We start from the raw sequence: 70,827 nt of genomic DNA on the forward strand, positions 1-70,827 counted from the left end.
TAAACAAAAAAAGGAGGAGATGTGGAGTTGCGTTATTTGTATGTTTTATTATCCCTGTATTATGTATTGGTTTATTCCCTTGTACCCCCGTGTGCAACTTGGTTTATCCCCAGTTTTCCCGCCTTGTCCTCCCTTCCCGCCTTCCCAGTATCTATCCATCACCCTGAAAGAGGCATTTTACCCCCGCCCCCGAGTGCCTTGTCTATCACTCAGTGCCCCTTCCCATCCATCCAGAAGCTTCTACTCAGGGCACCGGGTGATTGGGCGAGGACCTGGGACTCCCCCCATATCCTTTCCCCATTGGACCCCACCATATCCCCCCATCCCGGAGCCACCCCCTATCCCTATCCCCATTGGTCGTTGGATACCCCTCCCTTACAGTTTATAAGCCAGTGCAAGCACCTTGTGCTTGTTCCTGTTGGCTGGCACCGTTCTAGGATATTTGGCCCCGTTGGGCTACAATAAACTCGGACTTAGCCCCCAGCAGGATCCGCTCTTCATTTACCACCGCGAGGCTTGCTAGCGCTGCCTGGAACCCACAAAGGCACTCTCCAAACCCCAGCTGGGAGCGGCGGAGGGTGCCTCCATCGCCCACCCTCGCCCCACAAGAGCTAGCCGGGGCTGAGAGAAAAGGGATTTGGGGCGGGAGCGCGGTACCTCTGCAGCCAAAGAATCTTAGGAATTGGTCTGCCAGAGCTCGGGCTCCCCAGTGTGTTTGTTGATGTAATGTTTTTAAAATTTTCCTGGTGTATTCCTTTGATAACAATTCCCGCCCATCTGATAACTTCCACTTACGTTCTTCTAGCCGTCCCCCCATCTCTTGATAAGCCTTTATCTCTTTTTCAGAGGGGTGGTGGGGGAATTCTTGAGCTTTTCCTTTCCCAAGTTCTGGGGTACTTAGTTTTAACAAAGCAGCACTCTTTGCCTCTTTGTCGGCTAAATTGTTTCCTCAAGTCCTGAATTGCATCCCAGTTTGGTGTCCCTTTACATGGACCACAGCAATAGCTTCTGGTCCCCTAATGGCTTTTAGGATTTTTCTAATTATTTCTTCATGAATTAGCCTTTTTCCCCGTGTGTTTATCAGACCCCCTATTTTTCCAAAGGTGTGTACTACCCCAAATGCATATTTGGAGTCAGTGAAAATTGTTCCCTTTTTCCCTTCAAGTCCCAGTAGAGCCCTGTATACAACATACAGCCCACAGGTCTGAGCCGACCACCCTGCACTCAGGGGCCTGGATTCTACTACCCTTCCCGTCTTCCCGTCTATGACTGCATATCCTGACTTTCTTTTACCTTCCACAATTTTTGCAGAACCATCCACAAACCATTTTTCCCCTTCTTCGAGTTCTTCTTCTTCTAAATCTGGTCGTATTTTGGTCTGTAATTCTACAATTTCAGCACAGTTATGGAGAGGGTCCCCTGGGACTGCCCCAAAGAGGAATTGGGCAGGATTTTGTGCCGGGGTAGTCTTTAGCTCCAGGTCCTGGAAATGGGTTAGAATGGCTTCATATTTCAGTAGCCTGGTGTCTGTCAGCCACTTGTCAGCTTTTTGCTGCAAGATGCTTCTTACATTATGGGGGAGTAGATGGTTAATGAAGCCCCGAATGTTACCTTTTTGGCTTCTTCTACTAATATTGCCACTGCCACAATTGCATGTAAGCAGGTGGGCCACCCCCTGCTGACAGGGTCCAGAAGCTTGGATAGATAACCGACTGGTTTCTTGGCCCCTGCCCAGTCCTGGGTCAGAACCCCATGGGCAGTGTGGTTACTAACATCCACAAAGAGCTGAAAGGGCCTTTTTATGTTAGGGAGTCTTGGAGCTGCTATGAGGGTTTCTTTTAATCCTTGGTAACCCTCTTCATCCTTTTTTAGTCCACTTAAGTCTGTCTGTGGTAAGTTTGTCATATAAAAACCTTACCTTTTCACTGTATCCTTCGATCCATTGTCTGCAAAAGCCCAAAAGTCCCAGCAATTGCCCGATCTCTCTTTTTGTCTTAGGAGAGGGTAATGCAATTTTCCTGCCACCCGGTCTGGATCTAGTTTCTTTTTCCGTTTTGTTAACTAGTGCCCTAAATATTTTACTTCAGGTTCAGTGAATTGTAATTTAGACTTTGAAACTTTCAACCCTTGTTCTCCCAGGAAGTTTAATAAAGCTATGGTTCCAGCCCTGACTTCTTCCTCCTTAGAGCTAGCTACCAATAAGTCATCTACATATTGTAACAGTTTGGTCCCATTCTCATTTTAGGCGTAAAATGCACAGCACAACTTTATACTGATTAGCAACAAAACAAATTCACTACTGATTTCTAAAAATTGTGGTTGAGAAGCGAAACGCGCTTAGATTTCAACCCTGCAGAGCAGCAGCAGCTTGTGCTGCTTTTAAAACTGCCGCCTGCAGGAACGGGAACTTCTCACGCTACGTGGCCGAGCCGGGCTCCCCCGCTGCCCATGCGTGTCAGGGAAGCCCGAGCCGGGCTCCCCCCGCCACCCGCGCTCCCCGCCGCCTCTGGGAGCCGCCGCCGCCTCCCGCCTCTATCGGGGTAGGTCGGAGACCCCTCCCCTCCCGCTGCAGGGAAACCAAAGCCGCTCCGCACTGCTGTGAAGGGCAGGGGGAGGAAGAGCCCCCCCCCCCCCCCCCGCTCCCTCTGAGCCGGCATCGCCGCGTATGCCGCTGCCGCGCGGGTTCTAAAAACAGCAGAGCCACACTGCCTGCGGCTGCACGGGGCTGCGCAGCCTTTTTAAAACATTAACTTAAGGGGCAATTTACTGCTCCCCTGTTCCATATTTAAAAGTTTTCCTTACCGTATTCTAAGTCAGTGTCTGTAAGCCGTTCCAAGAAGTCAGCAACCCGCGTGCTAAAATGTGTATTTCAGTCCTGTCCCGGACTGAGTCTTACCAAGTGTTTAAACCGGTCTATTCCCGACCGAACCTTGCCAACCTAGTTACCTCACGGCGAACCGGTCCGTGGGTTTTCAGTTGGAAGAACAGTGAGCTCTCTTTTACCTTTTTGTCGGGCTCCCCGAGCCCGGAGCCAGTGAGGTTTACCAGTTTCTCGAATCTACGAGAACGTACCTTCCCTCCCCCGACCCGTCCGTGGGTGGATCCCTGTAACTCCCCGAGTTTCAGGTCGTATGCGTGTTGTGAGTATACCGGAATCCTTTCGCTTCCCCCGTGACCGACCACCTCCCTCTCGGGCTAGTGGAACAGCGGTTCATTGGGGTCCGAATTCGCGCCGTGACTATGTCACGTCTCACACACACACCCACTCACGCACCACTCAACCACGCGATACTCACGGCTCCTTTTCCCGCGTGGGTTCTTCGTGCACGTTGATTTTACGAGTGAAAGTTTGCTGCTGCAGCCTCGGAGATTTAGCTCCGAGTTCCGAGAGCTCTGGACCCGTTTATACCCTTTCCTTAATGCGGCTTTTCGGCTGTTTTCGAAATCTGGTTGGTTCCATGGAGTTTCTCAGTCCTGTCCGGCCGCTGAAATCAGCGGGGCGCCGCCCGGATCAAGGATAGGGGAACCCCCTGGATACCCCCAAACCAGACTGCGTCGGGGTCACCAAGATTGTTATAAATGAGAATTTATTCAGCCAGATTAAAAATAAAAATCATTTTATTTGCGGTCAAATTCTATCTAGTCAGCCACACGGAAAGGACAGAGCCGAGCCCGGGGTCGACCCTGGGTGTGCAACAAGGAATCAGCCTCAGCAGAGGTTTTCTCCTATGCCCACACACCTCTATCCTGGGACAAGCGGTTTTTATAGGGAAAATTCTGCCTGAGGCCAAGATTTGAGCAGTTAGTCTTTTCTTCTATTCAGAGTCTATAGGTTAATAAGATTTTCTTTTTTTGGTGATGAGGAGAAATAATTCAATGTCCGGAGTAGTTGAATTCTTGATGAGAGTTTACGGGAAGGCTGCATTCACATGGATCTGTCTGAGGATTTCCATTATATCCATCTTGGACGATCAGCACTGATGATCGTGATGATTAACACCTGGAGCCCAGACATGACCCATCTCCTGGCCAAGCCACATCCTTTTACTTGTAAATCAGTTTCTAATATACATCCAGTCTCGCCTGTAAAGCAGGGGGGGGAACTAATACGATGGGCATGATTTAACAAATATCCAATATTACATATTTCATACGAGGAATGGCGTGAATTATATTTATTACACATAACAAGCCAACAGACAAAGTGGACGATTAGCTTATTTGGGAGTCTAGCATTAATTAAATTATTGTTAAGGTGTTTTAATATACTCTTTTGGTGGACAGATATCTGTGTGCCCATAATTCTGATGTTTTAAAAGCTATTTGTCTAACATCTACCTCCAGACACAAACTAGCGCAGCAGGAAACTGTATCCGCTCCCTGCTCCCACAGAGCGGTGGGGGGGGGTAAAGCCGTGGTGCCAGGAAGATCGTCTCCCGCCGCTTTTTCTTGGGGAGTTGCCGCCACCTTCCTGGCTTCGGGGCCGTGTTCACCCCTGAAATATGGGCTCTGTCAGCTCAGCTGCTCTTGCCACCATGGAACTCTGACCAGCAGAGAAAAAAAACCACACAAGCCTGCTTGTAACACAAACTGTGACCACTGGGTCCTAGCTTGCCCCACAGCCGCAGTTTCCACGGTCACAATGGTACACGGAGGGGTCTTACCGGTCCTTTTGGACCACGGTTGTTGTGCGTAGCAGTGTCAAGAGTCCGTACACTGGGTCGACTTTTCTTAGGCTCTGAGCTAAGCTACTGACCAATCCCCCGTCACTTATAGCCACGCAAAAAGCAGCTAATAAGCAGCTTTTATTATTTCATAAAAAACCAAGTTGGGTGCTGACTGAAATACCTATCCCCGCAGCCCTCCGGCATTACTAGACTCGACCAGATCTGAGAGGGCTTTGGGGGTGTCGTGGCTTGACACTGGCACAATGCCAACGCCCCCATGAAAATGCAACCTCGCAATTAAATGCTGTGAAATGTGATCGAGAACAGATCAAAGTAGGCCTAAGCTTAATAACAAAGGGGGAAAAAACTTTATTAAGCTGCTACTACTACTACTATAAAAGAAAAAAAAAAACAAAAAAAGGCACACACAAAATTCAAAATGAAAACCTTTCAAAACATTCCTTCTCCCACCACCCAACTACAACAAACCACAGCGAGACACATTTGGACCCTTAATCAAGTCTTCACCCTTCCACATAATCAATACTGAGTCCATCAGGGGAGAGAGGAGTCTCCCTTGCACGATAGACCGCCGAGGAAATACAGCTGTCACCTCTTGTGTTTCCATGCTAGTGTGATACTCTCCTCTCCATGTCACAGTGCTCTCACCACTGAGCATGGACAGAGACTGCTTATAGGGCTCCTTTAAGAATGCTTTGCCAAGGACCAACAGGAACAACAGTCCAGTGTCTCATTTTGGGACTACAGTCCCCCCCATTTTCCCCTGGGGCCAAGGGTTCAAGAAAAGAGATCTTCTCTTCTTCTCTGATAACAGAGGGCATCATCACACCCTCCTCAGCTTTTCTCTGTTCATTCCTGAACTGGTATTTGCTGAAGCAGATCTCTTGGCTCACCATTGCATCCCCCTAAAATGCAGTCTCTCTTGGACGAAGGATTGGTTCAGTCTATGGCTAACAAGAAGAGTCCAGCCAAAAGCCACTCCATCATCTCGCCCCAACCTTCTTTCCCTAACATCTCAGGTCCCAGGCTGTCTCTCTTTCTTTCAAATTGAGGAGGAGTAATATTTCACAAAGCCTTCATTTCCCAGGAAAGAGTTAAAAGTCCCAGACTCCCCAGATGGCTGGAATCTCAGCCCAGGACTCCATCTCCCATCTCCCATGCTGGGCATCTTCTCCCCCTTCTTCTTCTCCTCTGCCGGCAAACTTCCAGGTGTCTACAGGCTCTCTATCTCTATCCTTCTAGGTTGGCGGGGGGGGGGGGGGGGGGAGGAGGGGAACAAAGACATCTCAGATGTTCTCTACCCTTCCATCTGCAGGAGCTGGCCCAGCTCGGTTCCAGACCCTTCACCCCCTGGCCTACCTCTGTAGGCCACATTGGTCCCCTCCCCCACCCAGCTCCTGGCTGGGCGGGGGAGGGGAGGTCTGCATTCTCTGATGACGGGATCCAAAGAGAGCGAGTTCCCCTGGGAATTCTGCTTTTAACTCCTCTGTGTTCTCAGAGGCATGTCCACCTTCAATTGGTCACCCCAAGTAGTGTCAGCATCCAAACCTGACCCCTGACTGGATTGACCTCTTCCTTCCAAGAAAATTCTTTTTCGGTGTCAAACCACGACAGGGGGAAATATTTCAAGGGCATTGTCAAAAGATTCCAAAAGAGGCTGTAACCCCCAATGTAGTCCAAGACTCTTATTCCAGGGGAGAAAGAGGGAAAGAGGTGAACAAGGAAGATCAGAGCCTTATCTAGACTCCTGCTCAGGAAAAGATACTTGGCTCTCAGCCAGTTAGGTCAAGAGAGGAAGGAAGGGTTAAACTACCATGGTCACAGCTACAGGTGTCTCTGGGGAGGGAAAAACCATTTCCCAGAGCAATCCAACACGATGTTAAAACAAAAAAAGAGGGAGTGCAGGCATGGGATATACCTCCCTGTTCTGGTTCAAAAGTACAACCAGTGAGAGTCTCCAAGTCAGAAATACAATTTATTGGGAAAAGGGGAAAAGGACAAAAATACATGCAATAATACAAAGGGAAAGGCTACTGACAAAGTCAGAATACAACCTGGCCAGTGTGCTGGTAGCAGTCTGAATTGGAGTAGCTGCAGTCCTCTTGGGATGACAGATGTAGTTGCTGTGTCTTCTCAGAGAACCTGTGAAAAGGCTCTCCTATGTCTAGAAATCTCCACTTTTATCCAGATGGGAATGCCTAGCTCCTCCCCTTGGGCAGAGCATCTCACAATGGGTTATTATGAGTCACAAGGTATGTCCTTAATCACCTCCTCCTCCTGGACAGTGTTATCTCTGAGTCATGTGGCTAGGCATTGATGGGGCCATTAACAGCAGATAAGGAAAACTGCCCCAAGGCAACTCCTACTCAGATGGTAATTCGAAAACGTTTGTTTTTTTTTTTTTTTAATCTTGGACATTATCCACCCCTTTTCCTATTTCCATCTTCCTCATGATGAAACCTTACACATAGTTCTCACTTAAGACCAAGTTTCCCTGTGGTACACAACGGGTTTCCCCATCCTTCTGCATTACCCACCAAGTATAACCGGGTCCTTGAGCAAAAACAATCCCACGGATGAGTTAGTCTGCCTGGGGTGGGATTAATCCAAACAGTCTTTCCTAAAATACCTTTCATATGTACCACAGGGACTTTATCTCCATCCACTGTCTGCAAGGGTTCAGATTGGGTAGGACCAGCTCGATTGATGGACCCTTGGGTGTTGACTATCCAGGTAGCTTTTGCCAAGTTCAGTTCCCAATTCCTGAAAGTTCCCCCACCGCGTGCCTTTAGTGTGGTCTTAAGCAGTCCATTGCATCGTTCAGCTTTCCCGGCAGCTGGAGCATGATAGGGGATATGATATATCCACTCAATCCCATGTTCTCTGGCCCAGGTGTTGATGAGGCCATTCTTGAAATGTGTTCCATTGTCTGACTCAATTCTCTCAGGGGTGCCGTGTCTCCACAAGACCTGTTTTTCTAGGCCTAAGATGGTGTTCCGGGCAGTGGCATGAGGCACAGGGTAGGTTTCCAACCATCCTGTGGTTGCTTCCACCATGGTCAGTACATAGTGCTTGCCTTGTCGGGTTTGGGGAAGCGTGATGTAGTTAATTTGCCAAGCTTCCCCATACCTGTATTTCAACCATCGCCCACCGTACCACAGAGGCTTCATCCGTTTGGCCTGTTTGATTGCAGCGCAGGTCTCGCAGTCGTGCATGACCTGTGAGATGTTGTCCATAGTAAGGTCCACTCCTCGGTCTCGTGCCCATCGGTATGTTGCGTCTCTCCCCTGATGACCAGAAGCGTCATGGGCCCAACGAGCTAGGAATAGTTCTCCCTTATGCTGCCAATCTAGGTCTACTTGTGATATTTTCACTTTGGCAGCTCGGTCTACCTGTTCGTTGTTGTGATGCTCCTCAGTAGCCCGACTCTTGGGTATGTGTGCATCCACGTGTCAAATCTTCACGGTCAGCTTCTCTACTCGGGAGGCAATGTCTTGCCAGATCTCGGCGGCCCAGGTGGGTTTCCCTCTGCGCTGCCAGTTAGCCTTTTTCCAGCGACTTAGCCATCCCCAGAGAGCATTAGCTACCATCCATGAGTCGGTGTTGAGATAGAGCCTCGACCACTTCTCTCGCTCAGCAATATCCAAAGCCAGCTGGACGGCTTTAAGCTCTGCAAGCTGACTTGATCCACCTTGTCCCTCAGTAGCTTGTGCCACTTGTCATGTGGGGCTCCACACTGCAGCTTTCCATTTCCGGCTAGGGCCTATGATTTGGCAGGAACCATCCGTAAAAAGGGCATATTTTCTTTCAGTTTCTGGTCGCTCATTATATGGTGGGGCCTCCTCAGCACGTGCCACTTGCTCCTCTTCTTCAGAAGACAATTCAAAAGTCTCCCCTTCAGGCCAGTTTGTTATAATTTCCAGAATCCCAGGGCGATTCGGATTTCCAATACGGGTGCGCTGAGTAATGAGGGCAATCCATTTACTCCATGTGGCATCAGTGACATGATGTGTAGAAGGAACTTTTCCTTTGAATATCTACCCCAGCACTGGTAGTCGGGGTGCCAGAAGCAGCTGTGTTTCAGTGCCAATTACTTCTGAGGCAGCTTGAACTCCTTCATAGGCAGCCAAGATTTCCTTCTCTGTGGGAGTGTAGTTTGCTTCAGAGCCTTTGTAGCTCCCCCTACAAAATCCCAGTGGTCGACTCCGAGTCTCCCCAGGCACCTTCTGCCAAAGGCTCCAGGACAAACCATGGTTCCTGGCTGCAGAGTAGAGTACGTTCTTGACCTCTGGTCCTGTCCTAACTGGGCCAAGGGCTACAGCATGAGCGATCTCCTGCTTGATCTGAATGAAGGCTTGTTGTTGCTCAGGGCCCCAGTGGAAATCATTCTTTTTTCGTGTGACCAGGTAGAGAGGGCTCACAATCTGGCTGTACTCGGGAATGTGCATCCTCCAAAAGCCTATGGCACCTAGGAAAGCTTGTGTCTCCTTCTTGTTGGTAGGTGGAGACATAGCTGTGATCTTGTTGATTATTTCTGTTGGGATCTGACGACGTCCATCTTGCCACTTGACTCCTAGAAATTGAATTTCTTGAGCTGGTCCCTTAACCTTGCTTTGTTTAATGGCAAAACCAGCTTTCAGTTAAATCTGGATAATTTTTTCTCCTTTTTCGAAGACTTCCCCTGCTGTGCTCCCTCACACAATGATGTCATCGATATACTGTAGATGTTCGGGAGCCTCGTTTTTTCCAGTGCAGCCTGGATCAGTCCATGGCAGATGGTGGGACTGTGTTTCCACCCCTGGGGCAGTCGGTTCCAGGTGTACTGCACTCTCTTCCAGGTGAAGGCAAACTGAGGTCTGCATTCCGTTGCCAAAGGAATGGAGAAGAAGGCATTTGCAGTATCAATGGTCGCATACCGCTTTGCTGCCTTGGACTCCAGCTCGTACTGAAGCTCCAACATGTCTGGCACGGCAGCGCTCAGTGGTGGTGTAACCTCATTCAGGCCGCAGTAGTCCACCGTCAGTCTCCATTCCCCACTGGACTTGCGCACTGGCCATATAGGGCTGTTGAAAGGTGAATGGGCCTTGCTTACCACTACTTGGCTCTCCAATTTACGAATCATCTCATGGATGGGGACCACAGAGTCTCTGCTGGTACGATATTGCCGACGGTGCACGGTTGTCATGGCAATTGGTACCTGCTGTTCTTCAACTCTCAGCAGTCCCACAGCAGAAGGGTCATCTGAGAGACCAGGCAAGGTATTCAGTTTCTGGATGTCTTCTGTCTCTACAGCAGCTATCCCAAAAGCCCAGCAATGTCCTTTTGGGTCTTTGAAATATCCATTTCTGAGATAGTCTATGCCAAGGATGCATGGGGCCTCTGGGCCAGTCACGATGGGGTGTTTCTGACACCCGTTCCCAGTTAAACTCACTTCAGCCTCTAATACAGTAAGATGCTGGGATCCCCTGTTACCCCAGAAATAGAAATGGATTCTTCTCCTACATATCTTGATGGCATCAGGGTACATTGGGCACCGGTGTCAACCAAAGCTGTATATTTCTCTGGTTCAGATGTGCCAGGCCATCAAATCCACACGGTCCAATAGATCTGATTGTCCCTGTCCTCTACCTGGCTAGAGGCAGGGCCCCTCTATTCCTGGTCATGGTACACGTTGCTCTCTTCTGGTAAATAGGTTATTGAGGTTCCTTCAAGAGGATCAGTTATATCATTATTCTTATATTGTCTGGAACTCTGTATTTGACAGACTGGAGCAGCATTGACTCTTTTTGTGTTAGGTGTTCTTTTTAGTTCACGTACTAGGGCTGCTAAGGAAGAGGTGGGTTTTCCATCCCACTTCCTCATGTCTTCTCCATGCTCCTGAAGAAAAAACCAGAGGTTTCCTCGTGGAGTGTATCCTCTCTCCTTGGCTTGGGAACGCCGGCTCCTAATGGCAGAGACTCTTGATGGTTTTGGTGAAATATGGTAGCCTTTTTCCTTAAGTTCCTTTTTTAGTTTCTGATGGCTCTCTTCAATCAAGTCCCGGACTTGCTCAGCCAACCTTGTTTCCACGGACGAGACATGGGTACGAAATGCGGCGGTGACAGTATCCTCATAAATTCTTAATTTATTGGCTAAGACGCCCACCCTGTCCTCGCCTTCTCTCCACTGCAGTGTTGCCAGGTAACGAGAGTACATCTCTGGTCCAAGCCGTGCAAATCTCAACCACATTTGTGATGTGCACTGGACACAGTCTGGACTCTTAGGAAATCTCTCGTCTTCTGCGAAAATTATCTCCAACACAGCCAATTCCCTCAGGCATCAGATACCTTGTTCCATGGTATTCCATTTTCCTTGGAGCACCTGGAGGTCTTCTTTACAAAGGTATCTGTCCCTCACACTTGCGAGCAGTCGCCGCCAGAGGCTGAGAGTTTCTTGGGTTCTCCCGATCCCCTGGTCAATGGCCACATCCTGGGATAGTGATCCCAGTTGCCTGGCCTCACTTCCATCCAGAATGGTGTCATTGGCTGCAGCGTCCCAGATGCGGAGAAGCCAGGTCAGGATGGACTCATTTGTCTGGCGGGTGAATTCTCTCCGCAGGTCACGTAGCTCACCCAGGGATAGAGAGCAAGTGATGAACTCTGGTTCTGTTTCTTCCGCTGGGTGCGAGGGTCCTGCAGTGTCCTCATCAGTCACTATGCGGACTGATTTGCTCCTCAATTTCTTCTTCTGAACGGGGGCAACTACTATGGGTTCAGGCTGCTCTGGTTTGGTGATGGTTTGTGTGGAGATGCTGATGGCGCTTTCGGTTCCTTACTCCTCTTTGCAGGTCTGTGTAGACATAGACACTTTTGCTTTGCTTTTTGTTTTTTCCTCCATGACAGTCTGCGTAGACACGGACACTGTTGTTTTCCTTTTGGTTCCTTCTTTCTCTATGGCAGCCTGCATTGACATGGATGCTGTTGTGGTATTCTGTACAGGCACGGACACTGCTGCTTTGCTTCTTGTTTCCTCTTCCTCAAGAAGACGCTGCATCACACTATGTATGTTTTGCTGCACCACACTATGTAGTGTTTTGTTTCTAAGCATGTTGCAGATTGTGCAGAGAAGACAAAGAAGAACTAACAACAACATTATGCTGTCCTTGGCATCCAGAGGGAACTTAACATTTTCAAAAACTGCTGTGTCAAGCCTGAAAGGTTTGGAAAAAAATCAATCTTTACCCCTCCACCCAGGGGCTGGGTGAGGTTGCCAAGGCCCCAGACGTAGCAGCCTAGATTAGGACAAGCAAACAGAATTGAGTACATATTCCAAATCATGTTTGTTATAAACGAGCACAATAGGCTGTCAAATCCAATTAAAAGGATTTATTAATAGCGGAAAGCGAAAGCAAACCAGCGCGCGCTGGGCGGCAGTCGTTTCAACTACCGCGCCTACTTTCCTGTTTCCCCCCCACTTATTGGGTTGTCTCTTCCGGATGTGTGACGTTCTGGTGACGCTCTGGTGTCTCTTCTGCGCAGGCGCACCCTGTTGTTAGGTGGTCGTTCTCTGCCTCTTGGTGGCGCCAGTGGTCTTCTTTAAGGTTGTCTCTGCGACCTGGAAATTCCCTCAAAAACAAGAAATGTTATCTCTAGGCACGTTTACATGTTTTGCTAAGTCTGTAACGGAACTGTCCTTGAAACATATCTATTCGCTTAGGTGTTTGGGTGCCTAGCAGCAGCTTTCTCAAAACAGTTTTAACTCCCTAAAAAGTTTGTAACGAAGTCGTCCTTGAGAGATAGTCACTGGAATGCCTGGCAAAATGAGAACATGTTCAGACAAGTAAAAACTCTAATTAAAACTCTATTCTGTGAATATGAGAGACTCTATATTATGAACAAAAAGGCCTTATTTTCCTAACAATATCCCCCCTTTTTATTTTAACCTCCTTTTTGTTCATTAAAGCGCTCTAATTCCCTTTTGCTCAATTCTAAATACTCTTCAGTCTCTACTTCGCTAAGTGGCTCATACTTTGGCCTTACTATCATTAAATGTGCAGCTTCTAACCTATTTTTCACTAGTGTAATAAGTTTGCTAAGAATGCATGGCCCAAAAGTAAGTATTAGAATTAGTAAAATTACTGGTCCTGCAAGGGTGGATAATAGAGTGGTTAGCCAGGGAGAATATGTGAACCAGGATTCATACCAACTCTGCTGGGATTCTCTTTCTCTTTTTCGTTGTTCTATTTGTTTGCGTAACTCAGCCATCGTGTCTTTTACAATACCTGTGTGATCTACATAAGCGCAACATTCTTCTTGCAAAGCAACACATAGTCCCCCTTGCTGTAAGAATAACAAATCTAATCCCCTTCGGTTTTGGAGGACTACCTCAGAAAGGGATTTTATTGATTTAACTAGTTCACTTATGGCTTTATCTATTCTACTCAGATCTTCATCTACAGATGTGCGCAGAGCTTTCATACCTTGGGTTTGACTTACTAGGGAGGCGACCCCTGTTCCTACTCCTGCTCCTCCTATGCTGAGCAAGATTGCTACTGTTAGTGCTGTAAGTGGTTCCCTTTTAACCAGGTAGTGTTCAGGGGTCTTCTGATGTTCTAACACGTATTCTTTTGGGTGGTATACGATTCTGGGGATTATTAGAACTTGAATGCAGAAGTCTGAATTATTAAAGGCTCTTACCGATAGGCAGGGTGTAACTCCAAGTTGTTGACATACCCATTTAGTATTGACTGCTGGCATAAGCCAATCAAAAGGCTTGTCTGTTCTGCTAATGCTCATTGTTGTGTTGCAGAGGTGTCGCATATCTGCTGGAACTTCTCCTACACATCTTCCTTGCCCACTAACCTGGGACAAGGTAATGCCTGGAACATTATCTCCTTCTTTTTTCCAGAGACACTCTTTTGGATTTGTACCATTTATTTCCCTTGCCTCAGATGTAATCCCAATAGCTTCATAAAAGGGTGGATTTATCATATAGCAAAGCCAACATCCTTTAGTTAGGTTAGGATGAGTATGATTCAAAACTCCAAAGGTAGCTTGCATGATTTTCCATAAAGTTGTATACCTCTGCACTAATAACTGAGGTTCTTGATTACTTTTGTTTATAACATTATCTCTGGTTTTATTATTCTTTTTTAAGTCATTGCTTATTACTGGATTTGGGCCTATAGGGCTAGGGTCATGTGGCGCTACTTCCTTTTTTATTTGAATCAGATTTCCCGGATCATGTCCTTCTATCCAATGCCTAACCCCCCATGTTTTGCCTATTAACCACCCAGAATCGCTTGGTTGAGTGACATTTAGGTAAAGAAAGGTGCAGTTCCCAAGTAAGTTTTTCCCAGTCCAAGGCCACTCTCGTGGTCGTTTACATCCTGCTGGTCCATGTCCTACTTTTAAATATTTGTCTAATCCCCCACCCGGAGCCCACGCTGATGCTATTGTTTCACAGCCCCAATAGGCACAGTAATAATGTTGGGGGTAATTACAGTATTGCTTCCCTGGGTTTGAAGCGGGGCACATATAGAAGCTTGTTAAGTTTAACAGTCGCCCGCATTTTAAATTCCGAGTTAGATCACAGATCCCAACTTTGAAGCTTGGTGCTCCAGGTCCCGTTATTGTTTGTAAAATATGACGGGTATCGTGATCCTCCCATCTGCTTAAGGTCCATTTAAAGGGTTCATGTATATTAACTGTAGCACTCTGAAGGGGAAACCATACAAACATAAAAACCCATAGGATTGAGTGATACGCACTGCAGGGGAGGATGTTACTTATCATGCTCAGTTTTACATTCCCATTTTCCCCCATTCCGTTGTCACCATTCTCATACTCATGATGATTTACGTTCTCTTTCAAGGTTTGGGAGGGCCCCTCATCCCCACTATCTACCTCTCTGTCTCGCCTGTCAACTTGGTTGCTACAAGTTACAGGGCAAGCCATCTTCCCGACAGCAGAGATATTCTTCAGGGGTGGGATCGTTCCCTCTTTCCCACTTTGATCTCCGGGAGATCCAATTTTTCGTATTCAACTGTGGGGTGTCGCACCTGAGTCTTTTGACTAATTTGCGACACTTGACCTGGACTATATCCGTGAGGAACAGACCCAGGGGTTCATTGGAATGGTAACAGTGGAATTCAGGGTTTATTCCCTTTATGAAAACCTCCCACCACTCAGGGGATCCTTTAGTCAATTCCCGAGTGGCAACCTTGTAATTTAGTACTTCAGATGTCAATTTGCGCTGCTCCAGCCAGCAGCGTTGACATACACTTCTTGGAGCTCTCCCCTTTCTGCAGTGAGCCCACCACAATCCTTTACAGATTTTGCAGGAAAAACAGGCAAAAGGGTAACAATGACAATCTAACCAGCTACACCTTACTCTAATACTTTGATGTTCAGCGTGGCCCTCCCCTTCCCAAGGTCTCTGTTCTTTTTCAAGTCGGATGAACCGATAGAAGGGCTGCTGGGCTGAATCCTCTAGACGTTTACAGTATCCTGGGGGCTTTGTTTCTCCAACTAGTTGTACTTGCAGTCCCCAGTTATCTCCAACCCAAATGTCTCTAGAGCTGATAGAGTTCATGAAAATTATTTGTAAGTCCTTTTTACTGTTAGCTTTAAATCCCCCGGCTTCCCGTCAATTTTCCAGCTCGTTTCTTTGGAAGCTGTATGAAATCGAGTTGGATCCACCGGCCCCTTTATTCTGCTAGCATGAGTCCATCCCTTCTCTGCTGTGCGGACTGCGGAGTCAGTGGTGATTAAAACCAGATATGGTCCGTCCCACTTTGGGGTGATTGAATCTTCCTTCCAGCTCCGGATGAGGACCCAGTCGCCGGGTTGTACCTGGTGTAACACAAGATCTAGGGGTGGTCTTTGGGCCCACATCCCTTTTTCCCATAACTGTTTTTTATATTTCATTAAAATGGTTAAGTATTTATTAATACTTTGATCAGTAATGTTAGGATTGGTTTGAACTTTTTCTAGGGAATAGGGCATCCCATACAACATTTCAAATGGGGACAGTCCTATATCAGCTCGTGGCTGAGTTCGAACATTTAATAATGCCAACGGCAAACATTTTATCCAGGATAATTTAGTTTCTAGTACTAATTTGGTGAGTTGTTTCTTAATTTCCCCATTCATTCTTTCTACCCTTCCCGAACTCTGTGGATGCCAGGGAGTATGTTGTTCCCATTTTATGCCCAGAGCTTCTGCTAGCATCTGTGTTATTTTTGAAGTGAAATGGGGGCCTTTATCAGAGTCTATCGTCTCTGGGACCCCATATCTAGGTATTATTTCTTCCAGCAAGGCTTTTGTTACTGTCCGAGCTGTTTCTCTGGCAGTGGGGATTACTTCTACATAATGTGTTAAATGATCCACTATAACCAAGAGATATTTTAGTCTCCCTATCTTGGGGAGCTCAGTAAAGTCTACTTGCAGATTTGAAAAGGGCCTCTTTGCCACTGGCCTCCCACCCAGGGGTAGTTTTCTTAGGTTTCTCCTGTTTACCCGTAGACAGGTTGGACAACTTCTAGTAATCCCTTTTGCTAAGTCATGTAGGCCCACCGTCATATAATGGGTGGCAAAGTGATCCACCAGTCCTTGAGCGCCCCAGTGTGTTCTCTGGTGTAATTTACTGAGCATCCGCTGGGCTACGGCTCTAGGTAGAACTTCCCTCCCATCCTTTAACAGCCATTTCCCTGATTCCTCTTTTATTCCTAATTTTGTAAGCTTCTCCTGTTCTTCTATTGTGAATATAAGCTTATCCTGGGTAGTCGACTCAGGGTCCTTTGGGGTATCCACAAGGTCCTTCCTAATTCCCTCACTTAAAGTTAATGTTTTAATAATTGCAGCTTTCTTTGCCTCATAGTCTGCCGCATTGTTACCCTTACTCCGGTAATCCATTCCCCGTTGATGCCCTTTTAAATGGACCACTGCTATCCTAGTAGGGCCTCTCAAAGCCCTCAGGAGGGCTATTATTAGTTTCTGATGGATTAAGTCCTTTCCCTGTGAATTCACGAGGCCTCTCTCTTCCCATAACTTCCCAAAAGTGTGCACCACCCCGTATCCATATTTAGAATCTGTATAGATGGTCCCCTCTTTTCCTTCTAATACTTCCAAGGCTCTTAGAATAGCGTATATCTCGCAGGCTTGGGCTGACCATGTTTTGTCTAGGGGTCCAGATTCGATTACCTTTAAATCAGACCCCCCCCACTATGGCATATCCTGATCTCCTTTGACCCTCAACTACTCTGGATGATCCATCAACAAACAATTTTTCCCCAATCTCTAATTCCTCTTCCTCCAGGTCAGGTCTAATTTTGGTTTGTTCTTCTATAGTAATTCCACAGTCATGTATCAGTGATTCAGTTTCGGGCTCTCCGAAGAGGAAGGAGGCTGGATTTTGCAATGAGGTGGTTTCTAAAGTGAAATTAGGGGTTTCTAATAGAATCCCCTCATATTTTAGGAGCCTGGCATCAGATATCCATTTGTCTGCTTTTTGCTGCATCACACTCCGTATGTTATGTGGAGTTAACACCTTCAGAGTGGCATTAAAGGTGATCTTCCTTGCTTCTTCTACTAACTCCGCACAGCCTGCAATTATTTGTAAACAGCCCGGCCATCCCCTGCTTACAGGGTCTAAAATTTTAGACAGATATGCAATAGGTTTCTTTTTCCCCGCCCAGTCCTGGGTAAGTACTCCATAAGTTACTCCATCTGTGATATTAACAAATAAAAAGAAGGGCCTCTTTAAATCTGGGAGGCTTAGGACTGGAGCATGGACCAGAGTTTCTTTTAATTCTTGGAATTTAGATTTTTCCTCCTCTGTCCACTTGAGGTGCCCATCTTGGGTAAGTTTTTGATACAGAAACCTTGCCTTCCCGCTATAGTTCTCAATCCACTGCCTACAATATCCTGTAAGTCCTAATACCTGACGAATTTGTCGCTTATTTTGCGGTAGAGGCAGAGATAGGATTGCTTGTACTCTATCTGGATCAATTCTCTTTTCTCCCTTTTTCAAATAATGTCCCAGGTACCTAACTTCCTCTTCCACAAATTGTAGTTTTGCTTTAGAGACTTTTAATCCTTTCAGTCCCAGGAAATTCAATAGTTTGATACTTTCCTTCCGGACTTTATCTTCTTCTTTACCTGCTATTAACAAATCATCCACATACTGAACTAGCTTTACCTCTGGGTCTGTTTTATAGTCTTGCAAAATTTGTTCCAGGGCTTGCCCGAATAAATTGGGTGATTCCGTAAAGCCCTGAGGAAGTACCGCCCACCTGAGTTGCTGTCGCCTCCCCGTGTCAGGGTCCTCCCATTCAAAGGCAAAATAATCTCGACTGGATTCGTCCAGAGGGCAGGCCCAAAAGGCATCCTTCAGGTCTATTACACTATACCATTCGTTCTCAGGTCCCAGTTTGCTCAAAAGAGTATAGGGGTTTGCCACTACTGGGAATCGGGCCACGGTTTGCTTATTAATTTCCCTAAGGTCGTGCACCAGCCGATAGGATCCGTCTGCCTTTTTTACCGGGAGTATAGGGGTGTTAAAAGGCGACATACAAGGCTCTAGCAGTCCTTGGTTTAACAGCCTTTCAACCTCAGGTTTTAACCCTCTCCTCCCTTCTAGTGAAATTGGATACTGTTTTATTCTTACCGGGATTTCGAGATTTCTGATTTTTACTGTAAATGGGGTTATATTTAATTTGCCCACAGTCCCTGGATTATACCACACTTTGGGGTTTATTTTCTCTTCATCTTCTAAACGGAGGGAACAGAGTCTGATCTTTAATTCCTTCTCTACCACCTCAATTTGAACTCCCAATTCAACAATCAAGTCTCTCCCTAACAAATTGTAATCTGCTTCAGGAACTAATAGGAAGTCACCCATCCCCACTTTAGTTCCCGATTCTACCACCACCCCTTTAATAATTTGTACTTCAAAAGGTTCCCCCTTAGCCCCTATTACCGTGGCTGTCTGTTTTGACAAATTACAGCCCTGAGGCAGAAATTGAATAGTAGATCTTTCTGCCCCTGTATCGACCAAGAAATCTATTTCCTGGCCCTGGGGACCCACCTTCAATTTTATCAAGGGCTCTTTTTGATGTTTCCTGGTCCCCATAAAATAGAGCCCCTGACTCCCCTATTCGATTTTGAACTCCTCCTCGTCCCTTAGCCTCCTCCTGCACTCCCTCTTGAAATGTCCCTTCTTACCGCAATAATAACATACCCTTTCTCCTACCTTTCCCTTGTCACCCCCCCCCATTCCGAGTGACTCTCTTTTGTTCTTCCTCCACCCGCCTGCTTTCCCTCACTGCAGCAACCATCATTTTCACCTGTCTCTTCTGACTTTCATCCTCTCTGCGGACATAAACCTTCTGCGCCTCTCGCAATAATTCTGCTAAATCCCTATCCTGCCAATCATCCATTTTCTGTATCTTCCTCCTAATATCATCCCAGGATTTAGAAACAAACTGGACTTTAAGAATTGCCTGTCCCATTGGGTTATTCGGGTCTAACCCCGAGTACAGCTGAAAACTTTTCCTTAACCTCTCTAACCATTCAGTGGGGGTTTCATCCTTCTTTTGTCTGTCGTTAAATGCTTTATTTATATTCTGGCCCCTAGGAACGGACTCTCTTATGCCATCAATTAATATGGTCCGAAAGTCCTGCATGTTAGCTCTATGGGCCGCATCCTGGTTATTCCAATTAGGATTCTGGAGAGGCCATTTGGTGTCGGCTGGCTGCTGGGCATGTGCGGGTAGGGCATCCCAGGCCCGCATTCCAGCAATTCTTATCATGTTCTTTTCCTCGGCCGTGAATAAAATGTTAAGTATAGATTGTAATTCCTCCCAAGTGTATATATTAGGACCTAAAAATTGATCCACCCGCTCTGCCACGCCCAGGGGGTCTTCTAGCAAATTTCCCATCTCCTTCTTAAAGTCTCTAACATCCCCCGAACTTAAGGGCACCGAAATAAATCCAATCCCCGGCTGTGGTCCCCCCATCGGCATTTCCCTTAAAGGAAATAGTTTGCCTTGCGTCTTACTTCGGGTAAGAGGACCACGCGAGCCTGAGGGTTGATCAGAGTCTGAGTCTGATTCTTCCCCATCCGATTGTGGAGGAGGAGGGGGTGCATTTGGCGCAGGGGGAATGTAGGGCGGGGGTGCAATAATTACTTCTTCCGCTCGCCCCTTCTTTTTCTTTCCCCCTGAAACCTCCGAGAGTTTAAACACGAGCACCTCCGGCTTTTCTATCCAGACTCGGGCATAGGCACTCTCCTCAGGGTTAGGAGGTTGTTTAGCGTGTATCCAACCATTCAACAGTTGCTTTACCCAGTCCTCTGAGGACCCAAAGATGGGCCAAAACACACCTTTAGAAATCTCTTGTCCTCCCCATACTTCTATGCAATAGTGTATCATCTTTGCCTTATCCTTTCCAGGTGCCCCTGGAAAGTGCTCCCAATTTGTCAGCATAAACCCTAAGGGACTCTCCTTAGGAATTGGGGGAAGTTTTACCCCCACTGGGGAGGGGGATTTATCCTTGCTTTTCCCCTGCCCCATGTCCTCCGGAGTACCTTCAATCACTCACGACAGCACAATCGCTTCCCCTGGTTCGTGGCCCAGGCCCTCGCGGGCTCTGGAAAACGCACTACTAAGGGTCCACACTCGCTTGGAGAATCTGGCTGCCAGTCCTCCTCTCATACACACACACACTCGCCGTACTCCGGGATCCCGAACCCCGCCCGAACGGATCCCCTTTATACTTACGCGTCCTGCGTCTTCGTCCGGACTTTTGTGCACAAAAATTACGGGGTACCCTGGGCCCGCTTCCCTTTCTTTGCTTTCGCTCTCTAGGCTTTTAGGTTCGTCGGTCGGGATGAGGGTAAAAACCCCGGTCTGAGTCCGCTCAAAGGAGCGGAATCGTGGCGCCCCTCTCAGAGAGAGGTTCCCCAGATCCCGATCCGAGTCACGGCACCAAATTGTTATAAACGAGCACAATAGGCTGTCAAATCCAATTAAAAGGATTTATTAATAGCGGAAAGCGAAAGCAAACCAGCGCGCGCTGGGCGGCAGTCGTTTCAACTACCGCGCCTAGTTTCCCGTTTCCCCCCCACTTATTGGGTTGTCTCTTCCGGATGTGTGACGTTCTGGTGACGCTCTGGTGTCTCTTCTGCGCAGGCGCACCCTGTTGTTAGGTGGTCGTTCTCTGCCTCTTGGTGGCGCCAGTGGTCTTCTTTAAGGTTGTCTCTGCGACCTGGAAATTCCCTCAAAAACAAGAAATGTTATCTCTAGGCACGTTTACATGTTTTGCTAAGTCTGTAACGGAACTGTCCTTGAAACATATCTATTCGCTTAGGTGTTTGGGTGCCTAGCAGCAGCTTTCTCAAAACAGTTTTAACTCCCTAAAAAGTTTGTAACGAAGTCGTCCTTGAGAGATAGTCACTGGAATGCCTGGCAAAATGAGAACATGTTCAGACAAGTAAAAACTCTAATTAAAACTCTATTCTGTGAATATGAGAGACTCTATATTATGAACAAAAAGGCCTTATTTTCCTAACAATGTTCATTGCCTCAGAGGTCATAATGCAATAGACATAGTAGACCAATAAAGCAATTCTTATACCATACCCTGGTCTACACATGAGCATTACAATTGCCAAATAATTCCCCACATTCGGGGAAATATAGAGAGCTAGGTTTAAGACCCAAAAAAGCATGTTAAACATCATAGTGAATAGGTACCCTCTACAATACAAGATTGTAATTCTGACTTCTCTCAGTACTTTCTTGCCCCACATTGGGCGCCAAAAATATGTTCTGGTTTGAAAGTAAAACCAGTGAGAGACTCCAAGTCAGAAATACACTTTATTGGGAAAAGGGGAAAAGGACAAAAATACATGCAATAATACAAAGGGAAAGGCTACTGACAAAGTCAGAATACAACCTGGCCAGCGTGCTGGTAGCAGTCTGAATTGGAGTAGCTGCAGTCCTCTTGGGATGGCAGATGTAGTTGCTGTGTCTTCTCGCAAAACCTGTGAAAAGGCTCTCCTCTGTCTAGAAATCTCCACTTTTATCCAGGTGGGAATGCCTAGCTCCTCCCCTTGGGCAGAGCATCTCACAATGGGTTATTATGAGTCACAAGGTGTGTCCTTAATCACCTCCTCCTCCTGGACAGTGTTATCTCTGAGTCATGTGGCCAGGCATTGATGGGGCCATTAACAGCAGATAAGGAAAACTGCCCCAAGGCAACTCCTACTCAGATGGGAATTGGAAAACGCTTTTTTTATTTTTTTTTTTTTAAATTTGGACACTCCCCAAAAAGACTGCAGAAAGCCCTTTATGTTGTCAGTTTTTAAAATTGTATTCAGAACAACCAAAATCCTATCCAACAACCTTTTGTTGAATCACAGGCTCACTTAGAAAAAAGCTAAGGTACTTGTTATGAATCTTGAAAGTGAAAAATGGGAAGGTCCCTTCCCACTGATAACCTGGGGGTGAGGATATGCTTGTGTTTCCACAGATTCCAGACCACGATGGGTACCTGCAAGAGTGGTCCAACCAGCTTTGGATACTCCAGCTTCATAGTCATATTGTGAGGAAGATAAAATCTTCTGAAGTCATATTTCTGACTGATATTAATAAAGTTTTTAGGCAATTTTGTATGTATTTTAAGGAAATCCTCTCAGTCAAGGCTTGAGGCTCTGTCCAAATCCTAGCCCTGTCTGACTGGGGATTATACCATCAGACCCAGGTGTTTCTGCCTTAAAAGTGTAATCATGTCAATTTGACTTGCTAATCTGATTTTATAAAAGCTGGACCCCGTTTTCAAGGTAAACTTGGAAGTCCTCCCTGGGAAAGGCTGTCCAAGTCTTCACTGTGAAATGGGACTCTCCAGCAATTACAGACTCTGGGTGATGGTGAAGTTTTTAGACAATTTTCAGTTGTTTCTCAAGGTTCTATCTGTTTAATTGCTCTCTATTCATGGGAAGATGTGTGCCATTACCAGTTATTTGGTGTTTTCATTTATCCCCTTATTCATAGAAAAGATACTGATTTTGTGAGGAATGGAGCTTTTTTGGTTCAGACAGTGGGCCAAATGTTCTAATGTTAGAAGTGTTTTGTTTTATGATTCTTGTTTGTATAAAACAAAAAAGAGGGAGTTGTGGGAAGAGATGGGATGGAATTAAGCTGAGGGATGTGGGATGTGTCTGCAGAAGCACATGGCAACACAGAGAGGTTTGTCTCTGCCTGACCTTGGGGGAAGGAGGTGTCACACAGCAGACCCCTACAGAGAGGACCCTGCAGGAAGCTGACTGACAGGTGAACAGCACATGATCACCCCATAGAAGGAAAATTAGAATGTGTGTTGCTGATGTGGTAGGATGGGATGGGTCTCATAGTGAGAATTAGCATGTAAGGAAATACTGTGCACTGAAAAAGTGTATAAAACCAGCTAATTTGAATAAATTATTCAGATTCCCTGCTGGTCTGAATCTGTGTCTTAGTCTCTCATACCTGCCCTGCCTGGCTGCAAGCCAATAGCATCCCTGCCAGCTGTGGCCATAACTACACCAAAGGGGAAAGTGCTTGACAGCCAACAGAAGGCTGTTATTTGGTTTCTGTTTTTTTCTTTTTTTCTGGTTGTTGTTGTTGTTGTTTGTTTGCCTTGTTATACATATACAGTCTACTCAAGAACTGTTATTCCTTTCCCCATGTATTTGCCTGAAAGCCCCTTAATTTTAAAATTATAATAATTTGGAGGCAAGGGGGTCATATTTTCTATTCCAAGGGAGGTTCTTGCCTACCTTGGCAGACATCTGTCTTTCAAACCAAGAAAAGCTGGAACTGAATTTTCTTTTTGGTTCCAGACTTGCCATGAAAACATAACCCTGGCCAGTCTAGGAGCTCACTTCTCACTCTGGACAGAAGGGATGATGGTTGATTGTCACTTAGGATGATATTGGGCTTGGCAATTCCAGTAGGACTGATAAAGCCACTTGTTTATTTACAACTAAAGCCACAAAAGGACTTAATATGAGACAACAATCCTGTATCTGTATACTCCCTGTTGCCTGCTGGGCTCTTCCAGGGCAGATTAAGGGATGCAGCCCCCTTCCAGCCCCAGGAGCACATCCAGAGAAGAGATGTAAAGCAGACACATTGTGGGCTGCTTGGCAGAAAACATGCAGCAGGCACGGTGGGAACATCTTTGCCATAGAATGGTCTCTGACCTTGTAGTTAAGGAGAAGCTTTGAAACCTCTCAAGGGAAGAAAATTGAAAATGGGTCTTCCATGTCTTGGTAGTGTTCTGTGGCCACCATGCTGTTGGGTTAAAATCGGCACTGTCCCTTTTTACCATCAGGAGATGGTAGAAACCTTTACTGCTCTTGATGCTTTTTTCTCTGGTTCTAGAAATACGAGCCAGACACAGTTAGGGTGATAAAAGGGGGTTACCTTTATATAAGGATCCTTAGGTGCACAATTTGTCAGGTGGAAAATGCTGAAGATGCATACCCCACATAATACATGTACAATTTTTATAGATTTTGCAAATTAGCATCCGAAGAGTCCCCAATTAGAAGCACACTCAGTGAAATCATGCCCCCCAGCTCTAGCACCTTCTAAATCTTTCCCCTTTGTGAGAAACTACAGACTGGGGTATTGTTTATTAAGATATATGTAAAGGTTAGGAAACGGAGTGTGAGAAACTACAGACTAGGGTATTGTTTAGGAAACGGAGGATATGCAAATAGCCTGCGGGCACAGCATTTGCAAGATAAGAGAACCACAATCACTTACACCTGGGGACTGACAATACAAGATAAAGATAACCACACTTACTTACAGACTGCTTACGTAAACAGAAGGAAACTGCAAGATGATCCAGGAATTAGCTTGCAAATAACACCTTCAGATGGGGACAAAACTCTGTTTATAAAAAAGTATGTCTTTGTGGGAACTCAAAATGTCTCTCAGACATTTTTAGAGGTTCCAGGCCTTGGTCAGAAGCATTTTAGACCCTGGCAGACAGCTGAAAAACAGCTGTGATTTTGAGTTTGAGCCATGGAATGAATTGCCAATTTTGGAGGTGGAACAAGCAGTCACAAAAGGTTAGATAGTATAGTAAAAGTAATTACAAAGTAGAGGGGAAATTTTTTTAGTATTGTACAGGGGGGTTTTAACACTTGTACAGGGGGGTTTTTACTTTGTACATGGGGGTCAGAAGTTCTAAGATGGAGGAAAGTGGGCTGATCCTGTTCTTCCTCCTTCTTTTTCCTTACCTCCATGTTCTTGGTGATGTTGGCACTCACAGATTGGTTTAGAGTAGAAAAGCACTTTGTAATATAGGTAGTAGGTATTGGGGGAAAACTATAAACATGTAATACGTAATATATCATATAAAAGATAGCAGCAGCCCTGGGCGGGGGGAGAGACGAAGAAGACAGCAGATAGAGAGGATGTCAGGGTGTGTGTGTGCCTCTACCCAGGCCGCTGATCAAATAGCCACAGTCCAAGAACATAATCTGTTAGATAACTAGCAATAAACTGCCTTGAGACCGAACAACAAAAGACTGCGGAGTTTTTCTTTGGAAGCACGGGTTGGAGGAGGAATTTCACCACCATATGAGACCCCAGAGCAAGGCTGGGGTTCTCACATGTCTTGAAAAGCTGGTCTCAACCTTGGTTTCTAAGGAGAAATAAGACAGCAGATCCTGGAATTAGTTTTCTCTTTCTGCCTAGGAAAATACTGAAGCTAAGTTACAATAATAGGCTACAGAGCAACAAATATATGTGTAAAGAATACAGAGAATATATAAAAGAAAAAAAAAGGCAAAATTCAAGATGGCAACACCCTTGTGATGAGCCCTTCACAGAAGGATGCTGCAGGCAGAAGCTTCAAGAACACAAAGTAGAGGAACAGTTCAGGTCTGAACAGTGTTGGATCTTTGCATTCAATGTCTGCTAAAAGACTGAGGTCTTCCTGGGCATGCACAGTACAGTCGGATTAGGAGGTGGCTGCCTCCTATGCAGTTTTCAGGAACATGATTTTGGATTTACATGCCTATATTTTCTGCTTAGGATACAAAAGTTCTTTTCTAGTCAGCTCATACAAGCTAAATATCCAAGGTAGCTGGTGCACTAGGGGAATAATCTGGGTAAATCTCAAGAAGGGCAAATGCTCAAGAAGGGTGAATGCTCAGATGCCTCAGACCTGATCTCAGCACCAGATATGTGCTAGGCTGCCTCTGAGAGCAGTTGTTAACCTCCCAACAAAGCTGAAAACATGCATCTCATTTCCTGACACCATCAGCAGAAGCTCCTACCTTTACACTTCCACCACTGCAAGCCCTCAGCAGCTGAGTGTAAACAGTTCCATGTGTCCTGGGAGCAAAATTAGGTAACAAAAAATGTGCCATTTGCTTTGGACTTGATTGATGAAAACAATGACCAGGTAATAATTCCCACCATCTCTCAACTACTTATGTTTCACACCTCTCTTCCAGCTTTCTCTGAATGGTATTTTGTTTCTGTGATCTGCTGCTAACAAGAAGCTGCATGTGAAGGTGCTTCCCATGAAAAGGTCTGTTTCCTCCACTGGCAGTACATGTAATTTGTAGAAAGCTTTCCCTTGAAAGCACATTTTAAGTCAGATAAATAGAGAGCTGCAGCCACAATTAGAGCTCTACAGTTTCCAGCCTTATTTGTCATAGTTCAAATATTTTCTTCTTTCCATCTGGGTGAAATCCTAGCTTCAGAGCTATGGGAGATTTTAGCCCTAAACAAGAGATTCAAAAATAGCCTCCTGCTCACAGCATTTATACAGACAGTAAGGCATATTTCTAAACAAAGAGTTAAACCCAGACTCTCATGCCAGGGAGGTGCCTGGACTACTGGCTGCTTGGGAAGTAATTTCCTTTTTTCTTTCCACTCTGTCAAACTTTTCTTTATGAGCCTTTTGCTGGAGCTGGGTTCCACTTTCAGGAAACGTTCTGGTTTTATTGAATCACTGCTTTGTCAGATTTCCCAAGCAGTTCTAATTGCAAATGCTGCCTAAAATGGAAAAAAAAAAAAAGCCACCAAAACTTTTTACTTTAACAAGTCATTTAAATTTGTTTTATACTGGTGCAATAAATACCAGTTTTGATTTATAAACATGAATCTCTTCGGTCTTGTCTCCTGGATATCTGCTAAACGATGTGCTTCTCTATTCTCATCTTAAGCTGTCATCTAGTTGCAGCCCTTGGCCTTGTTCCTGAGTCTGGTTTCAGCTGATTTCTGGTCTGCAAACAACAGTGACCTTGAACTGAGAGTAAACAGACCGTGTGAACCGCGTGCAGACACGAGGATGCTGGCTGATGCGCACGTATGTTTTTCTTCCACACCTCGGGCTCGTACATGGGCATATGCCGTCCTGACCGGTCCCTCACCCCTCCCGTTGCCGCGCCTTTACCGACGGTCCTTCCGACTCCCTTCGCTCTGCGCGGCGCGGCACAGCGCGGTACCTCCGCGGCGCTCCCTGGACGAAATTTCGCCAGGACTCTCGCGAGAGCGGGCAGTTCTAGATGCTACTGACGCCTCCTACATTTCCACTTCTCTGCCGCTGTCAGGAGGTGAGGACTTACAGCCGTCAGTGAACCGTCTCCATCCACCCCCATCCTGATCAGGGCACCCTGGGGAGGCGACGACGAGGGGGCGAGGGCTTGAGGTCTCGGTATTTGCAGGGCTGGCACAGGGGAGGACGGGTAGGGGTTGGAGATGGCGAGCTTGGGCATAGCTGACTGGTGTGAAGTGGAAGCAGGTCCTAGGGAGAGACTATGGCAGTGGTGATGACTTTTTGAGGACACCTTTGGATTCAATTGTGAAATGACAGTGTAATTTCTGAGCAGCTCCTGTAGTTAGTTATCGGCAGTAAGGTGAACAATTCAGGTTCTGCTTATTACTGTTACAAGCTTTAATATGGGAGTTTTAATTGCTTTTTCTGCAGCTGAGATCAAAAAATGGTGCGCTACTCTCTGGATCCAGACAATCCCACAAAATGTGAGTTGTTTTCATGAATGTTCAAGTAGAACTTGACCAAAGTCATTGATATTTTAATTCCAAAAGTTCATCTTTTTTTTTCCTCCTGCAGCATGCAAATCACGGGGATCTAACCTGCGAATGCATTTCAAGGTAGGCAGTGTGTGCATAGTAAGAAATGCAATTTTGTTTGGTTTTGTTATATTTTGTTGGGCATTTTTTGGAGGAAGTGTCTCTTATTCTGTGTCATTACATGGTTACTTAAGGGTGGTAGTGTAGGTTATGGCCTATGTTTGCTTTAGCTGCTTGTAATGGTTTTCATCCACAGGATCAATAATAAGATAACATGTCCTAAAGAGTTTTCTCTCTAATACAGATAATAAAATACACTAGGAAAACAGTTACAGTGACTTTACTAGGAGGAATGGGGCTAGAGTGAGATGTGACATTTGTTTCATTTGTCTGCCTTTCTGGTTGTTTGGAAGGAACATTGGATTTACCTGCTTATGCTGCTGCTCAAGAAGTATGGCAGGGGAGGCATGCGGTGTTTTGTTGCAGAGGATAGATAGATATGATTGTTATCTTAGCTAGCCGAATGTCACTTTTACCCTTGGATGAATCCTGGAGTGAAATGGACTGTTCCATCCCACCCCACAAAAGATTGTGGTTCATCCCGCACCTCTGTACCTGCCCCTAAAACAGAGTCTGTAACCCCATTGGCCCATGCCTTGTCCCGGCCCACCTGGGAGCCCCTGATAAGGGGGCTCCGAGCGGCCATGCGGCCTCTTGGACTCCCTCCCTCCCTGGGGCTTCCCCTCTCCTAAACCCTCCATTTCTCTCTCCCCTCCCCCGTCCTCCTAAGCCCAGCCACGTGCTATGCCTGAGGGCACGAGGCTCAGGCATTCCTGAATTCTCCAATAAACCTCTCTCCCCAAGAGCAAGCTTCAGAGATCTCTGCCTCACTACACCCCAACCGTGCAGAGGAGAATACTCATCCCACAACTGGCGCCCAACGTGTGGCACGAACCCACGACCCTGGGATTAAGAGTCCCATGCTCTACCGACTGAGCTAGCCGGGCATATATCCAAGCCTCATGGTCCCAGAGAGTGGACAGCTGTCCCATCTCTGGACAAGAGAGAATTCATAGTAGCGGCAGGGGATAGTAGCTTCCCTTTCTCCTATTGTTACCAGCTGTTAGGGGGTACCATAGAAAAGACATCTGAGGGCCTAGAAAGCAGCTTATTAAAACAGAAGAGGGGAATATATAAGGCCACACCCCAAAATAGGTTCAGCAAAGCCCCATACGCATACAATTTTTCAAATTGCTGTATAGGACAGCCTGACATCCCCATTTACAGACACTTTCTGAACAACAAAAAAGTAAAAATAAAAGTCTTAATCAAGACCTCAGTCACAGGACAAATAGAAAGCCCATGCAACCTTGTAACATGGGAGAGAGGGTTTGCTTGTGTCTCTACAGGCGAAGGACTCAGATGGATCCTGGCAAAGAATGTAAAGCCTTACCATACACCGAAATCTAGCAGTGCCCTCACCAATGGCAGTGACTTTGCAGGTGCAAACCAAGAAGCAAGTGCTCAGATTTGAACTGTGCTAAGACGAGATTAAAACTACCTGCCAGAAACAACTCCAGACTATGGACATTTGTTTTCACATGCATGTTACTTTTATACCCTTGTTGTTACATTTGTTCTCTTATTTCAAATTTTTGTATTGAAGTTTCACCTATAGGTTAACCAAAGACAAATGCCTGGGTTACTCTGGCCAAGACTGCAAGCTCTGATACCATATCTCTAACTGATACAAAGCTCTAATAGACTTTTTCAACCTAGTCAATTATAGAACCTTCCCCAAAAGGTTTTAATAACACTACCTCAGTTAAATTCTTCCATTAGACTAAAGCAGTCAAAAGGTTAAAATGCTCAATCAGTAAAGAAATAAACACCACCTCGATTACAATTAGCAATCTAGCTAAACAGTTTATCTGAAGGTTTGAGCTCTGCATCTTGGCTGAAGGAACTCTGTAAAGTAAGCTTGATTGTTTTAAGAATAATAAGTGTAGTTTCATTAGCAATATGTTATGTACCCCAAGTTGTGCAAAAATAGTAATTAAGTCAGTATTTACCTTTTAAAAAGTTTAACGAAAAGGGGCAATTGTTGCAGAGGATAGATAGATATGATTGTTATCTTAGCTAGCCGAATGTCACTTTTACCCTTGGATGAATCCTGGAGTGAAATGGACTGTTCCATCCCACCCCACAAAAGATTGTGGTTCATCCCGCACCTCTGTACCTGCCCCTAAAACAGAGTCTGTAACCCCATTGGCCCATGCCTTGTCCCGGCCCACCTGGGAGCCCCTGATAAGGGGGCTCCGAGGGGCCATGCGGCCTCTTGGACTTCCTCCCTCCTCCCCTCTTGGACTCCCTCCCTCCCTGGGGCTTCCCCTCTCCTAAACCCTCCATTTCTCTCTCCCCTCCCCCGTCCTCCTAAGCCCAGCCACGTGCTATGCCTGAGGGCACGAGGCTCAGGCATTCCTGAATTCTCCAATAAACCTCTCCCCCCAAGAGCAAGCTTCAGAGATCTCTGCCTCACTACACCCCAACCGTGCAGAGGAGAATACTCATCCCACAGTGTTTGGCATGAGGGCATAGGTACTTCTGGAAAAGGTTTAGTTGTGGCAGTAAATCCAGGACATGTTTGAGTTAACCATGAAACCAAAGCTGAGCAGATGCTTTTCTTCTCCACAGTGGTACATAATTCATGTGAAAAGAGATTTCAGTTATCTTGATTTGCATTTTTACTATGATCAGGTAGGATTATAGTTACTCTCTGACCTGCATTTAATGTCTTAAGCACTAATAGTTTAGCTTTAATTTTTCTTTCTTTTCTCCCCTTTATAATTCACTTACAGAGATAGAAACAATCTTGTGTTCTCATCACTTCCTCTGAGGTGCCATATTTGACATTTTAGTAGGAATTTATCCTTCAGGCTCCTGCTTCTTTGGTTTAGTGACCAAGGAGGAGCTATGAAAAGTATAGCTACTCAAATATTTTTGTTGGTTGGAAAGATCTAGGTGTTAGGTAAAAAACAATAAAGATGTGTTAGAGCTGCAAATTCAGTAATGGCAGTCACACCAAGGGTTAGAAAAGTAGGTAGCAAAAAAAAAAGTGTTCTTAATTATTTTTCATTTTTAATTTAGGTGTGGGGCTTTTTTATGTGTGTGAGTGCTTCCTTTAAATTGAGTTTGTAGCAAAAAGAATAGAATCCAGGACAGAGGAGTGATTTTGCTCACATTGTAACTTGTACAGATGTGTTAACAACTTCACTGTGCTCTGTATTGCTAGAACGCTCGAGAGACTGCCCAGGCCATCAAGGGCATGCACATCTGCAAGGCCACCAAGTACTTAAAGGACATCACCTTGAAGAAGCAATGTGTTCCCTTCCGGCGCTACAACGGGGGAGTCGGTAGATGCACCCAGGTGAGGTTCAAGATGAAAATGTGGGAAGGATGCTGTGTCTGGTTAAGAGGAAAAGATGATTTTGAGATGGTATGGAGAATAGTCTGTCATTGTTGATTATAACTTTGTATTAAAATATAGAATCATAGGATGTTTTGGGTTGGAAGAGACCTTAAAGATCATCTAATTCCAGCCCCCCTGCCATGGTCAGGGACACCTTCCACTAGACCAGGTTGTGCAAGAGGGAGAAAAGAGTTACTTTTAATTCCAGTACAGCATTGCATCTACTTGCAGTGTCAAGTAATTAATCACATTTAATTGTTTTGTTATGCAATCTTAATAGAAGGGGATGTAATGGCAAGTTAATGGTGCCTGAAGGGTAAATTGTATTGTACTGGGACAAAAATGGAATTATTGTTGTCTTCTTCCAGGCCAAGCAGTGGGGCTGGACACAGGGACGCTGGCCCAAGAAGAGTGCAGAGTTCTTGCTGCACATGCTCAAAAATGCAGAGAGCAATGCTGAGCTCAAGGTAGGCTGTGTCAGTATTACTGAATGCAAAGTGTTCATGTCATGCTGTGTGTCAGCACTCCTGAACTGGGTGTCTCTGACATGGAAGGCCAGGTAATGTGGTATTCACATATCCTTTGAACAGAGAGAGACAGACTTTCCCAGGAAAATCCTAGGGAAGGCTGTGAGAAAGCTCAGAGAAAGAAGAAAAACAATTCTTCATTTGCTGCATCTGTTGTTTGGCACATGTGACATGTGTTATGGAGATTGTTTACCAAAGAGGGATTTCTTAATTGGACTCTGGTGATGGTGTTTTGATTTCATTTGACCAATTGGAGCCACGCTGTGTCAGGACTGTCTGTAAGGGCCACAGGTTTTTCTTTAGTATAGTAGTAGTATAGTTTTAGTATAGTGTAATATAGTATAGCTTAATAAAGCTTTTGTTTAGCCTTCTCCAAACATGGAATCAATGCACGTTATTCCCCACGGTGGGGGTCTGCTACAATAAGGTAATGCCTGCTTTGTCAATAAAACTGAATTGTATCAACGTGTTGGTGTACTCTTTGAATTAGGTTGTGTGTGTTTTTCAAGTTAAAATGGGAGTAATAATTTTTCACAGGGAGATAGTTTGCATGTGGTTATCAACTGTTTAAGTGGTGTTTAGGTCTCCTAAAAACTACAAAACAAAGCAAAATGTGAACTTTTGGTCAGTTTGTATCTTTGTAATATACTTAGTGCTTCATTTAGTAATTTTGATGGCAGTGGTGACTGTCTTAGGACACCTTTGGAGTAACCGTGAAATAATAATTGTCTCTTTCTGAGCCATTGGTGTAATTTTAAATTGATTGTGATGTGTAGAGGGGAGGTCTCTGTTTTTCTGTCTTTGGAGCTAGCTCAGTTCTGTGACACTGCAAAATTTGGCTGTTTTATTTTCCAGCAGTGGTATGTGTCTGGGGGGGAGGTGATTATTCACAATTTTGTTGTGGAGACTATTTATTTGAAGATAAAAAACAAGTCACAAGTTTTATTCCTCTCCCTGCTAGGGTCTTGATGTGGATTCTCTGGTCATTGAGCACATCCAGGTCAATAAGGCTCCCAAAATGCGCCGACGCACCTACAGAACACATGGTAGGATCAACCCCTACATGAGCTCCCCCTGCCACATCGAGATGATCCTCACTGAGAAGGAGCAGATCATTCCCAAGCCAGAGGAGGAAGTTTCTCAAAATAAAAAGGTAGAGCATCATACCCTTAAGTCCTCTTTAATGTCAGCAGCAGGAGAGCTGAGTGTTCATAATTGGAATTTTTCAGGCAGAAGGGTTGCTGTGATGACTATCTTAGGACACCTTTGGAATACCTATGAAAAACCTAATAAGTTCTTTCTGAGCAACCTCAATATTTATTGTGAACACCACATTGATAACTTCAGAAAATGGTTTTCAAGGGTTTATATCATACAGGGAGTTTGTTCTTCCCTTCCTCACTCCATGTGTGTGAAACTGGGATGTGCTGCAATAAAATTTAAATTGTGAGCCTGTAAACAATGTAGTACTTGTAGGGACACTTAAGTACGCACAAGTACAATCAGTGGATCATTTTGTAAACATGTAAACAAATTTCTAACAGTTCTTAGTACCTTCAAAAGATAACTGTAAATTTATTTGTAACATGTTTTGAGAAGGTGTTTTCTCATTTTGCCATTTTCTCATTTCTGTGTTTTTCAGATATCCCAGAAGAAGCTGAAGAAGCAAAAGCTAATGGCTCAGGATTAAATCTGCTCTGCCAGATGTACATAAATAAAATGAGAAAGTTTAGATTTATCCTGTGTGTTTCTCTGCTTTATCTTCAGTGGGGTGTTGCTGTGGGACAGCCACAGGCAGTGACCACGGTAGTCGGGATGCTTGTTGTTGCAACGCTGGGGATGCTGTTGACTTACCGCTATTATTCATATATAAAAGCGAGATAATTTGGAACACGTGCAGGCATTCATTTTCCTTGCCCCACTGTCCTGGCCCGTTCGGGGCGCCTGATGGTGGCTGGCATCCACCGCCAGGCGCTAATGCAGCTCCTGGGGGCGGGGCGTCAGCCACATGACGCGAACGCCGCCTTCTGTTGGCCGCGAGTGAGTCGGAAGCGTGGGGATTACTTCCGGTGTGGTAGAGGAAGTTGCGGCTGTCGGTAGAAGCGCTGGATTGGTGCCGACGGAGGTGAGTGTGGAGCGGCCTCCGATGGGACTGGGGCTGGCTCCCCCAGGGTCCTTTCGTGATCTGCCGCTTCTTTAGCCCGGCTGGGGGCTGCCCTTCTATGGGGCCGGAGCGGCTCCGTTAACCGGGAGAAGACGGAGTGAACCTCGAAATGTGATAGCCCATGTTAAGGTGTGGAGCCCTTAGGTTTCAACGCGTGTTTGAGTGGAACTTCACCGATTCGGAAAAATATTTCTGCTCCCTCCTTTATTTCAGCGGGAGGGGGAAACGCCGCCGTGGTTGTTTTTTTTTTTTTGGTTTTTTTTTTTTGTTTTTTTTGGTTTTTTTTGTTTGTTTGTTTTTTGTTTGGTTTTTTTTTTCCTTGCTAACCAAGGAACAGAGCATCACCGAATCACAGAAGAAAGTTGTGAACGGTATTTCACTCTATTAGGACAGGTGTTATACTTCTAATGGCTTGCTTTTGCATCTGGCAGAGGTACGACTTATTTTTTGGTGTGAAATTTTCACACAAACTGGCTGCAGAGACATGTACAGTTGGCTCAGAAGGCCAGCCTGGGGTGTTCCTCCAGCCACATTCTTTAGATGGTAGACGAATTCACAAGATATTGCTGTAAATTTTGTATCTAGGAAGTTCTGGCAGAGAAATTATCTGAATTATCTTTTTGAATGGTTTTAAAGGATTAACTCGTTTGTGTTCTTTTGACTGAAGATTTCTCTCTGACTTCATAAAGTAGATCCTGTAAAACTATATTTGAAGCAGCCAAAGCTACACTTGGAAGTAGTCAACTGAAAATTGATATTTTGTTCTTCCACGGGGCTAAAAAGTTTTAGGATAGCTCAAGAACAAAAGTGAAACTGATCCCAGATGAAGTGTGCACATCTGTCTCTTCATTCTCCATCTTGGAAAGCTTTTGTTTTTCTTCTTAATGTAAGAATTCAGATAGCAGCCTAGAAAGGAGGAATGTAAAGGGCAAAGTTGCTGCTGTGCAGCAGAGTGTATATATTGCTCAGCAGTGATATATATAATATAATACAATACAATATATATTGCTCATCAGCACTGAGAGGGACAGCTCTAATCCTACTTAATTGCTTCCTCTCCCAGTTGAACTTTTCTGCCCCTGTGCTTTGGTTTCCCCCTTTTTTTCTTCGCAGACTTCAGGCTCCTGTTTTTGAAGAGTTCCTCCTGGTTTGGGGAGAGAGGGAAGGATTTATTTTCTAATAGTTTGGCCAGTTGTATGGGACTGGTGTGGGATCAAGTGATTCCTCTTGCACCGGAGGAAGTAACCCATATTTTGCTTCTCTCAAATCTTGACTGGGATTCTCTTCCCCTCCCACTGACTTGCCCTTCAGTGGTAGCCAGCCATTGGGTAAATTGGAGTCCTGCTGTTTAATTTCACCTTACATAAAAAGGGAATATGAAAAGCAAACCTTTTGGACCCACTGTTATAGTAAGAACTGGGCTAATATCTGCAGCTTGCTGCTTAAACTGTTTTTGTGTGGTTTAAGCAAAAACCTTTATTTTCTGAATTTGTTTTTCAGAGTTGCTGCTGTAGGACTGATGAATTAATAGCAGGCTCCTTTTTTGTAAAAATATTTTCCTTGTTGAGAACTTTATAAAATTGAAACACACAGCATTTTTGAAACATTAACAGCTGGTCTATAATTTAAGAATATTTTATGTTTGAATAGAAACTAAAATCTTTCTTCATTATTTAAAGACACTTTTTTTAGCTCATGGCATACAAAGAGTCATCCTAAGGAAGTTTTTTTTTGGTTTTTTTCCTCACCAGCTTTTCACATAGCAAGAGGAAGCTATGGTGTGCATTCCTTGCGTTGTCATTCCGGTCCTCCTCTGGGTCTACAAGAAATTCCTGGAACCATATATCTATCCCATTATTGCACCTTTAATTAAGCATGTGTGGCCCAAGAAAGCTGTACAAGAAACAATAGCCACAAAACAAGGTCGAGGAGGCAGCAGTGGAAATCCACAGGCACCTTCAGCCATGAAAAGAGATCAGGAGGATGAATCTGGAATTTATAAAGTAAGATTAATGCATTTAGCTAACCAGGGAAAGTTCAGATAAAGTACCCAGCCATAGATAAGTGGGAACACAGCAAAAGAGTAAATTGTTGCATGTTTTTAGACATTTTTGTGGCTATTTTCTTATGAAAGGGAGTTGATGGTACTGAGCCAGCTAGAAATAGTTGCTTCAAGACAGCTTCTGGTAGGTCTTGGAAAGATAGGAATTGGACCTGTTTTCTGAAACAGCTTAGTTAATTTTTTTTAATGACTTGCTATTCTTTCAGAGAATAAAAAAGAGAAGAAAAAAGTCAAATGGGATGCATGAAGCAGAATTAAAAAAAAACCAAAATACACTCTTTAGCCACCTCTGCCTCTTGTAATGGGGGAAAATGTTTAGTGCATCTAAATTGTGCATTTATTATTTATCTCTTCTATCAAAATGCAAAGATTTATGTATCTTGACTCTGCCCTCATTCCCCCCCCCCCCCCCCCCCGAAGTAATAACTATTTGTAAATCTAAAGAGACACTACCACTTTGGTTTTTGCTACAGATTTCATAGATCACTGGCCCTGCTTCTAAAAGTCATTTTCATCACCAGCTATTACTGTTCTGGATGTGAAGTCCTTTTTTAACATCCCATTTGTTGTGCTGTCTTTTATTTGCAGTTCGCAAGCAATGGTGTTGCAATTGGAATTGCCACAAAGAGGTACACAAAAGTTTGTGACAAGAAAATGGATTAAAGGAATTCAGTCCTAAGGATTTTATTCCCTTGTGTCCAATACAAACTGGTGGTATTTCTCCTCTCACGTTGAGACTTTTTTTCTTTGTGTGTTTTAGCTGAATAAAACCCCTTATGACTTACAGGAGAGAGTTTCTTTTGCCACAAAAATGGTGGCTAGCACATTTATTTTAAAATGTTTTAAAATTCAAGTTCTTCTATTTTCCTCACTGGAACTGCTTTTCATCTATCATCTATTTGGTGTGATTGGAGTTTATGTTTAATAACTTATGAATAAATCTAGCTTTGAAAGGTAAATGTATCTTAGCATATCTTTATTTAATTAACTGCCAGTGTAATCCTTCAGGCTTTCACCTTAAAAGCTATGGCTGTTCTTGACCTTGCTTAAGAACTATGTATTGCATTGTGGTGACAGACGTGTCATGTTTAAATTATGAAGAGTTTAGATTCTTCATGTCAAATCTGGGGATGAGCTAAAGGAGTTATGCTATATGTAAAATTAACTTACTAAAAGCAGAAAGTCTTGATATGATACTTCCATTAATCATTTTCCTGGAAATACTGTGCCTTTCTTTCCTGAAGCAGAGCAGCAGAGGCATAATGCAAGAGAATTGTTGCTTTATATTGTGTTGCAGTGGTTTAGAATGCTGCAGTCTGAAACGCAGATGAAAAATCAAAACCCCACAATTCCAATAAAGATTTGTAGAGATGGTATGTTTATTTTTACAGCGCTGGACACATGTGGGGACTCATTGCCCTTCAATGGACATGTGCACCCTTGAGAACTCTGGATCCTTTTTTATTACCTTTACTAATTTCCATATGCATAGAACTTCACAATAGGTTCATGCATATTCATTCTGCTGATTTCACATTACACTTACAGCTAGTTACACTTGTACTCAGTTTTTTGTCAGAAAGTACAGAAAGAACTCCTGGGTCACACTGCCCTGTCTGTTTCAAGGTCCGAGGAGTCTTTCTTTTTAGTGTGGAAATTTGCATTCTTTTCTCCTTATCTGGGGCAACTTTGCTACTGCTGCAGTTACCAGACTAAACAGCATATTTTACTTATGTTAGCAAGCTCAAAGCTGCACATTTCACCTAAATCCGAATGGATTTCTACCCGGTTAAATTTTCACTCTGTCTCACAGTCCTGTCTTTCAAAAAAAAACCCCACCCTCCAACTAAAATCTCTTTAACATGCTTGAGGAATTTGAATTATAATAAACCAGGATTTTATTTAAAAATAAGTTGCTTCATACAATTGTTCTTAGGCTTCTGAGCTATAAATATATGAAGTGGTAACAAAGTTTTTGAAAACCTGGAGACAGGCCCCAGGCAGAAGGAGACCATAAAACTCCTGACTTCATAATAAAGACCAACTTTGCCTCCTCCTGATCTGCATTCCAATTGTGAAGCGTTTTAGATGTCCCTGTGCTTAGTAAGGAATAAAAATTAATTCCTGCTTTGTCCTCTATACCAAAACAGAGTACTCTTTAAAAGATTCAAAACCAAAACCATTTCAGCAGTTTTGGATTGTTATTTAAGATTTATTTTCCCTAAAATCCTAAAAAGGCTATGGTATTTTCTCATTGTTTTTGATCTCTATATAATTGGATATTTTTCTCACATTGTTGCAACAAACTATTATCAATGAGAACTTCACCTGGTAAAAGGTGGGTGTAATCTTTGCTGGAGTGGATTGGGTTTTCTAAACCAATAAACCCCCATCTCACCCTAAACAATAAGTTCCTCTGCTACCAATACTCTCACAGTTCATGTTCTAAATCTGAAAGCTGGGAACTTTCTAAGGGTTTGGAATCACCTTGCAATGAGAAAGGAGTAAACTGCCTGAGAAAGTCACTCCCATGTATTTCAAATGGCTGTAGAAATGGAGATTGATGGCAAGTGTGCAGCTGACCAGAATTATGTGTTCTGACATTGAGTATCCTCACAATGTGTGTATCCTCACAATCTGAAAAGATTGTCCTTTCTGCTGTGCTTCCTGTCCCTGAGCAGGTATCATCAGCCACTGCTTTAAAATGTTTGGCATCTCATAAACAGGCCAAAATTTTAGAGTATATCCACCCCTAACAGATGTGAGCACAACAAAAGTAGAGCAAGAGCTGTACCAGGACTCCTTCAATTTGTAAATGTATGCAGTCAATTTAGAAAGTATACATAATTAATTATTAATTATATTATTAGTAATTAATATAATTACTATTATAATTAATTGTGAGAACCCCAGCCTTGTTTTGGGGCCACATGTGGTGGTGAAATTCCTCCTCCAACCCGTGCTTCCAAAGAAAAACTTCGCAGGCTTAGCTGTTCGGTCTCAAGGCAGTTTATTGCTAGTTATCTAACAGATTATGTTCTTGGACTGCAGCTATTTGATCAGTGGCCTGGGTAGAGGCACACACACACCCTGACATCCTCTCTGTCTGCTGTCTTTTTTGTCTCTCCCTCCGCCCAGGGCTGCTGCTATATTTTATATGATATATTACGTATAACATGTTTACAATTATTCCCCAATACCTACTACCTACGTTGCCAAGTGTTTTTCTACTCTAAACCAATCTGTGAGTGCCAACATCACCAAGAACATGGAGGTAAGGAAGAAGAAGGAAGAAGGACAGGATCAGCCCACTTTCCTCCATCTTAGAACTTCTGACCCCCATGTACAAAGTGAAAACCCCCCTGTACATGTGCTAAAACCCCCCTGTACAGTACTAAAAAAATTTCCCCTCTACTTTGTAACTACTTTTACTATACTATCTAACCTTTTGTGATTGCTTGTTCCACCTCCAAAGTTGGTAATTCATTCCATGGCTCAAACTCAAAATCACAGTTGTTTTTCAGCTGTCTGCCAGGGTCTAGAATGCTTCTGACCAAGGCCTGGAACCTCTAAAAATGTCTGAGAGACATTTTGAGTTTCCACATCTCCCCTCCCTGTTTGAACCAGAAACACTTGTTTTGCTATGTTGTTTAAGGCTCTTCGAATGCACATGAAAATGCATGGCAGAACAAGTAGAACTACAAACCCTATAAGAATATATAACACTATTTTTAAAAGTTTTTCCACAATGGTGAAAGATTAAAAAAGCCAATGAAATCATTTCACCAGAATCTTTTAAGTTTCTTTTTTCTCAATTTGCTGATACTACTTTGCATCTGTTTCATATTTTCATGAATAGATTTTGAATGATCAAGCAAGTTCATGCAGCATGTCCCCTCAAATTTTTCACATCTGTGCCCATGTGACAGCAGCAAATAACCAACTGCTGCCCTGTTCTGAAGCACCGCTTGTCTTGCACTGCTGATATCTGTTAACATGTCACTCAGTGCAGACGAAATGGCGCGATTATGTTCACTCAATCCAGCATGCTATGTGGTCCAATTGTGTCAAGGTCACCCCCAACGCTGTTTTTTGGGGTGAGAAAATTGCAACTGCAATTCTCTGAGCCTTGTCCCAAATACAGACATCATTATCACAATTTGGCTATATTGTTCAAAGGACCTTTTCTCTTTCCTGTGTGTCTGCTCCTTTAAATTTCTCAAATCAGGTGTTATCAATGACAGCTCCTCAATGATGCATGGACTGCTTTTGACTTTTGCAGGGATAGCAGGCCAAATTCTGTCCCCGCAAATGAAAAAACACTCCCTTCAGTAAAGTGGCTGGGTGTTGAAGGGATAGTTTGCTCATCACTTTGGTGTGATTGCACCAGGCATTTCTATGAAAGAACTGATTTGGGATGATATCTACTATCTGATTATCTATCTTTGCCACTCTCAGTGGATTGAATTCGGTACCAAATCCCATTTTTGTCGATCCAAAAATTTCCAACTCTGGAGGTTCAAAGTGAGCCACAGGAAGGAACTGTGTCCAGACACGCCATCCCTCCATAGGATCCGAAAAGGACTTCAGAACCTTTTTGGAAGGGTGTCCCCTGGAATTGGACATTCCTTCACTGGCACACCTACCAAGCATGTCAAAAATTGTTTCCCCAGTTCTGAATGGGTCAGGTAAATGCTGTCCAGACCCGCTGCCTTTGTCAAAGTCCCCCACACCTTTTCCTTTGGTTGTCTCATGGGAACGCCTGTCCCATTGCCCAAGGCAACAAGCAAAGGAATGAAGCACATGAACACTATCTGTTTGAACCCCATGTCCATGTCCCCAACCTCTGTGAGAAACCCCGCAATGCAGCAACATCCAAACAACACTTGATTCCCCAGAAAAACCCCAAGTCTCTGAGTTGCCAATCGTTGTCTGACGAGACGTCTGCAGCGTTGCTGTCTATCTTTGTCTGCGTGCTTGCTTCTCTGCTTCTCTGGTCCATGTTCACTGGCATCTGCACCCGATGAGGTTTCACGTGCCTTGCCGACACCCACTTCGATCCTCGTTCTATAGAAACACAAACAAAACCCTTGCCCCAAGTTATTAATGTAAATGAACTTTCAATTTGTCCTGACTCTGGGTTTTTGACCAAAACTAAAGAATTTTCCCTTAGCACTGCTCGTGCACTGTTTGTAAAATGTCTGACAATTCACATACAAAATTTTGTTCAACTGCATGTGAGATGTTGCTCCTGCCTCCTCCTTGTCTCTTTATCCAAATGGATTTCAAGGTATGATATATTCTGTGGTTTCTTCTGTATGTCATGATCCAAAAATTGCTTTTGAAAATGTGTGAACTGAAACATAAATGTGAAAACATATCAACTGAAACACAAATGCTTTCAAGCTTCTCAAAAAATGCATATTTTGTGACATCAGTTTGCCACAGCTGAAGACTTTTTCAAAACTCAAATTGGTCACTCCTGTAAATACAGGACGCTGTACAAACTGACACTCTGACAAGCATTGATGATTTCCTTTGCCTGACCTTTAGAAAGCGAAAGGATTCCATCAATGTTTGTATACTTTTGTGAAAAAATGCATGGCTCAATTTTTCTTGCTAAAAAATGTCTGGCAGTGTTTGTGAGATGGACACTGTGAATCTGACTACATGAACATTTATTTTTACTAAAAACCTCAGAAATGAAGAATGCATTCTGATGTGCATAACAAAATATTTATGTTCTCTGTCTATCAGGATTATTTTCATACATAATAGATACGAATATAAAACTTCATTGTCCATATGTTTTAAAAGTGATTCCTCTAATTGTTTGGCCACATTTGCAATATACACTGAATCTGTGATCAGATTGATGGCTTCTGAAATAACTGAAAAACCCTGACTATTACTACTAATTTTACAATTTGTGGTGAGTCTTTTACCATTTTTTGCATCTGATTCCCATTTCTCTATTTTTGGAATTTTCCATGTGGTTTGTGAGTTTTCCTTGAACTACCAGTAAACACTGTCATCTTTCTATTAATTCTTATCTTGTTTTTGATTTTTCTCTAAAACTTCTTTTTGCATTTAACGTATTGTGAGCTAAAAAATGAACTGTGCAAACTTCTGGGTATTCTAACAACGTGATTGAAAAATCTTGTGACTTTGGATTGTCCACTCAAAATATTTTTTCTTTCTTTAAATGTAAATGAATGATTAGGAAATCTCTGCCTGACATTGTCAGCAATCTGGTGTTTGCCTTAACAATGATCTGAGCCATTATCTCTATAAGAACACTTTTTGAGGGCCTGTAAGATAAAAACAAAGATCTATTTTAAACTTCATGAAAACATTACCACGATCCTTGCTCAAAGTTATTAACTTGACTGATTTTTTCAATTTGATCTGTCCAGTGTCTGGCACTCTCCTCATATTTTCCTCGACAATCAGTGAAATCAAATCTACAAAAGAACAATCTCAAAAGATTAAAATATACAAAATTTTCATTACTTATTCCAGCCTTATTTCAGGCACTTCTTCACTTTTTTTTCTTTTTTCTCTTTACAACTTTTTTCTTTTTTCTCTCTTTCTCTTCTTCTCTTTTGAAACAAGAAGGTTAAAATATAAAATATAATATAGAACAAGACAAAATATCTTAATAATAAAATGCAGAAAACTTATCAAAATCAATAACAATTCAAAAGAGTTCAAAAGAAAGATTCTAAATAACATATATAAAATTGAACAAAGCATAATTATCAGAAATATTGTGCCAGTGGTTCAGAGTCTGCAAACAGCTGAAACACTTGTTTCCAGTGAAAATTGGCATCCCTTCCCGGGCAGGGCTGACAAGTCTCACCCCAAAGCTGTGTCAGCTGTCAAATTTGTAGGATCGAATTGATGGATCAAAATGATCTATATAACATTCATTTTTGTGCAAAAACCTCTGAATTTTGCTGGCAAACTCATCCGTCCAAGTTAAAATTAGGGCCTGGCCAAAACCCAAACTTTAAATTGGAGTGATAATCTTTAACATACTATCTTAAACAAAGCTTATACTAACATTACATATATGATACCTAAAACATAACAACTTATTATAACATTTTCATATAAAATAAACACTCAAAGTTCAAACTGATAAATTGATCAAATGACACGAGGATTCGTTCTTCTTGAAACTCCTTTGAAGGAAACAGATGTTTTTATCAATTGAAAGAAACCATAAAATTAACAAAAGACTGTAGAATGCTTCAGGCATTTGTCTCTGAGACTTTCTGAAAAACATTCAAGAGTGTTAAAAAATAGAAATGCAATGATTCCACTCACAAGAAATATAAAAACAAACCAGAGAGTTCACCTAGAAAAATGCACAACATAGTTAAAATCCAAAATGAAACTTCAGAATGACATGTAACCTGGATGAGATTACATAAACAACAATAAAACATATGAAAATTCGCTATGAAAGAACAAAGCACAGAGCTTCACCTGATAACATGATAAAATTTCTTAACAATAACATTTATAAAACACTTAAAGAGTTAAATGCAAAAGAAAGAATTTGGAAACAAACACTCTTTGTATCATTACACAAAGAAATAACAAAATAAAAAAGTGATCATTAAACAATGAAATCGATCTCAGAAAAACTCAGAATAAATTTCTCCAAGACTCTTATACACTGATAAACTTACAATAAAACAGAAAAGACTAAAATAAAACCAAAAATCCGATAGACTGTTTTCCCTTTAACTTAATATTCATTATCATCTCATAAACTCTTTCAATCAAAACCTTCTTATCCTTAAAGAAAAACAACTAAACTTTGTTAATTGAACAAACTTAACCTTTGAAAAACTTAAAATAATTTTTTGAATTAAACACTACTTAAACTTAATATATAAAATATTGGTAAAAAAATCCCTAAATTATATTAACTTTATGAAACCTATATATATATCAAATTAACAATATATAAATTCATTATTAATTAAACACTTATAAACTTAACTTTTTCAGGGCCCAAACTAAGATAAAGTTATATACTTTAATTAAACAATACTTAACTTAAACTTAAATTAAACTATATATAAAATTCAATTCTATTATTAATAAAATGCTAAAATACAACTTAACTTAAACCTTAACATAATAAATTACTAAAGTTTCATGCTATTCAATTTTCTATCTCAATTCTCATTATGATATCTCTTTTTCACATTATGTTCTATAAACAATATTCTTCATCACACCGGATGGGTGCATGTGCTGATCAATTCTGTCACCTAACTAAAAAATCTGGGGTTAGCATTTAGAAACATTGGAGAAGTTCGAAAGAGACCCTTGATTTCAAGTGGCGACTTAGCTGTATCTTATTTTTTGGGTGAATGTTGGAATTCCATCTCATCATTGCTGTGGGACATTTGGTGTAATAGATGTGATTGCAAAAAGTTATTTACTTTGACCGCTGTGGTTTCTGGGCTGTGCCGTGTATTTGTTGTTAATGTTTGGATGTGCACTGCAGTGGAAAAAGCCTCGGCATCTGTCACACCGCAGCTCTGCTGTGGAGAGGCAGTGACCAAAGAAATCCCTGCCTTGGCTCTGCCCAGTCCCCGCTTGCACGAGCCTGAGTTGTTTGGACGGGAGCAGTTTTGGCACAGTCACACCCCGCTTCTGCCTGCATTGGGGTGACTGTGTCTCTCTCCTGCTCTCAGCCCTCGCTCACCCCCAGTGTCAGCTGCGCTGGACCCATTCCTGCCATCTGTCCCTCTCTGACACTTCTGCGTTCGCTTTAACTTCTGCAAACGCAGTGTGCATTCTGGATTCACCCGTCTCTGTCTGTGTCGCCATGGGAACGAGAGAAGGAACACCAGCCCCGACTGCACCCCGCCGCACCGGCCCCGGCCACGGCCGAGAGCTCGGGAATATCCCCTCTCACGCCCGACTGAACCTGGCACCATTCCGGTCCCGCCCGGGTCATCCCGCCCGGCCCTGGTGGCTGTCCCCATCTCAGCGTGGTTCGGCGCTCTGCTGACGTCATCAGCGGGCGACTGCCGCTCCCCGCCGCCGCCGCGCCCCGCGCCGCGTCCCGCGCTCGGGATTCCCCCCCCCCGCGCGGTCACCGCGCAGCCTGTGGGCACTTGGCTGGCTGGCGGCCGCCGCCGCTGACGGTCTCAGTGCCTGTGCTGCGCTCGAGATGCGAAAGACCCCGCTCTACCGTTCGGCGCACTCCGCTCTCCAATATGTACTTCCGACAATTGATTTACATTCGCAAACCCCGTACTAATTCCTGATAAACTTTCAATCTAACATTTCTTCTAACAACCGATTCATGTGTAACTAATTTTTGATGCAATAACTATTCTGTTCTGGCCGTCTGAAACTCACAGGGGTGGCTGTGGGTTTGTGCTGGCTGTTGCCATGGGAACTGCAACAGACCCATGCCTGAATCATCCTGGCCACGCCCCGTCCCTGCCTGCGTCACCCCGGGGGTGAGGACGCTCCTGCTCTGGTCCCGGCCGTGCTTTCGCCTAACTCCGGCTCGCAGCGCCTGGTTCAGAGCCACCGCCGTCCCCCCCGGGCTGACGCAATCACACTCTCTGTTCCCATTTCGGTCCCGATGTTTCCCATCTCGCTTTGCCCCTTTCCTGACTGTCCCAGCACCCACAGCCCGCGCGCACCGGCCCCGCCCCACCTGCGCCCGTCCCATGCATTCCAGATGCGAGAATTCCCTGCACCCGTGGCTCTTGGGCTTTGCTCGACCTTCACGCGCGTGCCCGCCGCCTGAGCTGCAGCAAGGGACGCCTCTCGCTGTCCCTCTGCTATTTCCTCAGCGGGACTGGCTGCCGCGGTCCGGGAGCTGCTCCCCGCCTCTTGGGTGGCCGCTCTTGCGGCTTCACGGATTCTCGACACCGAACGCGCCACGGGACGCTCGGGACGCCTGGCCGCTGCACCTGCGCCCCTGCCGCCCTGTGTCTGCGCTGTTCCCGCTGCCCCCTCTCGCCTGCACCGCGGGCTGTTTTGAACTCCCAGCCCGAGCAGCCACGAGAGATTTCTCCTCTCCCCTCCTCTTCCCTCTCTGCTCTGCACTCCCTTTGCACCCTCCCCCACCGGAGACGCTGCCGCCGCCGCTGCCCCTCTCGCCGCGGGTTCGGATTCGAGCAGCGCTTGGTCCCTTCCCCCACCGGGGGCTGCGGCTGTGCTTGGCTTATCTCTCTGTCTGGGGGATTTGCATTGGAGGAGCTCAGGGATTGAGGTTCGAGGGAAACTGAGTAACAGTGGGAACCTGGAGACACAGGGCATGATGACAGACCATCCCCTGATTGTCCATGGAAGGCAGTCCTGCTTTCCCTGGATCTGTGGTGAGGAAAACTGCCCCAAGCTGCTGGCTGGGCGATCTTCCCCCTTTGTGCTCCCATAGAAACCCCAGCTGTCCGGCTGGACGTGCTGTGCTGTAGAGCTGGCTATAATATTGTCCTTGTTAAAAGCAAAAGTTTTGCAGCAGTCTTATCTTTTTGTCCTTTTGTGGCTCAGTAATAAAGTTACTTATTGATCCTTTGCCAAAAATTCAATCCCAAGAAAAATATAAATCTGTGTGCGAGTGACTACACCGCACCTATGATAACAAAGCTTTCATTTCATTTGGGCTGTCTCTACCTGATGGGTAGAAGTTTCGCCCTATAGGGCTAAAAAATATCTTTGGTGTGTCCTTGGGAAAATTCCTTCCCTCCCCATATTCTTAATTTCAACCATTCTCACCAAAGGCTGAGTCAGCATGAAGTCAGTCCCGAGATGGCACTGTCCATCGTCCAGCAGGCCACAGGCGAGGAATCCCAGACGCGCTTCTGGTTTCTCTCCTCCTGGCTGTCCTCCAGACGAAATGCCTTGGTGAAGGTCAAGTTCTTATCTTGAGCTTTCCGCTCCCTCTCTTCTTGAAAATGCGGAGAGTGTGTACTGCTCTTCTTTTTTTTTTCTTCTTTTTTTTTTCTTCTTTCTTTTTCTGCCGATGAAGGTTGGAGGTTGTTTGATGTTTCTTTTTCTTCTTTTTGTTGATGCCCGACCAGGGACGCCAGATGTGAGAACCCCAGCCTTGTTTTGGGGCCACATGTGGTGGTGAAATTCCTCCTCCAACCCGTGCTTCCAAAGAAAAACTTCGCAGGCTTAGCTGTTCGGTCTCAAGGCAGTTTATTGCTAGTTATCTAACAGATTATGTTCTTGGACTGTGGCTATTTGATCAGCGGCCTGGGTAGAGGCACACACACACCCTGACATCCTCTCTATCTGCTGTCTTCTTCGTCTCTCTCTCCGCCCAGTGCTGCTGCTATCTTTTATAAGATATATTACGTATAACATGTTTACAATTATTCCCCAATACCTACTACCTACGTTGCCAAGTGTTTTTCTACTCTAAACCAATCTGTGAGTGCCAACATCACCAAGAACATGGAGGTAAGGAAGAAGAAGGAAGAAGGACAGGATCAGCCCACTTTCCTCCATCTTAGAACTTCTGACCCCCATGTACAAAGTGAAAACCCCCCTGTACATGTGCTAAAACCCCCCTGTACAATACTAAAAAAATTTCCCCTCTACTTTGTAACTACTTTTACTATACTATCTAACCTTTTGTGATTGCTTGTTCCACCTCCAAAGTTGGTAATTCATTCCATGGCTCAAACTCAAAATCACAGTTGTTTTTCAGCTGTCTGCCAGGGTCTAGAATGCTTCTGACCAAGGCCTGGAACCTCTAAAAATGTCTGAGAGACATTTTGAGTTTCCACAATTAATAATTGTTGGTTTGTTATTAATTATATCAATTATTTTGAGTTATTTAGGGTATTATTATACAAGAAAGTACAACAGACTAACATGGAAAATAAAGTGTGTAGTAAATTAGACTGTAGGCTGAACTAGGCTTCTAGCGGTGTGCCAGCCAGGACCGTATTTAAACACCAGGCCTACTGAAAAGACTGCAAAAAACAAAACAGGCAGATAATGTGCGTAAAATTATACCAATTTGTGCCTTCTGGAATGGGGTTTCAGTACATTTATTAGCTGCAGTTAAATTCTAACTTGAGTATTCTGCATCATGCAACTTTCTTGAATAAGATACTTCACTGGAGGTTCCGGCAGATTGGTGTTGCAACTCTTCTGTTCCTGTTCTTTTCCAAAAATAGGTCAATAATCCTATTGTGTTGTGAATAGTAAAACAATCAGGTGAAAGCAAAGGAACTGCCTGAGCCTGATCATCTGCTGGCATGCAAAGAAGTGTACAAAGCCTTGCTTAAGAAAAATAAGTAGACAGAAATTAAGGAAATGTGGAAAATGCATATTAAATGATTGGCTTGTTGTAAATATTAAATTGAATACTATATGTGTTATGTTGGAAAGTTATTTTGTAGTACTGTATTAATCTTTTTTAAGTAGTATGGTAGATATAGTTTTTAGGTTATAACATAATATTAAAATAGAAATTATGTGATGTAAGCTATTTTTTTAACTAGCTCAAGAAAGGGATGAGATAATCAAGAAATTCTTCACACAGAGATAACAGCAACAAGACACATAAAGAGTTACTGCCTCCTTATCGGAAAAGACGAACATTCCTACACCTCCTTTCCATCTTTAAGGAGCCACCAGGACTAAGGGGAAGAAGTTGATGATAACCAAACACCCTTTATTTGAAAAGAATTTATGCATCATGTATGAGATATATGAATATGCAACAGGCTATTGCTTTTAAGGGGTAATCCTTTGTTAGTGACCTATGCTTTCAAGAAGGAAATCATCCAGACGTCCATAATTCTTTGCTTTTTATTGTCCTAACTCTGATTGTCCAAATTCTTATTGCTCTAATTTTTATTAGTCTTTTTACAACTATTTTATTACTATTAAACTTTTTAAATTTTAAAACAAGTGATTGGCGTTTTTCACAGAAATAATTACATGAGAGAATAATTGTCCTAGTGTGACAATATTCCACTTCTCTCCAAGGAAATTTTTCCTGAACCGGTTGGGGGGAGGGGCCATGTGGGTTTGCTTTCTGGGGGGGCCCCCTTTTGGAGGTTTTCTCCCAAATTTGCCCTAAACCAGGACAAATAATATATATCAAATAAATTGAATTTAACTGAGAAAATTCCCATATTTTTGTTGCTCACTAAAACCAAGGTTTACAAAAGGACTTAGGTACATAATGATGTAGCAGCTTCATTTATAGCAAAGACTTTTAGAAGATTGCAGAGTAGGCATCTTTAGGGCTCAAAGTACTTCTGCAAATCTAGTCCTAAGATCTTCAGCACTAAAGCTTTCTGGTTTTGTTTAAATAATATTGAGGAAGGATAAAAAAAAAATCAATACTTGAAAATTGTTGAAAAATAATTCAAATCAACTAATTTTGAATATATTTTTTATGGGCAGGTCTAAATGTCATGGTACCTTCCATATGTTGGTTTGCAAAGGTAACTGGATGCCAAGGACTTAATTTAAATACATGTTTTTAAAACTGCAAGTATATGCAAAATAATCTTAAAAGTTGAGAAAGTTTTATGTTGCTGATTATTGTCATGGGCCTGATTCTACAAGCAAAAAATTGAACATGATTAGCCCCTAAGGATGTCTAAACTAATAATGAATTCTGCACAAAATTATCTTTATTTGGATGTGTTCATAAAACACATTTAAATTCTCCCCACAAAGCTGATCTAATGACAGTAGTACAATTTGTTGTTATTACTGAAATATAGCAATCACACCCAAACCTTCTGGGAGCTGTTGGACATGCTGCTTAGATTCAGTCCTGGAGTCATTCCTTCTTGATCTTGGTACAATGCAGAATTTTATTGCTGAAAGAACAATTGTTTCAGAGGCTGCAGGTAAAGGAAATTAAGAAAAAACTAATTTACACTTAGATTAACTAAATTTGCATTCAATGAGAAGTAATTCTGTTTCATTAAACTACCTAAGACATGAAAGTAGGGATTCTCTTCCTTGTGCAGTTTTCTAATTCTTCCAGCCACTCCTGACAGAAAATCAGCTAGTTTCATTTGGAGCCCAAATTAAATGCCTCTATGCTTCCAGGTGGGGTTGTTTGAAACTATATAACTGTCCTAATTAATTTTTCTAATTAATTGTTTAATTAACTTTTAAGTTAATTGTTTTAATCATAATCAGTGTATTAGTCTTAAGCAGTGTAATTTTCCACTTTAGCCAGCATGTAGCTAAGCTTTTCTCACAGAGGGCTATTGTTAGAGTGCAGTTATTAGATTATTGAAACTTTAGGTTTTGCTAAACTAACCCTGATAAGCTTCAATGAACAAAAACTGGGGGAGTTAAAGTCTGAACACCTGGAATCCAGAATATATAGCTCTCCAAGGATATGTTGAAGCAACCAGAAGATAAAGAAGAGATTAACAAAGACGATTCATTATCTGCTGGAAACTCCCTGTCTGGGAAAAAGATAATAAAAAGAGTGAAAAATGTTGACTAATTAGCATGAGAAGTGAGAAATCAATAACCAATAGAAGACAGAATTCTAATTAATGAAGAGAATTATGTAATTTAAAACCACTGAACATTAATTTCTTTGTTTGCTAAAAATGTATAAATAAGTGAAAAGTTTTGAAAGTCATGTGCAAGTAGGTGGAGCCATTCCTATGCACCCTGGCCAGAATAAAGTAATGCCTACTCCCTAATACTAAAAAAAATATTAGAGGGTTTCATTTATCCCAATGTTTTCGGTGACAATTTTTGGTGACCCAGATGGAACAACTGCTTCTGACGTGCCATGGATTCATGGGATCGAGAGGGGCTTCAGCATGCACCAAAGGTTTTTCAGGGAGATCCTCTGATCTCCTGATCTAGTGAGTTCAGGGCAAGGGCCCATGGCTTTTGTTATAGCATTACTGAATGCATAAAAAGTATACCTAACCATAAGCTGCAGCTGAAAATCACTGCAGAAATTGAGTTCTATAATATAATTGGGTTATAAAAATGGTGATACAACCATAAAAAAGGAGTGCAATATTTGGGTTATAAAAAGGAATCACTAGTAATGATATAATTGGTTATTTTCTATTAAATATAATTGTAAAACTGTGAGCGTCAAAGGGTGTGGGTTTTATTCCTACTGCCTAGTTGGAAAACTATATAAGCAAGAATCAGAAGGTGCACACATGGATTCAAGTCCTACTTGCCTTCACATTAGTCAGACACAGTGCTGCATGCACATGAGCCACCTTGTAGAGATGTTGGCCAGATGTTTTGCACCTATTAAAAATCTATGATAAGCATGTTACAGTATTATTGAGCCTGCCTGACTTGGGGATGCTTGTGGTGTATATATATTAAAAAAAAAAAAAAGAAAAATTAATTTGGTGTAAGAGTGTTAAATGCAAGTGTTTGTTTATTGTGTAAGTTTTAAAGTATTTGATGTGTATTAAATGATTCTTTATTGTGAATGTTAGAACATAAATTGTCAAAGCATCTCCTAAGATAGGCTTGTGTGTTTAGAGTGTTCTCTAGTGTTGGCACAGTGAGACTTACTGTTTTAGTGTTAATTATCGCGAGTGTATTTAATCTTCAGTTATCTTTTAGTAATTGCAAGGTCTGGATTTGCATTAATTGTGGATCTGACACTAAATTGGTTGTCAGGGAATTAGAGATTTGGTATCATAATGGGATTAGGCTTGTCTTCACAAACCTGGGAAGGGGGAATACCAAGATGTTCACCTTAAAGTTGTATTTTACAACACTGGAAGAAGTTTAAAGGAAGCCCTTAAACTTGGAAACAGTTAATAAAATGCTGTAATCGTTGGTGGCCAGAGTATCCATTAGATGATCAAGAGAAGTGGCCTGTTAATGGTAGTGTGGATTATTATACGGTTTTACAGTTAATGTAATTTTGCCAAAGAAAAGAGAAGTGGAATGAAGTGCCTTATGTAGATCTGTTCTTTGAATTGAGAAACAGTCAAGATTTGAGAAGGATGTGTAGTTTGATACCAAGGGAACTGAATGAATCTATGGTGTTAGTTTTGGAGAAGTACAATAGGCAGAAATCTCCTGAACATGGTTGTCATGCAATACTGGGAAGTGATGTATGAAGCATGGTTGTGCAGGGGAAGAAATTGAACTGTTGGTAGGCCCTGGAAGGAGGTAGAGAGGAGCTGAGGCTGCAGCTGAGGAGGTTCCTCCAGCTGCAGGTGAAGGAAGCACAAGTGGTCAAGCTGACAGAGGAGTGGAAGAAAGGATTTAGGGTTTGGAAAACGATGAAGGGTTTAGTCGGGCGGCAGGGATAACACATGAGGAAAGAGAAGGAATGAGGAAAAGGGGGTGATCCAAGCCCCTCTCCAGCAGGCAATGGGGACAGAAGGACTGATTACAGTTAAGGTACCTTTCTCAATGACAGATTTAAGATCTTGGAAAGAATGGGCAGGAACATTTGGGGAAGATCCTGAGAAGGTGGCTAAAATCTTTGAAACCATCGTCAAGACTCAGGATTTGGACGGGAATGACATACAGGTAGTTTTAGGTACACTGCTAACTCCGGGTGAAAGAATTCTAGTAATAGCAAAAGCAAGGGAAGAGGCTGAGAGAATGCATGCTCAGAATGTTCAGCAGGGAATGGTGGATTGGCATTTCCCTTTTGCAGATCCCTGGTGGGATCCTAAAAATATGAGTCAAAGGGAATTATTGATTCAATATCAAAGATTAGTTATATTTGGGATGAAACATGCTATTCCAAAAGCTATAAATATGTCAGTCTGAGTCTGGTTCGCAGTGGCCACGGGATGGAAATCCCCGACTAGCTGTCCCACTTGTGGCCAGAGGGCAAACACACAAGTGGCCGCCCCTGAGTCTCTGCCGAGACTGTTGTGGGTGGCAGTGATTGCTGCATCGTGGGTAATACAGCAGAGGCACAGGGCATGAGGAAACCGAGGCAGAGGAAAAAAGGAAGGACACTTGTCTGAATCTCCAAGGATTTAATTCCCGAAGTGGGGCAGAGCAAGTGACAACTCTGAACATGAAAGGACTACTTTTAAAGAGTAGAGGGAACACGGGGAGGACACAACCTTTGACCAATAGTGTAAAAAAATGCATATTATATGGCTCTACGCAAATAGTTACTATACGTATTATTTTATATTAATTAGTTGTGCTGTATTAACATTTTAATAGTATGTTAAATGTAGTTTTGTGGTTAAAGTGAAGCTTTAGTAGTTACAATAGAAACTATGTATGTGGGATTTTTTAAAGGAATGAGATACTTGCTTTGAGATAACAGCCACAGAGCACGTAAATCTTCTAAAGAAGAAGAATTTATGGTTTTCTTATCAGAAGAAGCTAATTTCTTCAGGCCTTACTCAGATTAGAAGACACTGTGGGGATTAAAAGAAGCAGTTGAAATATAACAGAGAGAGTTTCTTGTTTTAAATAGAATGTATGCATAACCATGAAGTATATATGAATATACAACAGCATATTGTTTTAAGGGTGATTCCTTTGTTCACAAGGCATGCTTGTCGTAGCCTAAGTGCCCGAGACCATCCAAATGTCTGTAATTCTTTGTTTTTTATTGTCTTGTAATTGTACTAACTCTAAATTTTATTACTCTAATTGTATTACTATTTTTATAATAATTTTATTATTATTAAACTTATAAAATTTTAAAACCCAAGTGTAGGGAGCGCTGTGCTCCAGGACGGCTTTGATGAATGGAGACGAGAGATCTCTTGTCATGGTTTGACACTGGCACAATGCCAGCGCCCCCCATGAAAATATAACCTATCAATTGAATACCGTGAAATGCGATCGAGAACAGAGTAAAGCAGGCCAAACTTAATAACAAGGGGAAAACTTTATTACACTACTACTACTACTATAAAAGAAAAAAAAAAAACCACACAAAATTCAAAATGAAAGCCTTTCAAAACATTCTTCCTCCCACCACCCAACTCCAATAAAACACAGCGAGAAACATTTGGACCCTTAATCAAGTCTTCATCCTTCCACATAATCAATACTGAGTCCATCAGGGGAGAGAGGAGTCTCCCTTGCACCATAGGCCCCCAGGAAACACAGCTGCCACCTCTTGTGTTTCCATGTCACACATGGCACCGCCCAGACACACCGGGACAGTGTGACACTCTCCTCTCCATGTCACAGTGCTCTCACCACCGTGCATGGACAGAGACTGCTTATAGCGCCCCTTTAAGGATGCTTTGCTAAGGACCAACAGGAACAACAGTCCAGTGTCTCATTTTGGGACTACAGTCCCCCCCATTTTCCCCTGGGGCCAAGGGTCCAAGAACAGAGATCGCCTTCTCTTCTTCTCTGAAGATGGAGGGCATCCTCACACCCTCCTCCACTTTCGTCTGTTCATTCCTGAACTGGTAGTTGCTGGAGGAGTTTCCTGGCTCACCATTGCATCCCCCTAAAATGGAGTCTCTCTTGGAGGAAAAATTGGTTCACTCTATGGCTAACAAGAAGAGTCCAGCCAAAAGCCACTCCATCATCTCCCCCCAACCTTCTTTCCCTAACAACTGAGGTCCCAGGCTGTCTCTCGTTCCTTCAAATTGAGGAGGAGCAATATTTCACAAAGCCTTCATTTCACAGGAAAGGGTTACAATTCCTGGACTCCCCAGACGGCTGAAATCTCTTGGCCCAGGACTCTGTCTCCCCTCTCCCACGCTGGGCATCTTCCCCCCCTCCTCCTTCTCCTCTGCCGGCAAAATTCCAGGTGTCTGCAGGCTCTCTATCTCTTTTCCCTCTAGGTTGGGGGGGGGGGGATAAACAAAGACATCTCAGACGTTCTCCACCCTTCTGTCCGCAGGAGCTGGCCCAGCTTGGTTCCCGGTCCTTCACCCCCTGGCCTACCTTCCCAGGCCACATGGCTTTTTCCGTTCCCCACCCAGATCATGGTTGGGCAGGGGAGGCTTGCACTCTCCGCTGACCGGAACCAAAGAGAGCGAGTTCTCCTTGGAATTCTGCTTTTAACCCCTGTGTTCTCAGAGGCGTGTCCAACTTTAATTGGTCACGCCAAGCGTCAGTATCCAAACCTGACCCCTGACTGGACTGACCTCTTCCTTCCAGGAAAATTCTTTTCCCGTGTCAAACCACGACATCTATGAAGGCTGCTCTTAGAATATAAGGTTTATTAGGGAAGGTGAAATGTCTTGCTTGGAGCTGCCAGACGCAGCACGTGGCGAGGCCTGAGGGGATGAGGGAGGGGAGAGACAAGGGGTAGAGAGGATTCTCTAGGAGAGGGTGGAAGTTCCAAGAGAGTGGGGATTCCTAGAGAGGGGAGTTCCAAGAGAGGAGAAGATCCAAGAGGGTGTCTGGCCCCTCGGAGACCCCTTATCAGGGGGCTTCAAGGTGGGCTGGAACAAGACTTGAGCCAATGGAGTCACAGACACCTGATGCTTCAGGGTAGGGTTACAGGTGTGGGATGAACCATACATTTTTGGGGGTTGAGATGGAACAGTCCATTTGACTTTTGGACCTATCTGTAGGTTAGGGTATTGTCCAGCCAGTAGGGGGGATTGTTTTCATCCAGGCTGTAATATTGTGAATCTTTTTCCAGGCAATTATATTTATCCATCCTTTCCAACACCCAAGTGATTAGCGTTTTTCACAATTACGAAGGCATTAGGGGAGGGGTGCAGGGTAAGAGCTCCCCAATAGAAGCCAACACAGGGAGGGAGCAAACCATACAATCCAATTCTGCTTCGAGGAAGGGATGAAAGACAGGGAACACTCCAGAACCAAAGGAGTGTGCTATCTTTGACAGACAGGGATAAGACAAGGGAACAAGGGGGGTATACATGTGGATTGACATACATTTTGGTGGGGAAAACTGTGGTAAACAACTCAGGACTGAACCATTAGGGAAGCCAAATGGGGTACATAGAACAAACCATTACAAACTTATAACAAGGAATATTAAAATATACTACAGAAGAACAATGTCTAGGTTCAACAAGACAGGAATCTGCGAAGGAGGGCTAAAGACTCCTGTGCAATGGAGAAGGTAAACCCCCTCCCTCCAAATTACTAGGAGTTTTAAATCAAAAGGCTCTCAGGCAAAGATATGGGAATGGGAGTAACAAGTCTTTACTAGGAGAAAACTAGACAACAATTTAAAAAGGCAAATGCAATCGGTACAAACAAAACCAGTGAAAAAGTCCAGAACCTGAGGATTCGGGGTGCCAGTAGCAGTCCTGCTGGGACGATTGCTCCCCTTGCAGTGATTGATGAATTGCAGCTGCAGTGGTGATCTTTAGAAGGGTATAGTTTTCCTCTGAAGATCTGGTGGCAGTGGGGCCGGTCTTCCTCTGCACCGGGGTTGCCTCCGAGCTCCGCCGCCGTCGCCTCAGCGCGCTCCGGCTGCTTCGCTGCGAGTGCCGCCGAAGAGAGCTGCTTCTCTGGCAATCCCCCAAAAGTAAAGAGCTGCTCTGTCCCCAAAAAGGTACCCCCTTATATCCAATAAAAGAGTGCTTGGCTTCCCCCTCTGGGTGGAACATCTCACAATAGGATGGTGTTACGTTACCAGCCCTGCATTGAATCAGTCAATGGCCCACTAACAAATCATTACCTCTTAGGAGCAAAACCGGTTCTTGGAAAAGATAACAAACCTGCCCAACAGGTTTGCCTTCAACAGATGGCAAATAGAATACAAGCTTATCTTACAACCCAGGACATTATCCACCCCTTATTCTATTTCCATCTGCACACCATGAAATCTTACACCCAGTTCTCACTTAAGACCAAGTTTCCCTGTGGTACACAGCGGGTCTCCCCATCTTTCTGCATTACCCACCAAGTGTAACCAGGTCCTTGAGCAAAGACAATCCCACGAATGGGTTGGTCTTTGCCTGAGGTGGGATTAATCCAAACAGTTTTCCCTAAAATACCTTTGATATGTACTACAGGGACCTTATCTCCATCTACTGCGTGTAAGGGTTCTGACTGAGCAGGGCCAGCTCGATTGACAGACTGTCACCCTGATTCTTAAGACTTCCTAAAGCCTTCTGAGTTTACATTCCTTTGGAGAACTTTCCCACACAATTTCTGTAAACAACGTATTGTTTACATTCTTTTATGGGGGTGGAGAGCACTTGATGTACTGGTGGTTTGTCCAATGTCTTTGAAGAGGTGGCCCGTTCACTCTCCAATCCAATGTCACCCTTGGGAAGGTATAAAAGACAGAGTCAGATAATAAACGTGCCTTTTTTTACCTTGCAAGCAGCAGGTGGTCCTCTTTGTGCCTTCCTGGCGCTCGGGGGCGAACGGGGGCTTGTGGACCAGCCCTCGCCTCGGGTTGCATCTGGCTCAGTGAAGGTGAATTGCCCGAATTGCGGGGTCACGTTCCCCTTGAAAGCGACCCAGGCGGATTCGCCCGGATCGGTTTCGGGTTCATCTTCCGAGGATGAGTCAGCTCCAATCCCTGAGTCTGCGCAGCCTGCTGGGCATGCGCAGGCGGTGGGCGCTGCCAAGGACAGGGCGTTGGTCTCTGTTCTGTCGGGCTCCGCCCCAGCAGGCGGGCAGCCCGTCCGGTCCCGCCTGATGGGGGCGGTGCCCGCCGGGCGGTTGCGTGTCGCGGGTCCGAAGCTCCTTGGGGGCGTGCCGGCCTCCGTTGTGTCGTCCCGCAGTGACATGTCTCCACGCTCCGCGTCTCCCTCTATATCCCGCCCTTCCCCCGCCCCGGGGGACAGGAGTGCTGAGCTGGGGTTGCGGTCCGCGCCGCCGCCTGCGTCCGCCGCAGTGTCCTCTGCTGATGGTGCGGAGGGCACTGCTGGGACGCCGGCTGGGTCGGCTCCATCTTCCCCGCCTGCCGCGGGGGCTGGGACTGCTGACGCGGCTGGCCGGAGACCGGTGACTCCCCGTGGCCGTGGATCCTCCCCGTCGTCCTTGTGGACCCTTCCCCCTTGCCAGGTGACCATGCGCCCGAGAAACTACGGGCGGTTCTGGCAGGAGGTCCTCGATAAGGCTGAGGAGATGTGTGACCTTGGTCCCTCGCAGAGCCTGCCGGATCACGGGGAAGGCTCCTCTGGCTCTGCTGATGCTGCAGGGGGTGTGGTGTCCAGTGATGTCGCACTGCCTCGCAGCCCAGGAGCTTCCACTGTCCCAGAGTCCACGGGACATGAAACAGTGGACGATGCAGCCTTGCCAGGGGGTCTTCAGGCTTTACCTGTGCTCAGGGGTGTTACTCACAACACTCATCAGCCTTTTTCGTTTAAGGTGTTGAAGGAAATCCGAGACACTGTGGCACAATATGGTCTTGGGTCTGATGAGGTTATGCACACGATTCGGCTACTTGTTACTGACCTGCTGACGCCTTTTGATATTCGCGCTGTGGCACAGGCTCTTTTTAACCCTGTGCAGTTTGACCTGTTCGAGGACAAATGGGTTAGTCTAGTGGCTAGTGCAGTGCGGAAGAATGCTACACGGGGGCAGCAGGATCCCAGGCGTGTTGTTAACGCTGACATGTTGATGGGCACAGGAAATTATGTTGATCCTCGGGGGCAGGCTGGATACGATCCTCTTGTGCTTGATCAATGCCGGACGTTAGGCTTGGCAGCTATGATCCAGGCCCTAGAAATGGCTGCTCCAATGGAGCCCTTTCTGACTGTTGTTCAAAGGGCTGACGAGCCTTTCATAGACTTTGCATCGAGGTTGACTGCCTCTGTAGAGCGGCAGGTGGTAGAACCTGAGCTGAGGCGAATGGTCCTTGCAAGATTTGCTAGGATCCATTGTAACGCAGAATGCAAAAGAGTCATACAGGCTCTTCCTGAAGGGGCTACCATTTCACAGATGGCAGCAGCCTGTGTAGACATAGGCCCGTCGGTTCGGAAGGTGGATTCTTGGGCTGCTGCCGCACAGCCAGTCTGGAAGCAGCCACAGGGGGCTGCTCAGACAAGCACCAAACGAGGGAAGAAAACACAGAAGGGAAAATTTCCCTTGTATGTGTGTGGCCGGTGCGGAAGGCCAGGCCATCTATCAGATGTTTGCAAGGCGACTGTTCATGCAAGTGGCCAGGCAATCCCGAGCTCAGGAAACGGGAAGCGGAGCGCGAAAGGGGGGCGCGCTCAGACACAAGTTCCTCTCCAGACCCCGGAGCCCATGGAGGTCTGCTCAGCCAGCTCGTAGCCAGCACCTGCGGGTCAGCAGGTGTGGATGTCTGCACAGGAGCAACAGTTGTTTTAGACTCTTGCAAGGTGCACAAGGTTCCCCTGGACGCCTTTGGTCCTTTGGGTGAGGGCATGAGTGCCTTCCTTATGGGGAGGTCTAGTGCCACCCTTCAGGGCATCATTGTGCATCTGGGTCTTATAGATGCAGACTTCACAGGGCAGATCTGTGCAATGATCTCCACGCCCACCCCCCCTGTTACAATCCCAAAAGGGACACGGCTTGCTCAACTTGTGCCTTTTAAGTCTTCTGTTCGCAGGACGGCTGACCAGTCACGAGGGGATGGCGGTTTTGGATCCACTGGACCGCCTCAAGTTCACTGGACCGCTGTCCTGACTAAAGACCGTCCCGAGATGCTGTGTACCCTGTCCATCCCTGGTGCGACGCCATCAGAGATCCGCCTGCGCGGGCTCCTTGACAGCGGCGCTGATGTCACGGTTCTCTCCCTTGCCGCCTGGCCTCCAGATTGGCCCCTGGATCCAGCGGAGACGTCTGTTGCGGGCCTGGGAGGAACAGCGCGATGTTATGTGAGCCAGCGGCCCGTGCTGGTCACAAACCCAGAGGGACAGACGGCTTGGATCAGGCCTCATGTTACTTCTTCTCCTGCTAACCTCTGGGGGAGGGATGTTTTGTCTGCATGGGGGGTGCGCATCGGGACGGGTTTTTGATGGGGGCTACTGCAGCGAAGGGCGAGGAGTGTCCTACGCCTCCTATACGGTGGCTGGTGGATACACCTGTTTGGGAAAACCAGTGGCCCCTCCCTCAAGATAAACTGACCGCCCTTCAAAATTTAATGCAGGAACAGTTGGACCAGGGTCGTCTGGAGCCTTCCAGGAGCCCCTGGAACACCCCTGTTTTCTGCATCAAAAAGAAGTCTGGGAAATGGAGGTTGTTACAGGACCTCCGGAAGGTCAATGCTGTCATGGAAGGCATGGGAACATTACAGGCGGGCATGCCATCGCCTACCATGCTTCCTGCAGGCTGGCCGATCTTCATTGTGGATTTGAAGGATTGCTTCTTTACAATTCCTTTGCATCCCGATGACAGACCAAAATTTGCCTTCACAGTGCCAGCAGTTGACAATGATGAGCCCGCACAGCGATATCAATGGAGAGTTCTGCCACAGGGGATGCGCAACTCCCCAGTTATATGCCAATGGTATGTGGCTCGTGCCTTGTCTGGAGTTCGCAAGCAGTTCCCTGATGCACGTCTGTATCATTATATGGACGACATCCTGGTGGCTGCGTCCACTCAGGAGGAGCTGCTGAGGATTCAGCCTCGGTTGCTCGATGCTTTGCATGCTCATGGGTTGCAGGTGGCTCCAGAAAAGGTTCAGCAACAACCTCCTTGGAAGTATTTGGGGGTCAAAATTCTGGAACGGACAATCCAACACCAGGAGGTGCAATTTGTGCATTCGGTGAAGACACTGAATGATGTTCAAAAACTGATGGGTGTCATCACCTGGTTACGTCCATACTTGGGACTAACCGACGCACAACTGTCTCCTGTGTATGATCTGTTGAAAGGAGACCCTGATTTAAAATCACCTCGCACATTGACCCCTGAGGCACGTCAGGTGCTGGAGGAGGTTCAGCAGGCTGTTTCTGCCCGTCAGGTTTATCGCATTGATCTTTCCGTTGATGTCACTGTGTTCGTTACCACTCCAGATTCGCATCCCACAGGTATCATTGGTCAATGGAGTGACAAATGGTCTGATCCCTTGCACATTTTGGAATGGGTTTTCCTGCCCCATCAGCCGCAGAAGACGGCAACGACATTGGCTGAGTTGATTGCTCGGTTGATAATCAAATGCCGGCAACGGTGTTTGCAATTGATGGGTGCGGATCCTGCAAAGATCGTACTCCCAATATCCCGGGAGGACTTTGACTGGAGCTTTGCACACTGTGTGTCCATGCAATGTGCTCTGGAAAATTTTTCAGGGCAAATCACTTATCATTTGCCCAGCCACAAGCTACTGCAGGTGGCGAAATCTACGCAGATCTCTTTGCGGCCCAAAAATAGTCAGGAACCCGTGCAAGGACCCACCGTCTTTACTGATGGTTCAGGGAAAACAGGAGAGGCCATTGTTACTTGGAAGGACGGATCTGAGTGGCAGGTTCTGAAAGCTCATCAGGAGGGGTCGGCCCAATTGGTTGAGTTGAGGGCTGCTGTTATGGCATTTGAGAGATTTTCCCAGGAACCTTTCAATTTGGTCACGGATTCTGCCTATGTGGCTGACATCGCACAGCGGTTGGGTCATTCAGTTTTGAAGGAGGTCAGTAACCCTGCCTTGTTTCATTTACTGAAGACCTTGTGGTGTGCTATTCAGGCCCGGGTTCATCCGTTTTACGTTCTGCATGTGAGAAGTCACACCAATTTACCAGGGTTTGTGGCGGAAGGTAACGCGAGGGCTGACAGGTTGGCTAATCCAGCGTGGGTAGCACCTCAGCCTGATACACTCGCGCAGGCCAAGGCATCGCATGGGTTTTTCCATCAGAATGCACATACTCTGCAGAAGCAGTTTCAGCTGACACCGACAGAGGCTCGTGGCATTGTTGAGTCCTGTGACGACTGCCATGCACTTGCTCCACCTCTACCAGCAGGGGTAAACCCTAGAGGCCTTAGGGCCCTGGAGCTTTGGCAGACCGATGTCACCCAGATTGCTGAGTTTGGCTGGCTCAAGTATGTGCATGTCACGGTGGACACGTTCTCCTCTGCAATGTGGGCTTCCGCTCACACTGGAGAAAAGGCCCGCGATGTCATTGCCCACTGGAGGCAGGCCTTTGCCGTTCTAGGCATACCTTCTGCTGTGAAAACCGACAATGGTCCTGCTTACGCATCGCAGCAGGTGCGGCAGTTCCTGCAGTTGTGGGGGGTGTCACACAAGTTTGGTATCGCCCACTCTCCAACTGGCCAAGCTATTGTAGAACGTGCTCATGGTACTCTGAAGCGGGTTCTTCAAAAACAAAAACGGGGAATGCAGGGTGAGACCCCACACAGTCGGTTGGAGAAAGCATTGTACACCATCAATCATCTTACGGTGCAGCAGAATTCAAATAACCCTGTCATTTTAAATCATCATCTCTCGTTGCAGGCTTCAGACGAGGCACATCAGCCTCGAGCAAAAGTTCGAGTGCGGAATTTAGTCACCAAACAATGGGAAGGTCCCTATGACCTTATCGCTTCGGGGCGCGGGTATGCTTGTGTGTCCACAGATACTGGGGTGCGCTGGGTACCTTCGAAGTGTGTTCGTCCTGATCTGCAACCGCAGAGACAGAACCCGATCAACGGGCAACATGGAAACCGTGACCAAACTGAAAGGCATCAAATGGATGGATCGTCGAGTGATGACTCAGTTGAGGATGATGGCGGGTGATCACTCTGACGATTCCTCCGTGAATGGACATTGAACCTTATTTATTTATCTATTTATTTATTTATTTTTCTTCCTTTTCTTTTAAACTAAAAAGGGTGAGATGTCACCCTGATTCTTAAGACTTCCTAAAGCCTTCTGAGTTTACATTCCTTTGGAGAACTTTCCCACACAATTTCTGTAAACAACGTATTGTTTACATTCTTTTATGGGGGTGGAGAGCACTTGATGTACTGGTGGTTTGTCCAATGTCTTTGGAGAGGTGGCCCGTTCACTCTCCAATCCAATGTCACCCTTGGGAAGGTATAAAAGACAGAGTCAGATAATAAACGTGCCTTTTTTTACCTTGCAAGCAGCAGGTGGTCCGCGTGGTGCTTTCACGTGTCCCACAGCGACAACAGACCCTCGGGTGTTGACCATCCAGGTTGCTTTTGCCAGGTTAATTTCCCAGTTTCTAAATGTTCCCCCACCAAGTGCCTTCAGGGCAGTCTTAAGGAGTCCGTTGCACCGTTCAACTTTGCCGGCAGCTGGAGCATGATAGGGAATATGATATATCCATTCGATACCATGTTCTCTGGCCCAGGTGTTGATAAGGCTGTTCTTGAAATGGGTGCCGTTGTCAGACTCAATTCTCTCAGGGGTGCCGTGTCTCCACAGGACTTGCTTTTCCAAGCCTAAGATGGTGTTCCGGGCAGTGGCATGAGGTACAGGGAAAGTCTCCAGCCATCCAGTGGTGGCTTCCACCATGGTCAGCACGTAGCGCTTGCCTTGGCGTGTCTGGGGCAGTGTGATATAGTCAATTTGCCAGGCCTCCCCATACTTGTACTTGGACCACCGCCCACCATACCATAGGGGCTTCACTCTCTTGGCCTGTTTGATGGCAGCACACGTCTCACAGTCATGGATAACCTGGGAAACACTGTCCATGGTTAGATCCACCCCTCGGTCTCGTGCCCACTTGCAGGTGGCATCTCTGCCCTGATGACCTGAGGCATCATGAGCCCATCGAGCCAGGAACAACTCCCCCTTATGGTGCCAATCTAAGTCTATCTTTGACACCTCTATTTTTGCTGCCTGATCTACCTGCTCATTGTTTCGGTGCTCCTCATTACCCCGACTTTTGGGGACATGGGCATCTACATGACGGACTTTCACCGTCAGCTTTTCCACCCGAGAGGCAATGTCTTTCCATATATCAGCAGCCCAGATTGGCTTTCCTCTACGTTGCCAGTTGGCCTTCCTCCACCTTCCCAGCCAGCCCCACAGAGCATTGGCTACCATCCATGAATCAGTATAAAGGTAGAGCTTTGGCCACTTCTCCCTTTCAGCAATGTCCAGAGCTAGCTGAACGGCCTTGAGTTCAGCGAGTTGGCTTGATCCACCTTCTCCTTCGGTAGCTTGTTCAACTTGGCATGTGGGGCTCCATACGGCTGCTTTCCACTTCCGGTTCATCCCTACGATGCGACAGGAACCGTCAGTGAAAAGAGCGTAGCAGGTCTCTTCTGCTGGTAGTTGGTTGTATGGTGGAGCTTCTTCAGCCCTTGCCACTTGTACCTGCCCCTCATCATTAGTGAGACCAAAGCTTTCACCTTCTGGCCAGTTTGTAATTATCTCCAAAATCCCAGGGCGATTCAGGTTTCCAATACGGGCGCGCTGAGTGATGAGGGCAATCCATTTGCTCCATGTGGCGTCAGTGGCATGGTGGGTAGTAGGAACCTTTCCTTTAAACATCCACCCCAGCACCGGTAGTCGGGGTGCCAGGAGGAGTTGTGCTTCTGTGCCAATTAGCTCCGAGGCGGCTTGAACTCCTTCAAAGGCAGTCAAGATTTCCTTCTCTGTGGGAGTGTAGTTGGCTTCAGACCCTCTGTAACTTCGGCTCCAGAATCCCAGTGGTCGGCCTCGAGTCTCCCCAGGCACTTTCTGCCAAAGGCTCCAGGACAACCCATGGTTCCCGGCTGCAGAGTAGAGCACATTCTTGACCTCTGGTCCCGTTCTGACTGGGCCAAGGGCTACAGCATGAGCGATCTCCTGCTTGATCTGGGTGAAGGCTTGTTGCTGCTCAGGGCCCCAGTGGAAATCATTCTTCTTTCGGGTAGCCAGATAAAGAGGGCTCATAATCTGGCTATACTCAGGAATGTGCATTCTCCAGAAACCTATGGCACCCAGGAAAGCTTGTGTTTCCTTTTTGCTGGTTGGTGGGAACATAGCTGTGATCTTGTTGATGACCTCAGTGGGAATCTGGCGCCGTCCGTCTTGCCATTTCACTCCCCGGAACTGGATTTCTCGGGCAGGTCCCTTGACTTTGCTCTTCTTGATGGCGAAGCCAGCTTCTAGTAGTATCTGGATGATCCTCTCACCTTTCTCAAACACTTCTGCCTCTGTGCTCCCCCACACAATGATGTCATCAATGTATTGCAGGTGTTCTGGAGCCTCACCCTTTTCTAGTGCAGCCTGGATCAGTCCATGGCAGATGGTGGGGCTGTGTTTCCACCCCTGGGGCAGTCGGTTCCAGGTGTACTGCACGCCCCTCCAGGTGAAAGCAAACTGAGGCCTGCATTCTGCTGCCAGAGGAATGGAGAAAAACGCATTAGCAATATCAATGGTGGCATACCACTTTGCTGCCTTGGGCTCCAGCTCGTACTGGAGTTCCAGCATGTCCGGCACAGCAGCGCTCAGCGGTGGAGTCACTTCATTTAAGCCACGATAGTCCACAGTCAATCTCCATTCTTTGTCAGATTTGCGCACAGGCCAGATGGGGCTGTTGAAGGGTGAGTGGGTTTTGCTGACCACCCCTTGGCTCTCCAGCTCCCGAATCATTTTGTGGATGGGGATCACGGCATCTCGATCCGTCCGATACTGCCGGCGGTGCACTGTCGAGGTCGCAATTGGCACGCATTGTTCTTCCACCCTTAGGAGTCCTACTGCAGAGGGGTTTTCTGACAGTCCAGGCAAGGTGTTCAATTGCTTAATGTCTTCTGCCTCTACAGCGGCTATTCCAAAAGCCCACCTGAGTCCCTTTGGGTCTTTGTAATATCCGTTCCAGAGGAAGTCTATGCCTAGGATACACGGAGCATCTGGGCCAGTCACTATAGGATGTTTCTTCCACTCCTTCCCAGTCAGGCTCACCTCGGCTTCCACCAGAGTCAATTGTTGTGATCCCACTGTCACACCAGCAATGGAAACAGTCTCTGCCCCCACATGTCCCGATGGTATCAGAGTACACTGTGCACCAGTATCAACTAAAGCATCATATTTTTGTGGCTCTGATGTGCCAGGCCATCGGATCCACACTGTCCAGAAGATCCGGTTTTCCCGTGCCTCTCCCTGGCTAGAGACAGGGCCCCTCTAACACTGGTTATCATTCCTTTCCTGGGCATACATACTAGAGGTCCCTTCAAGGGGGTCTGACAGATCGTACCCACAAGCTTGGTCACGGGAGGTTGAGGCTACCTTCACTTTGGTGGAACTCCCCCGGTTAGAGTTTCCCTCCTTGAGTTGACGGACCCGTGCTGCCAGGAGAGAAGTGGGTTTCCCATCCCACCTCCCCATGTCTTCCCCATGGTCACGCAGGAAGAACCACAGATTAGCCCTTGGGGTGTACCCTCTCTCTCTAGCTGGGGATTGTTGGGCGCTGATTCTGGGGCCTGTGACTCTCACGGGTGCTGTATTAACCTTCCTTATCTCCTCCCTCATCTCCTCTTTAAACTCCTTAATCACAGCTGAGATATGAGCCTGCATTGGGCCATTAATCATACTCTCATAATTCCTAAGTTTGTTGGCAACAGAACCCACTGTCTCTCGGTGAGCGTCAGCATTGATTGTTGCAATGAAAGTGGTGTATTGAGATGGCCTAAGATTTGCCAGACTCCACAGCATTTGTCCTGTACACCTGACCTTGTCGGGGTCATTATTGTGTCGTCCATCCCTCCCAAAGAGTACCTCCAATACTGCCACTTCCCTCAGCTGTTGGATCCCTTCCTCGAGGGTCTTCCAGCGCATTCTATGATGGTGCTCTTGCATTCTCTCTCTGTGGACAAACCTCTCCCTGACATTCATTAAGAGCCGCTCCCAGAGAGAAAGGGACCCTGGTTCCCTTACAAAAACCTGATTTATACCCGAGTCCTGGGTCAAGGGTCCCAAGTTCCTTGCATCATCACCGTCCAGCTGCACGCCTGTACCCATAAGATCCCAAACCCGGAGTAGCCAGGTAGCATAAGCCTCACGCCCTCATCGCACAATGTCTTTATGCAGATTATGAAGACTTTAGTACGTCAGGGACTCGGTGATGATAGCAATCTCTGGCTCCCCTGTGGGTTGTGAGGTTCCTCCATTCCTGTCCCTATCTGCAGGGTGCTCTGCTTTCACCTTAGACTTCCTTGTTTCTACCGGGGCCACTGCTGCTGACCGTGACTGCCTTTGTGGTTCAGCTGGAACCTGGACAGTTGTAACATCTGTGGGTTCCACAGCTGTACTATTAGACTGTCCCTCCTCAAGGCAAAGGGCCGGTTTCTCACCAGCTGGGGAAATGCACTCCTTCAGCATCTCTCGTATCTCCTTAACCAGAACCCTCACCCAATCAGGGCGGTTCATTTCTGAGGTGGGCTGTGGGGCAGGGTCAGGCTCTGGAGCAGCAGCATCTCGAGTCTGTGGTGTAGGTGTGAGGGTAGTTATCCAGGTTAATCTTCCCTTATCTCTGAATGCTAAATATAACAGGACTATCAGCAACACCACCCATTGTATGGTATCATTAGCACTTAGAAAGGATCTTAACCCTTTGAGAACTGGTGGAGCAGACCCAAAAAAATGGTTAAAAGGTTGGGAGAAAGTTTGCCCAGGCGCTATTTCCTCGCAGTAGGTACCGTTATTAAAGTAACCCCAAAAACATACAGTTAATGTGTGATAGCTATGAATCCATGTACCTGCCTTCCAGAGGAAATTAAAGATCCATGAATTCCTCACCCAATTAACCCAGAAGCCAAACTTGATAACAGACACCGTAGCCTTAGTTATAGGACCCATTTTTAGATAAGGGTCTGCAAATGGGAAAAGTATAGCTACGATCACATGCCACCCAAACCAAGGTAAACTAGACCACATGGTGATGCCGAAGATGTTTCTACACGCAACAAAAAAACAAATTACTTAAGAACTGTTAATCCTTTTTCCCTCTCAATGCCCTCGAGCCTCACTTGGGCGCCAAAATCTGTCTTGGTTCGACAAGACAGGAATCTGCGAAGGAGGGCTAAAGCCTCCTGTGCAATGGAGGAGGTAAACCCCCTCCCTCCAAATTACTAGGAGTTTTAAATCAAAAGGCTCTCAGGCAAAGATATGGGAATGGGAGTAACAATTCTTTACTAGGAGAAAACTAGACAACAATTTAAAAAGGCAAATGCAATCGGTACAAACAAAACCAGTGAAAAAGTCCAGAACCTGAGGATTCGGGGTGCCAGTAGCAGTCCTGCTGGGACGATTGCTCCCCTTGCAGTTGTTGATGAATAGCAGCTGCAGTGGTGATCTTTAGAAGGGTATAGTTTTCCTCTGAAGATCTGGTGGCAGTGGGGCCGGTCTTCCTCTGCACCGGGGTTGCCTCCGAGCTCCGCCGCCGTCGCCTCAGCGCGCTCCGGCTGCTTCGCTGCGAGTGCCGCCGAAGAGAGCTGCTTCTCTGGCAATCCCCCAAAAGTAAAGAGCTGCTCTGTCCCCAAAAAGGTACCCCCTTATATCCAATAAAAGAGTGCTTGGCTTCCCCCTCTGGGTGGAACATCTCACAATAGGATGGTGTTACGTTACCAGCCCTGCATTGAATCAGTCAATGGCCCACTAACAAACCATTACCTCTCAGGAGCAAAATTGGTTCTTGGAAAAGATAACAAACCTGCCCAATAGGTTTGCCTTCAACAGATGGCAAATAGAATAAAAGCTTATCTTACAACCCAGGACAAACAAACTGTAAAATAACAGACTACCACATCAGTCATATCAAGTGGTTCAAAGAAAAGATGATTCCTCTTCTGTTTTTTTACCAGTGACTCATGGATGTGGCTAGAAAGTACACTAACTTGGAGCCAGAAAGGGAGGGAGATGCATTACACTTAGCAACATTATTCATGGGATGATCAGCTCCAGATATTAGAAAGAAGCTTCAGAGACTGGAGGGGGAAGATTCTAGAAACATAAACAGATTATTGGAAACCACCTAGAAATTATATAATAACCGAGAGAATGTCAAGGAAAGCAGGAATGGCAAATTCATAGCAGCTTTAATGAGCTTGAAAGCCCAGGGGGGAGGATAGGAAATAAGGGATCAAGGGAACCCAGAGAGGGGTAGCTCTCATAGTTGGCTTCTAGGTAGAAATCAGTGTGCAAGATGTAAAAAAGAAAGTAATTTGAAGTGTGACTACCCATGAAGAAATAGGCACAACCCTGATCAGGCTGAAAGGCTTTTAACATTAGATGAAGCATGAAGGGAACTGGGGGAGTAATCCCCAGCTGAATCCCTGGTTACCCTGATGCTGGGGAATGAACAGGTGGGTTTTCTGGTGGATACAGGGGCAACTTACTCTGTTCTAAATACATGGAAAGGAGCTTTTAGCCAAGATACTGTAAATGCCATTGGTGCCATTGAGGAGAGTGAAAATCTGCTGGTTTTCCAACCTTTAAAATTCAAGATAGGTAGACAGTAGTTAACACATCAATTTCCATATATGCCTGAATGCCCAATGCCTTTGTTAGGGAGACATATTTTTAGTAGATTAAATGCACAAATAATATCTGAAAATAGATAAATACAAGTATGTATTCCAGAAAGTAAAGCCCTGGAGGCCCAGGTTTTTATGTTCCTACAGCAACCAAAAGCAACAGGGAATCCCAGAGGAGGTGGAAAATGCTGTCACTCCATTGGTATGGGCTGCTGGAGTTCTAGGGAAATCAAAAGCAGCAGAACCAGTAAGAATACAGTTTAAACATAACACCAGAGTGGTAAGGCAGAAACAATATCCTTTGAAATCAGAAGCTAGAAAACGGTTAGAAGAATTAATTGCTACATTTGTGCAACATGAATTACTAAGGGAATGTGAGTCAGAATATAATACTCCTATCATACCGGTAAAGAAGCTACATACTAATGAATACAGGCCAGTGCAAGATCTCAGTGCTATTAATAAAATAGTGCAAGACATACACCCTGCGGTAGCAAATCTTTATACACTTTTAACTACAATTAATGAATCTGAAAAATGGTTCACTTTTGGATCTTAAGGATGCTTTCTTCTGCATACCCCTTGAAACTGAAAGTCAATCCTTGTTTGCCTTTGAATGGAACATAAAACTCAATTAACATGGACTGTTCTCCCTTGAGGATTCAAAAATAGCCCCACTTTGCTTGGAAATTAACTGGCAAAAGAATTGGAGATAGGGAAAAAGGAGAACAAATAAATAATTTGCTGTAGTATGTAGATGATATTTTAATTGCTACAGGAACTCAAGCCGGATGCATTGAAATTACTATAAGTTTACTAAACTTTTTGGGACAAGCTGGTTGCAGGGTATCCAAGAAGAAGGGCCAAATTGCAAAAGAACATGTTACATACCCAGGATTTACCATTTCCTGAGAATAATGAAGCCTTGGAACCAAAAGGAAGGAGGCAATTTGCCAAACTCCAGAGCCAAGGTCTGTATCTGAGTTAAGAACATTTCTAGGAATGGCTGGTTGGTGTCAGATATGGATTCCTAATTATGGACTGTTAGTAAGACCTTTATATGAGTCCCTGAGAAACCCTAAGGAGGTATTACAGTGGACTCGGAACGCCATATAGCTTTCAGAGACTTAAAGAGAACTCTAATGTGAGGTCCTGCATTGGTATTACCCGACTTGACCAAAACTTTTGTGTTGTAGAGACAGACACGACATACACTGAGCAACATATTAAAGACCTCTTTTATTGCTGCATGTTCTCTTTTTATACATTTCTTAACAAAGCATGTTTCTTAACAAAGCATGCAATTAAATCATTGGTCACAATAAAAGTGCTCATCATGTTCATTGGTACAAAGCAATTTGCGTGAACATATTTGGCAAGCATTCACAAAAATCTTTAAGGCATGTATTCGTTCTGTTTCTCTAACTGCAAATATCCCTTGCTTATCTCTATTCTCTCAGTTCCCATGTGAGCGACCTTGTCTTCTTCCTTTCAGGGATAAACACAAATTTTATCAACATCTTCTACTAACTCAGTCTTTTGGCTCACAGACCAGCTGTCAGTCCTCTCCATGCTTTTGAGC

The 70,827-nt window shown here is 45.0% G+C and overlaps 2 protein-coding genes, 4 non-coding genes and 1 pseudogene across 7 annotated transcripts; 5 read left to right on the forward strand and 2 right to left on the reverse strand.

Moving 5' to 3' along the window:
• Positions 1-7,526: 7,526 nt before the first annotated feature.
• Positions 7,527-10,215, reverse strand: LOC146763100 (uncharacterized; annotated as a pseudogene).
• Positions 10,216-27,501: 17,286 nt separating this feature from the next.
• LOC146763101 (small nucleolar RNA SNORD58) lies at positions 27,502-27,570 on the forward strand. Its single transcript, XR_014952694.1, has one exon. It is a non-coding gene; the product is annotated as a small nucleolar RNA SNORD58 (small nucleolar RNA).
• A 110-nt stretch (positions 27,571-27,680) lies between these two features.
• On the forward strand, positions 27,681-33,486 carry LOC146763102 (large ribosomal subunit protein uL22-like). The gene is made up of 6 exons (XM_085571127.1): positions 27,681-27,720; positions 27,812-27,852; positions 31,064-31,198; positions 31,609-31,707; positions 32,729-32,920; positions 33,410-33,486. Exons 1-6 carry the CDS (start codon positions 27,681-27,683, stop codon positions 33,455-33,457), a joined length of 555 nt encoding a protein of 184 aa, XP_085427253.1. The 3' UTR covers positions 33,458-33,486.
• TRNAK-CUU (transfer RNA lysine (anticodon CUU)) lies at positions 28,706-28,778 on the reverse strand. The gene has a single exon. It is a non-coding gene; the product is annotated as a tRNA-Lys (tRNA).
• LOC146763104 (small nucleolar RNA SNORD58) lies at positions 32,442-32,511 on the forward strand. Its single transcript, XR_014952693.1, has one exon. It is a non-coding gene; the product is annotated as a small nucleolar RNA SNORD58 (small nucleolar RNA).
• On the forward strand, positions 33,006-33,076 carry LOC146763105 (small nucleolar RNA SNORD58). The gene has a single exon (XR_014952692.1). It is a non-coding gene; the product is annotated as a small nucleolar RNA SNORD58 (small nucleolar RNA).
• Positions 33,487-33,843: 357 nt separating the features above from the next.
• LOC146763106 (UPF0729 protein C18orf32-like) lies at positions 33,844-36,952 on the forward strand. 2 transcript variants are annotated; one of them, XM_085571082.1, is made up of 3 exons: positions 33,844-34,060; positions 35,683-35,934; positions 36,582-36,952. In XM_085571082.1, exons 2-3 carry the CDS (start codon positions 35,707-35,709, stop codon positions 36,654-36,656), a joined length of 303 nt encoding a protein of 100 aa, XP_085427208.1. In that variant the 5' UTR covers positions 33,844-34,060; positions 35,683-35,706; the 3' UTR covers positions 36,657-36,952. The 2 variants fall into 2 exon arrangements, with proteins under 2 accessions (XP_085427208.1, XP_085427207.1); XM_085571081.1 differs by having other exon boundaries at positions 33,844-33,892.
• The last annotated feature ends 33,875 nt before the right edge of the window (positions 36,953-70,827 follow it).

Source organism: Lonchura striata, chromosome W, assembly GCF_050655825.1.
Source record: "Lonchura striata isolate lonStrDom1 chromosome W, ASM5065582v1, whole genome shotgun sequence".
NCBI classification, from domain to species: domain Eukaryota; kingdom Metazoa; phylum Chordata; class Aves; order Passeriformes; family Estrildidae; genus Lonchura; species Lonchura striata.

What these genes read in the sequence shown, in the direction of transcription:
- LOC146763106 (XM_085571082.1), top strand. Translation starts at nt 35,707, where the DNA reads ATGGTGTGCATTCCTTGCGTTGTCATTCCGGTCCTCCTCTGGGTCTAC. An exon ending in ATGAATCTGGAATTTATAAA is followed by an intron (nt 35,935 to 36,581) that starts GTAAGATTAATG and finishes TTTTATTTGCAG; the next exon opens with TTCGCAAGCAATGGTGTTGC.
- LOC146763102 (XM_085571127.1), top strand. Translation starts at nt 27,681, where the DNA reads ATGGTGCGCTACTCTCTGGATCCAGACAATCCCACAAAAT. An exon ending in GAGTCGGTAGATGCACCCAG is followed by an intron (nt 31,199 to 31,608) that starts GTGAGGTTCAAG and finishes GTCTTCTTCCAG; the next exon opens with GCCAAGCAGTGGGGCTGGAC. An exon ending in AGAGCAATGCTGAGCTCAAG is followed by an intron (nt 31,708 to 32,728) that starts GTAGGCTGTGTC and finishes TCTCCCTGCTAG; the next exon opens with GGTCTTGATGTGGATTCTCT.